At 42.6% G+C, this 72,089-nt stretch overlaps 1 protein-coding gene across 1 annotated transcript; it reads right to left on the bottom strand.

Annotated features, from left to right (window-relative positions):
- Positions 1-14,987: 14,987 nt before the first annotated feature.
- On the bottom strand, positions 14,988-64,269 carry LOC147683704 (carboxypeptidase B-like). The gene is made up of 11 exons (XM_086944078.1): positions 64,146-64,269; positions 62,690-62,765; positions 56,336-56,460; positions 45,811-45,907; positions 45,610-45,711; positions 41,737-41,838; positions 38,056-38,166; positions 37,877-37,967; positions 25,606-25,808; positions 17,202-17,286; positions 14,988-15,216 (listed from the first exon to the last, which is right to left on the bottom strand). The coding sequence occupies exons 1-11, from the start codon at positions 64,208-64,210 to the stop codon at positions 15,032-15,034; spliced, it is 1,242 nt and encodes a 413-aa protein (XP_086800204.1). The 5' UTR covers positions 64,211-64,269; the 3' UTR covers positions 14,988-15,031.
- Between the last annotated feature and the right edge of the window lie 7,820 nt (positions 64,270-72,089).

The raw sequence follows: 72,089 nt of genomic DNA, 5'->3' as shown, positions 1-72,089 counted from the left end.
TCAGGAAGGGTTTAGGAGCCTACAGGTCCCACTTATGTAAAGTTTGACTTGTAAAAGATACCCAGACCTTTGCACAGACTTCCGGGTTACATTTTCAGTGTGTGTTGTGTAAAGCTTGCATGGTAGTAAGATTCCATGTGAATGTGGGTGAGGTCACTGACAGTAATGGGATCCATTTTCAATTGCCCTGGTTTTACATGGCACAAGATTGAAGTTAGGTAAAGTCTTCCCAGACGTCTGTGAAAAGCTATTCCCTTCATCCTGAGACATTGAAGTTTGGGAGGATGGGGGCAGGGCTGCATTTAGAAATTCTATGGTGATCATTTAGCAGGGGACTGGCAATTAGTCCTTCCTGAACACTGCTATTTGGTTTAATGTTGGAACAAATGAGGTGGCGCCAGCAGAAACTATTGCTAGAGTGAGGGAAGGTTTTAGGAAGTGCTTGTCCTTTTTGTCTCTCCCTGAATGCTACTTCAGGATGCCTAATGATGCAGGTGAAAAGGTTGAATACGTTATTGTGCTCATGTTGTGGGTAGCCCTCCAAGGAGCCAGTATCATAACTATGTGTTGTGAGAGCCAGCACCTTTTTACAAAAACTGGGACATTGAAGCAGAGAGAACATTAGATATAAATAGGAACGACCTTGACCAGTTCCTGCACAAGGCAGTGGGGTCAACATCTCCTATGTGGGAAGTGGGAATAAAGGTGGGACCAAGCTAACCCACTTGGTTCCAGTTGAAAGTTCTTCAAGACCAAGGAAGGGTGTGCTCCGCAGAGTACTTAAGGAACTGCTGAGAACCAAGGCTGGAATATATGGAACAGCCAGTTTCTCAGCAATGAGGGGACATCGCATGAAGTCTGCGCATATTGTTGGGAGGGCTCTAGGTCTGCTATGACCTGTGAGCTGTCCTAACCTGCTGAATGCAGGAAGAAGCGGCACAACAAAGCTGACTGACTGAGGAAGGAGAAGTTCAGCTGCCAAGCCTGGAAGAGGGGCAGCCTACAAGGGAGGATTCCTTGGGGAGAGTAACCAGAGCTGACCTGTGTCTGCTTGATGGTCTATCACCCATCTCAAGTATTCTATGTTCAAGCAATATGAGCCAAATCAGGTCACTACCCCCCACTGACTGCCATCTGAGGAGGAAAGCAAACTTGTGCTTACTGTGCCTTCTGTGCATCTCAACCAGGAGCAACACTATGGATCAGAAGACAATATCCAGCAGTTCCAGAACCTGCTCTACCGGGACAGACATCCTTAAAGCTACTGTCCCTCTACTAGGTACTGTTCAGAGAGAAGGAGACAGACCTGCCTGGCTGAGGTGAGGCTCCCACTAGTGCATCTACTTGTCTGTTCCCTGCTCACTCACGCTTAATCCTAAAAAGCTCATGAAACTTCAGGTGCAACCTTCACCGGAAGGGAACTTTGACTGTGAGCCTACTAGAGATGTATGTGGGCCCCATGCTTAGCAATAACCCCTCTTGAAGAACATTGTCTGGTGAAGGGAATACAACTGATCAATTGGTTACAAAAACCAGGGCAGCTGCTCATCTTCAGTCAGAGTGAGACTGCACCTGCGTTTGAATAAAGTCTGCTGATTTCTGCAAACATAGCCCTAAATGCCATTGCAGTATACAGGCTTATGGTGATTAACGGTTCTTAGGCCAAGTGTCTTATTTTGGTGTGATTACAGAACTTCATTTTTGATCAAAGAAAAACACTGAATTGGTGAATTCATTTTTCAGTTTGTTATTTCATTGTTTGCGTTCTGAGTCTCCACTCAAGACCTTCCTGAGAAGCCCTTGATGGCATCAGCCGTGCTACTGTTGGAGGCAAATGCGGAAATTGTGTATTTTGCCCAGTTAGCATGCCATCTTAGAAGAGACCAGAGGACACCAGAAGCAAATGACCACAATCCACATATTTGAGTCCCAGTTGCCCATACGTGCCCTGTGGCTCACAGGAATGGAGTTTGACACCTAGCCTGAGGCATCACTGCAGAGGCAGCAGGATATTTGTTTCAGGTGTTGCTGTAGCATGACAAACTCATTATTTTAGTGCAGGTAGATACAGTGGCAAGAACACAAATCTGGTGAGGATTTTGGCAGCATATGTCTTTATGTTTGCATTTGGAATAACCAATTCTTGAACGTAGTGGTTTAGTATGTAATTTATAAAAGATTGTTTCTCTGTTCCATTACTGATAAACTTTACTTGGGGTGGGCCAACTGCACTTTCTACTTACTTAATTTTAGAATGAGTTTTACTTTTGTGATGGTGAATTGTTGGGATTGAATAAAGGGACCTTATACAAACTAAACAATGCCTATTTATTATTTCACTTTCAGTATTTACCCTCCAATAAATATCACAGATATACAGATGGTCTGATGGTGCCTGTAAGCAAATGCGTCTGCCTCCAGGTTTTTTCTATTCCTAGTTCTGTTGAGCTGAGTTTGTTTTTTTGAGTATTTTCATCTTTGTTGTCTGAGTAAACCAATAATTATGTTTGTCAGTCGGACCGAAGGTTTGGCAGAAAGGGTACACCGATGGAGTATTGTATTGTATTGTATTGTATTGTAATTGCATTTATATAGCACTTACTACCCCTTATGAGGCGTCGAAGTGCTTTTTCGGCGAGTAGCGTGCTACTCTCGGACCCATAGAGGATTAGTATTGAATTAGTATAGTGAAACATGCAAGTACATTTTAAGTGGTGGATAGGTTAGTCAGTTATTTGGATTTGGAATGATAGCAGAAGGATAGAGGATGACAAAGGTTTGAATTTATATAGCGCTTGTTGACGCACGCTATTCAGGAAACCTTCAAAGGATTAGTGATGAATTAATATGGTGAAATATGAAGTAATTTCAGTGGTGGATTTTAGTCATTTACTTGGAGTGAGATGGATAGCGGAGGGATAAAAGGGGAAGAAAGATTTGCATTCATTTAGCACTTGTTTCCCCTGATGTGTGTTGAAGCGCTTTAGTCATTTAGTTTTTATATTAGTATAGTTTAATATGGAATCTGAGAAGTGAACATGTTAGTCTGTTAATTTTGTTTGTAAAGGACAGTGGAGGGATAAAAGGGTGAAGGATTCTTTAAAAAAAAAGCAGTAGGAAGAGGCTTTTGGATGAGTAAAAAGGAGTTTTGGTTGGGAGGACTCAGAGGGAAGAGTTTGGAAAGGCTTGTTTTAGGGGATCGGTATAGTAAAAGAGGAGCCAGATGATGCAAGGAGGTGTAGAGTAGGAGAGAGTCTAGAAAGGATTATTTTGACAATCATAGTAGTGGTATGGGGTTTGGGATAAATGAGAGAGTGGATTTCGAGGATATATATATAGATGTATAGGAAGAGAGATAGGGTAGGTCATTGGAAGGAGTAGTAGAAGAAGTTTGAGATGAGTCAGAAGGTTGGGCTAGAAGATATATTGAGCAAAGTATAGGATGAGAAATAGGGTAGTGCATTGGAAATGCTAAATTAGAAGAGAGTGATAAAAATATAGATCCATAATTACATTGAAAGTATATAGATACATAAAGAAGGTCAGTATATGTAGATTAAAGATATTGATAGAGGCACCGGATGAAAAATAGGGTAGTGCATTGGATATGCTTTTTCAGGACAAAAGTAACAGACACACAGATCCAAGTACATGGAAGGTACATAGATGCACAATGGATGTATGGACATGTAGACCAAAATTGATTTTTATTTATTTAAGATTATTATTATTATTTTTTCTCTCAACAACATAATTATTTTACTTGTTCATACAAAGTAATACACAAAGATAGGTGCATATCTATAGTGAAAACAAATGCTTGTATACAGAGGGATATGATGTAAATTTCTGTTTGCGTATGGTGCTTATGTGGGGAAGAGCCAAATCTTGAGTAGTTTTCTGAAGATAAGGTGGTTTCCGGTGGACCTTACGTTGGGGGATAAAGAGATCCATAGTTTGGCTGCATGAACAGAGAAGGATGTGCCACCTATGTTTTTTTCTTGTATGGTGGGATTTTGAGGCGAGATGCTCCTTTGTTGAATGTGTTTGGTGATTTTATTCCTGATGAAGAGTGGTCCAATTCCATGTATTGCTTTGTGGGTGATACAACGCAGCTTGAATGTGGATCTTCTGGCAACCAGTAACCGATGCAGGGCTTTTAAGGCAGGGGAGATATGGTCTCTCGGTTTGATATGCAAGAGTTGTCTGGGAGCCGAGTTCTGAATCCGTTGTAATCTTTTCATGGTCATGAAAGGTGATCCGTGGTAGAGGATAATGGCGTAATCGAGTCTGGACAGAACAAGTGACATGGTAGCTTGGACCTTGTGTGGAAATCCCAAATGAGGGAAAATTCGTCGCAGCATTTTTATAGTAACAAAGCTTGATCTTGCTAGTTTTTCCACTTGGGCATTCATCCACAGCTTGGAGTCCATGGTCATTCCGAGGTTTCTTACTTCCTTCGATACTTTAGGCAGTGATCCCAGTTCATCAGGCCATGCGGCAAGCGGGTTGTAATGTTTCAATCGCCACACGTGAGTATTTCAGTTTTTGAAGCATTACATTTGAGATGGCTCCAGGTCATCCACTGATACACGGCTCTGAGACAGCTGAAAATTTGTGATTTTCCAATGTCTTTGGGGCATTCCAGTTGAAGGAATATTTGCATGTCATCTGCATAGTTATAGCACGTGAGGAGAAATGTATTGATCAGTACTGGTAATGACTTCATGTAGATGTTGAAAAGCATGGGCGAAATGATAGAACCTTGAGGGACCCCTGCTTTTGTGGAGTACGGTTTGGATGAAAAAGGTGGGGTATGGATGACATTAGTTCTGTTTCGAAGGTAGGACATGATCCAGTCTAGAGCAGTTCCCTCTACGCCGGCTTCATAGAGTCTTTGTTTCAGACTGTCATGGTCAACCGTGTCAAAGGCAGCTGAGAGGTCCAAGAGGAGTAGCGCAGCAATCCCATTGCGGTCAACTGTATTCTTTAGGTCATCCCAGATGGCAAGGAGGGTAGATTCAGTGCCTCTTCCCGGATGGAATCCTTTTTGGAAGTCTGAAAGTGTGTCATTCTCTTCAATGAATTGTGACATTTGGGTGAACGCTGCTCTTTCTATCAGTTTGCCCAGGAACGGCCCATTTGTGCTGGGTCTGTAGTTGTCAGGGTTCAGCGGGTCCAAGTTTGTTTTCTTCAGTAAAGGGCGTATGTACGACTTTTTGAGTTCTTCTGGAAATATTCCGGTAGTTAAGGAATCGTTGATGATTCTTCTAACTGGAGTGGCAGCAGAGGTTGTTAAAAGAATTGTCTTGAAAGTTTGTGGCAGACAGGGGTCAGAAAGGCTGCCGGCAGGCCTGCTTGCTTTGACCAGGTCCATAAATTCATCGAGTGAGATGTGTTGGAAGGAACGGAGAGGCTTGATTAGAGCATTCTTGGATTGTTGTTTTGTACAAGGGTTAATGCTGGTGCTTTGTTTCTATTTTAAGAACGATTCCAACGTGTCTGCTTTGTCCGTGTAATGATTTGCCAGTTTGTCTGTGAAATCTTGAGTAACAGGATGAGTTCCTTCTAGGGAATTTGGTTTGCGAAATTCATTGAGTATTTTATAGAATTCTTTATTTGCACATTTAGCGTTTTGAATTCTGTCTGAATAGTATCTTTTCTTAGCTTTTTTGATAGCCGACTTGTATAATCTGTTAATTTTCTGTAGGTGAAGTTTGTCTTTTTTGGTGTTTGTTTTGAGCCAGGTACGTTGCAGCTTTCTAATTTGTTGTTTTATGTCATCAGGACTGCTCGGAAAAATCACATTGCAGCACAGCTTATAGAGGCAGGGAAAGATTCTAGAGTTCTGTATAACATCTTACAAACCTTTACTAGACCAGCAGCCTGCGAGACTGTGGAGGTAGCCACTCAAGAGTTGTGTAATGAGATCTCTACCTTCTTTATGAAGAAGATAGAGGCTATCTATGAGAAGATAGTGGCCTCAAAGACGGCTGAGGGAATGAATAAGAACAACAGATCCCAGTCGAGTGTACAATCAGGACCTCTTACTCAATGCCTCTCCAGCTTTCCACCTATTTCCTTGGAGGAGGTAAACTCATTGGTTGCACAAATCAAGAGTGGCAGTCCCTATGATAGCATTCCTGCCCGTATCTTGCCTAAGCTGGTAGAAGTTCTTGGACCAGAAATCCAGAACTTGGTTAATCTTTCCCTCTGTACAGGGCAGGTCCCCATGGACTGGAAGAGGGCGTTAGTAAGGCCACTGAGGAAAAATACTGCCATTCCCTGGACGGAGTTGGCGAATCTAAGGCCTATTTCTCTTCTTCCCTTTCTGGGGAAAATTATAGAGAAACACGAAATTCGGCATTTATCCAGCTATACTGAGCTAGTAGGCGGTCTGGATCCATCCCAGTCGGGCTTTAGACCAAGACACAGCACTGAGACCGCCTTGCTGTCAGTCGCAGACGATCTACGCATGTTCCAGGATAAAGGTCATTCTGTTATCCTGGTTCTGCTGGATTTGTCTGCGGCGTTTGACACCGTGTCATATGACATCATGACCACCAGGCTAGTTAACATCGGCCTGGAAGGCAAGGCGCTGTCATGGCTGAGGAGTTTCCTGATAGGTCACACCCAAAGGGTTACTCTGGGGGCTTACCGGTCAGAGGAGTTGGAGATCTCTAAGGGGGTGCCACAGGGCTCCTGTCTGAGCCCTACTCTTTTTAACATCTATGTGGCCCCCCTAGCTAACATCATGAGATCGTATGGATTTATTCCTGTGTCATATGCAGATGACACCCAACTCCTCTTTCCTTTTGAAACCCTTACGGTGGAGGTCAGGAACTCCGTTGCTCAGGGGATGAAGGCGGTGGCACACTGGATGGCATCTAACTTCCTGCAGTGCAATGTTGCAAAGACGGAAGTGATGCTGTTCGGTGAGGCCAAACTTCTGTGGACTCCAGACTGGTGGCATCAAGATCTTGGCCCGGCTCCAGAGCCTAAGCAGGTAGTGAAAAACCTTGGCGTCCGACTCGACCAGGAGCTTTCCTTAAAACATCATGGCAATCAAGTGGTGGGCTCCTGTTTTCATATCATCGGGATGTTACGAAAGGTATTTCCCCTACTACCAGACTCTACTGGGAGAACGTTGGTACAGGCCCTAGTATTGAGTTGCTTGGACTACTGCAATGGATTGCTGCTGTCAACAAATGAAGCAGTAATCTCTAGGCTCCAGGTGGTCCAGAATACTGCTGCTCGTTTGGTTTTGAACCAGCCCTCTCGCACCCCCTCTAAACCCCTTCTGAAAAAGTTGCATTGGCTATCCATCAAACAGAGGGTGAAGTTTAAGATCTGCTGTACAATGCATAAGTGTCTACAGGGGAAGGGCCAGCATATTTGACTAATAAATTCTCCTGGTATACACCGACACGCTCCTTGAGATCGAGTGAGCAGGCCTTGTTACAGGTCCCAAGATTTAGGAAAGTAAGGCAAGGGGGAAGAGCTCTCGCTGTTGCTGGTACCACTTTGTGGAACAGCCTCCCACTGTCCCTGAGACTGTGCAAGGACCGCTTTCCTTTTAGGAAACAATTAAAAACCTTCCTTTTTCAATATTGATCCATATTCATGGTCAAGCCCCGCTAGTTGTTTTCAGATGCCAAAGGCGCGGAGATACTCCTTCGGGAGGCGATCCTAGCGCGGTATAAACATGCAATAATAATAATAATTTTATTTCTATGTTTCTCCAAGGTGCTTTTTCTCTTTTGTTCTGTTGTGCGGTTTTGAGTGGTATCAGTATGTCAAAAGCTTCCTGTAGCCACTTATATAGATTTTTGACAGAATTTATGGTTTCTAGATTTGTACTGGATGTTAGTTGTGTTTCCAAGTGTTCCAAAATGAGTTTTTTCCACGGCCGATAGGTGGATGGATGTAAGGTAGTTTTAGGTGAGTCACTTAGCGTTGTTTTATGTTGGGAGGCAAGCAAGTGGTGGTCTGACCATGTGACTAGAGATATGGTATGAAAGGTAACTAGTTCAGTATTAGCAAAAATGACATCTAGGATATGTCCAGTTGTGTGTGTTGGATTGTGGACAATCTGATGCAGGTTCAAAGCCTCTAGCTCTTTGATTATTGTTTTTGGATGGGTCATATTGGGCTTAACAAACCAAATGTTAAGGTCACCCAGAACGCATAGGTTGGAGTGTATTGTTATCAGGTTTGAAACTGTGTCTAGAAGTGTGTATGGAAATGTTGCCTTGCTAGGTGGAGGTCTGTAAAGGAGCAGGACGTTCCAGGAGGAAGACGGTGTAGGATTGCATCTTGTTAGAAGAGCCTCACAATTCTTTATGGAGATGTCGTCAATTTTAGTGATATGTATTGTTTGCCTGAATACAACAGCTAGACCACCTCCTTTTTTGGCTATACGATTTTGGGTGATTATTTGATAGCCTAGAGGAATGGCTTCATGCAGGACTGGGGCCAAATCTTCTCCCGACCATGATTCAGTTATGAATAGTATGTCTGGTTTTGCATCTGTGAGAAGGTCGTAGATGCGATGCGTGTTTTTAGAGAGGGATCGAGCATTTATTAGTAGACAGTGTAGAGAGTGGCCTTTGGTGATAGTGGGACTTTGTTTGGTAGAAGAGTGTCCAGTATTGTGTGGGTTTGTAGCAGGTGTGTTTTTAAAGCTGATATTATCTGCATTATGACAGTAATCGTGTAGCTGTTCTGTATCGTGTTCCTCATCCAGCATGCTAAGAAGGCATTTTGATGAGTCTGCGTGTGTATGTATTGGAGATGGTGTTTGAGAGTGCTTTTGTGGTGTAACATTGTTGTGAAGTAGACATGGGGAAGCAAAGTTGTGAGGTTTGGCATGTTGCTTATATTTTTTGTGTGTGTTTAAGGCGGAAGGTGTATGAGTCAGGGGAGGTGGTGCAGCATGTTTGTCATGTAGTAATGTTCTAAATTGTCCAATGGATGAGAGGCGGTTAGAAGAGAGGTGCTGTATATCTGTATCTGTGTTAGGTGTGGTGGAAGAGTGAAAGCTTGAGTTTGTTGCTTTGTGTGGTTTGAAAGGAGGGCATATGTTTGTATTTTGAGATGGTAAGTATTGTGAGGTGTTACGCTTTGAAGATCTTGTTGTGCTGGTGTGTGCGATATGTTTTGCTTTTGTGGAGTAGTGAAAAAGGGTGCTGATGTATATTTTCATTCAATGGATTTGGTTGTGTAGTATTGTTCGTGAGAGGAGGTTGTGACGTAGAGGGAGTGGTGATGTATTTATGAGTAGAGTGTATGTTGTGTGTAAGAGGGAATGAAGTAGAGGTGAGAGTGTTTATCTTAGACTGGTTTGTTGCAAGAATTACAAAGCGTGGTGGTGTGTACTGTGTTTGTTGTGCATTAGTGTTATTATGGTAGAAGGGAGAGGAGGGTGTTTGTTGGACAACTGATGGAAGGATGATTATATGTTTGTTAGTGATAAAAGGTGGTCTGTTAGGTGTATTTACAGCCGGGAGAGTGTGTACGAATGGGATGTAGTTATGTATTGTGTTGATTGGCGTTGTGTTAGTGTTGAGTGTATTGGTTAGTGGTATATGATAGAGTTGTGTACTGTTTGCGGGTGATGGTGGATATGTCTGGTAGTTGGGATAGTAGGGTGTATAGATGTGGTTTGGTTGGGTTTGTAGTGCATGCTGGAACATTAATCTGTGCATAGTGTTTTGCATGGTATACATTTGGTGAGAGTGTGTTCCAACTGTTTGTGGATGGTGTGTACAATTTCATTCTAGATTTTTAAACCCATTATGAGGTACAGGAAAGTCAGCTTTATAGAATTAAAAATTATCTAACCAGAAGGGACAAAACAGAAACTATACTAATTAGAATGTTAAAAACAGAACATATTTGCTTACCACCAGTGTCTGTACTTCAATTGAGCTAAAGTTTGTTTTTTTGAATGTTTTCATCTTCCTAGTGAATCAAGTAACTATTGACCTTATTTAGAGTTTGTCAGACAGCACACTCCATCAAAACATGCCGGATATCCCGTCCACTATATTACATTTTCCATAAATTACCATTAATATCCAATATGGTGGACAGGGCATCAATGTTTGTGAAAGATGGCCCAATTTATATGTTGACAGTGTGTATACTCCATCGTAATGGCCAATGAGGTGGCACACCACCAACATAATGGTCTGAACATCCAATTTAATTGTAGGTTTGGCTACAGTGGTAACTACTCTGTCACCGCCATAGCCAAACTTCTTTGACTGCCCAACCGAGTAAGGGCCTCCGGAGAAATGGCTACATGTCTGCCAACCCAATCAGGATGAATGCAAATGCCATTTTGTTACTGTTCATCACCTGATGGTAAGAGGCCGTATAAATCAAATCATGCTTCTCCCACCATGGGAGATGACTTCCACGCAAGGGGAGCATTATTTTTTATTTTCAAAAACGAAATCCCGGTTTGATTTTCTTTTAGAAAATAAAAAACAAATACTGTTTGAGCATGGTTGCGTCATGCTAACACTGCCCTGCACAAAACAGCGGACTGCATTGACAGGATCTGCCATGACAGCAGCTCCCTCAATGCCTTATATATAACCTTCAGCTTCGTGGTCATTTATAAATTTGGTGAGCAGTCCCTGTGTCATGGGGCCATGGGTATTTACTCTGTCTCCGTGGCGGAACAGCAGGCGATCCGCCAAGATTAAATGGTTCCCAGAATATCCCATTTGCTACCTTCACCAAACTCTAAATGAGGGCCTATATGTGTGCCTTGTCTTCAAAGGGCAGCAGTGGCTTACAAATCAAGCTTATATCAAAAAGCTCCAAAACCAAAGTCACTCTCTCAAAATTGAGAATAGGTACATTTTATTATATACGAATAAACTTTGTGTGACAGATTCTATTTGGTTTCAAGAAACCCTAACTATCCATGCAGGGCACTCGTCATCCGGCCAATAGTCATAAAAATGTCTCAAAAAGACAAGGATTATGATTGCCACCAGTGGCTGTGTAGAATGAGGGAAATACCAAAATAAACAAATAAACTAAAAGACACTGTACAGAATAGTACATTTATTTCTGCATTTAATTAGTTGATGAGGTTATATATAGGAAAAACCTAAACAGGAAGAAGGGTTCACCTTAAGCCACTACTTCTTTGGACTTTGGTCTTTGTGCACAAGAATGAAATGTTGAAGTAGTATTTAACATTCCTATCTGGGTGAGAAAAGTAGAGCAGCCTACCGATCCCTAAAAAACATTATGAATGACAGTATATGGAAAATTAATGTGCTGGAAATATGAGTTAGGGATTGTAAAGGTAACCATTGATGGTAGTTTTTGATTTTCTGGAAATGCAATCCAGGAAGTCAGACAGTTAAAGAAATAGTTGATTGATCCCTTTCCTAGGGTACCTTACTATGAATTTAAATGTATTATTCTACATCTCACATTTAATGTACTGCCAACTTACCAAAGGCTCAAAGCTCTGAGAACAAATAGAGCTGGTCCACATCAGTCTTTGACCTCAGAAAGATTACATGTTCCTTCACTAATCAGAATTTGTGACCTGCATCACGAACATGGTTCTGAGGAACTGACACATTTGCCTACTGAGTTAACAAATATTTATACTATAATGATCCTGCATTCAAGAGTTATAGGCTATTTCTTATATTTTAAGCCTTTTTTTCTGGTATATTGGGATCATAGTATGTAACACAGGACAAACATTCGTTATTTTATAATCTAGATCCAGGACACAATATGAGAAATAGAACAGCGGTTTAACAGGTCCTAGTGTTATCAGGTATGTGAGGATCTGTATCAGACAAACATTTATCCCACAAATCTCACAAATTCCCATGTGACTCACAGTGATTCTTTTGCAGTGCTCTCAAACTGCTAAATCGTTGTGTGTCACAATGCGGGTGCCGTGATCCAGTACACGTTCACCTGACATCTGTTTGCCCATTTAAATGGAAATTAGTTTACCCTTGGTATTGCTATCCATGTGTCCCATAATTCTGGCAACCTGGACATGAGCATTGAATGACTAAATGACAGAGGTTTGTGTGCCAGATTGCGCTTTTGTCCTGATGAGATCCATTTAACCAGTGGCTTGGGTCGAAAAGTTGACTCTTTCTCAGGGGTTGCCCTTGAAAGAAAAATTATTGAATATAAGGAACCATATTTAGATCGGACCTTAAATCATGTGGAAACAGGGGCCACCCCTGGTTGTATCATATTGTTTTATATTACTTTCACTTTTGGGCACTGCACCTGCTGCACTACTCTATACTGTTAGGCACTCTTGAAAGGTCTTTGTTGTGGAACTCAAGTGCCTGTGGATTTGCATTTCACATAAGGCAATTCCAGCAGATCGTACCCTACATTTCAGCTTTCCGAGTTTGATACATTTATTAGCATTACAGTCAGGTACACTAACACATTGTTGGAATCGTCAGAATTGTGGTATGAGTCACCTTAGGAAACAAAACAACGAGTGAAAGTTATTCCCAAAAATGTGTTTTGCATATTGTGGGAGAAATTCCATTTTTGCCAGAATATTCTACTCAAAACTGAGTCAAACCCATGTCTCATTGTCGAAGTATACGTGGTCACCATACCATTGAAAAATACTCATGTGTGGCGATTGGAAAAATGATGACCCACTCGCCACCAGGTCAGATGATCTGGGAACACCGTCTAAAGTATTGAAGGAAGTAGGAAACCTTGGAATGACTATACAAACCAATGTTTTAAATAGCATAGCTTTGACTGGCGTGCCCCCCTCATGGTCCTCGGGGGTCATTGTACCTATTTATAAAAAAGGGGATAGGGCTGTCCCCAAAAATTACAGACCAATATCCCTGCTGGATACAACATCAAAGCTTATGGGACGGCTTCTCCTCTCCAGATTAGGCATTTGGGCTTCTGCAAATAAGATCTTGATCCTGTCACAGTATGGCTTCCAGCAGGGGAGGGGTACTGTGGACCAATGCTTGAACTTGGCACTGACTATTGAAAAATATACCAGTATGAAAGATGATAAACTATACATGGCCTTCATGGATCTGAGTGCGGCCTTCGAATGCCTGGTCCATGATAAATTATGGGATATAATGGAGAGGATGGGGGTTGAACCAGCTATCTTAAATTACATTAGGCAATCGTATGTACATGACATGGCTTCAGTGCACTAATCTAAATGGGGAAATTTCACACATCTCTTTAAAATTTCCAAAGGAGCCAGACAGGGCTGCATACTGGCCCCTTTTCTCTTCTCCCTATATACAAATGGAGTAGAGAAGGTGCTAACAGTGGCTACTAGGGACGTTCCTCTTTATGAAAATCAAATGCTACCGATATTGTCCTATGCAGACGATGCGGTTTTAATTGCAAGAACGGGGATAGGACTACAAAGGCTTATAACAGCGTATGTCTCTTTTATGGAATCACTACAGCTAAAAGTTAATCGATTTAAGTCCTTTATAATCATAGCTGGGGGCACTAAAACAGATAAAGTCCCGTATTGTAGCGCAGATGCTGGAAAAATTGAGGTTGTAGACCCTTTCCCTTACGTAGGTATTCTTTTTGATAAAGACCTGTCATGGGCGAAATTGATGGAAGGCAGGTGATGGAGAGTGGCATTGCTGCCGTAAAATCGTTTGCAAAGAAATTGGGCGCCAAACCCCTACTTTCAATAAAAAACATATATCAGGCTAGAGTAAAAGCGGCCGTGACTCATGGAGCTGGGGTCTGGGGTCTGGGGTACGGTTGCAGCTACACCTCTACAAATCATTGAAAATAATTTTTTTAAATCTGTAGTGGGCCTCCCTCTCTCCTTTATGAATGTGATCTTACACACAGAACTAACCCTCCCTTAGATATCAGATTACATAAAACTAGCCCCACTCCTCCTATGGCATTCCATTTGGAGGAGAGACAAATTACCTCTGACTCACGTGATAATTAGGAGTTGCATAGAGATGGAGAAATGGAAAAGATCTAAGTGGCTAAGTTATGTGGAGACAGTTTTAAAAGAGATAGGTCTTCACAAACTTTTTAAAGATCCTTTGGTCTGTAAGAGGGTGTCCAAGCAGAAAGTCATTGCTATGTTTATGTTGATGGCTGAATATAAGCGTAGGGAATACCAAAAAGAGAAACATGTAGCAGAGGTCTATTATCTTAACACACCATCAATGGAGGGAGATTTCTCTTACCTGGTCTACATAAACAGTTCACAACATAGATTCTTACAATTAAGATTCCGTACCAACTTGATTCCCTTAATGCTTGGCTACCCTGAAAAAACATATAACCACTCCAATCTAAGTTTGTGCCAGTGTGATAACATATCCCTTCAGACTGAACTGTATTTGGTTTTATTTTGCAAACTCTACAAGAGTGAGCGGAAGGCCTACTTGAAGCCAATTTCAAAGAAAATGGGCTTTAAGCAGTGTAGGTTAGCACTATCCTTTTTAAAAACACTCCAAGGTCCTTTGGTTTGCTTCTCTGTAATAACTTTCCTATGGGCTTGCATGATAAAAAAGGAAGGGGATGACATGCAGTAAATTGAGTTTGATTAGCAATCTCAATGTAACTAGATCCATTATATGAAATGTTTTTCTTCTATATTTCTTATCTCTTTTTTGTCTTTTATACACTCTCATCTCATCTTAGGATTGTGAAGAAATATTCGGAATTTTAAATGATAATATTATGTAATAAAAACATTTATAGATCGATTAGTATGTGCTTTTATGGTTATTTTTTTTAATATGACCGAATAAAGATGATGATGATGATGACTTTAGGAATCTTTGTCACTAATTTGTATGGAAAACTTCTTTTGCCCCTCTATTAACGATCCTCAAACATTTTTAAGTTATAAAGAAGTCTTTGTTTTGCTCATCAAAATCCTTTATTCCATTTGATACTGAATTTCCCCTTAAAGAAAAGTTAAGACACAGATATTGATTTTCAATCAATTTTATTACACTGAATTGTGCTCTGTTGCCTATACTTTCTTCTGGATATAGTCAGCAATATATTTGACTGCCAACATGGTCTCTTCACATGTAGGCTTGATCTGAGATTCGGGCAGGACGAATCCGTACCTTCCTGTGTCCCGGAGCTCAAAGGTGAAGGAATACCTGATGCCCTCATCATAGGCCCAGTCATCAGAGCCACCAGCAGCTGGATCTGCAATTGGGTAATAAAATAAATCATCGACAAATATTGAACTGGATGACAGAAGATACATATTTCATAAAAACCTTTTAAACCTGTCAATGTTAAAATAGAACTTATAATTTCAAAATATAACGCAAGTCAATCAAAATAAGAAATTGTGGGTGTATACATAACTTAGAAAGAAGATCAAACATTACAATTTCATCTAAACAAAAGTTTCAATAATGTGTTCTCTTGACTGCTCCATGAATATCACATTTGGACTAGGCACCAATATTGATCACCCTCTTGTGATTGAGATCAATTGTGCTTTGCGTTTGCGTATGGCTGGACCATCAAATAATGACTTGAACTACCCCCTTGTACTCAGAGACTACATTTATTTTGTCCTATTTGATTTATTAAACAAAAATGTTGTATGGAATATTGAAATACAAACAAGAGTATGCTAGTACCATGAAATCTCAAACATTACCTCCATCTTCAATTTAATTCTTCACGTTGAAATTGAAAAATTCATAAATAACAAGAGGTTTGCTACACTAACTTTAAAACAACCTAAAACCAGGAACATGTTGCCAGTACCACACTTTTCTAGAAGTTAATACACATGAAACACTCACATCCATGTATAATAATTTTTCTTAAACGTTAAATAAAATTGTGTACGTGCTCCTTCTGATGCACATATTTATTTTATGAGTTGTAATTAGTTTAGCCACACAGCTGCGTGCCTTAAAAGAAGCTTGTTTCAAGAGCTGCCTTATCAGGGATATTTTGAAAGTGGATAGACATCTTTTTGATCTAATAAAAAATGAACGATTTTGCTCTGGGCATTATGAATTAAGAGCTTTCATCACAGCCTAAGGCTGAATATTATTGCTGTCTGAAACACAGACAAGCAGATAAGAGGAATTAAAAGAGTCATTGCGTCGTGGTAAGATGTCTTTGAAGGGGCCAGATTAATATTGACCCTAGTCTGAGGTGTCTACTGAAGAACAGTTCCAAGGCCGGACTGGCCATCCTGGCAAGCGGGCAATTCCCCGGGAGGCTGGAGCCCCAGGAGGCCGGTATTGACACTTGAAGGCCGGTTTCAGTCTCTAGGAATTATTGTGCTCATTACCGATTATCCATCACCACCCCCTTTTGTACCATTACCGATCGCGGCCGCAACTTGTAAGGTTCTAGCGCACATCAGCACGTCTGCCCATGCGGGCAGAAATGATATTTTTTTCCAGGGCTGTTTTTAAGTTTCCAGTCCGGCCCTGAACAGTTCACAGTTTTGAGGGATTCCCATCTAGCTTGTAGGCATTTTTTCTGATGAAAGTACTCCTAGCGCTATAGCAGAAGCACTTACTCCAATCTCGAATGCAGTGGGCCACCAGCATTTGTTGTATTTCAGAAGCAATCCCCCAAAGTGGGGATCTCTTTCCAAATATATATATATTTTTAAACAATGTCCTTAATGTTCAGGAACTTTTCTCCCTGTTCCTGGGGACCCAGTGGGTTTTCCCTGCACCGATCTGCCATGCCTCGCGTGGTGGGCTTCATTGGGAAACATCTTCACCTAAAGGACCCTCTAAATAGGGTAAACCTCCCAAAGCACTAGAGTTGGTGGACATATGACATACAGTCTGCCACCAAAGATTATGAGTCAGCAAAGCCAGCAGAGGGCCTAATAGCACGCAATCTGTGTGTCACCCACCTCTAGATGGGGTGGGTGAGCTCCATGTTAGGCAAGTAGCAACCCTGCTGGTTTACAACAAGATTTCCACTTACCTAAACTCTAATTGAACCCCTAAATCTCTTGTAGTACCTCCTCATAGTGACACCACATGTAAAACAAGTTTGGAAGAAAGCTGTGTAGTGTGTTTCTTTTTTAATCTATAAAATGCGTTTTATACTAGTGTAATTTAGGTGTGGCAAGTTACAAGAGAAATATACACATAAAAATGCTGTTTTGTATGTTCTGTGTAATGGGATATTAAACTTACAGATTGTTGCGGCGCCTGGACCGTAATTGTATCTTGTGTTGTACATGCTGGACAGTTGTGCGACAGCAGCTTTGGAAATGGCGCTCTGAAATGAAAAAAAACCATATATTTAGTTACAATTTACACTACAGCCGAATTAGCAGTTTGTTTTCTATTTATATCCCAGACAATAATCTCGACAACTGTTTATCTTATACTTCAGACACCCAGTAAGAAATATTCTAATGGATGGTGATATTCCGTAAAATAATCTAGGGCCACAAAAGGTCTATTATACATTATTCATTATGCATGGTGATATTATATACAATATATTAAGGCCCAAAAAGTTTCAGAGCTTTTGAAAGGGATACATAAAATGTATTCCCAACCTTGTTCAATAACATTATTGATAATTATGTTAGCGGTCTCTGTAAAAACAACTATAGGGGCATATTACCAAGGAACTGCATTAGAAATATCGCCTCTTTAGCGGAAGGAAACTGCTGCTAAAACAGTGATAATGGGCTTGATAATATGGCGTAGAGACTTGCAATAGAAGCCCATGTTAACACCAGAACATGGGCTTCTTTTGGAATTCTCAAGGGCATATTATCAAGCCATTATTGCCGCTTTAGCAGCAGTTTCCTGCCACTAAAGCGGCGATAATTTTAACGCCGTTCCTTGATAATATGCCCTGTAGTCTCCTAATGTGTAAGCCTTTCAGTCACCTAAGATAAAGGGGCAGATTTATATATTTTTTTGAATAACGCAGCAGGGGGAAAAAGTAGCACAGAACAATATTTACAAAAAATGGCCTTCTATTATTCTCATCAACTACGCTGGTGCAAAGAGAGTCTGCTTAGAGACATGGACAGCATTTGCTTTTGGAAAAGGGGGTGGTGATGGCCAGAGTTTCTGAATGATGCAGAATACTCTTACCCAGTCAAGAGATCAGGGCTTGATCCATCACCGTTTTTTAGCTCACTGCACCATCCCAGCTCAGAACCTGGCTACATGGAAATTCGTCTGTTCCTGTCCTAGTGGATGATGGGGACAGGGTAAACCAAACTACCAAGCCAATTCCTATACTGGGAAGTAAACAAGCTTACAGGGACCGGTTTCTGGCATTTCAGCCGTCGTCGGCCCGGCTTGCTTGAATCCTGATGGTGCAATGAGCAAGGGACTTACGTCTGAGTATACCCTCCCACACTTAGTGTGGACAAAATTGATTTTGGAAAAGGGGGTGGTGATGGACAGAGTTTCTGAATGATGCAGAATACTCTTACCCAGTCAAGAGATCAGGGCGTGATCCATCACCGTTTTTTAGCTCACTGCACCATCCCAGCTCAGAACCTGGCTACATGCAAATTAGTCTGTTCCTGTCCCAGTGCATGATGGGAACAGGGCAAACCAAACTACCAAGCCAATTCCTATACTGGGAAGGAAACAAGCTTCCGGGGACCGGTTTCTGGCATTTCAGCCGTCGTCGGCCCGGCTTGCTTGAATCCTGATGGTGCAATGAGCAAGGGACTCACGTCTGAGTATACCCTCCCACACTTAGTGTGGACAAAATCGATTTTGGAAAAGGGGGTGGTGATGGACAGAGTTTCTGAATGATGCAGAATACTCTTACCGAGTCAAGAGATCAGGGCTTGATCCATCACCGTTTTTTAGCTCACTGCACCATCCCAGCTCAGAACCTGGCTACATGCAAATTAGTCTTCCTGTCCCAGTGCATGATGGGAACAGGGCAAACCAAACTACCAAGCCAATTCCTATACTGGGAAGGAAACAAGCTTCCGGGGACCAGTTTCTGGCATTTCAGCCGTCGTCGGCCCGGCTTGCTTGAATCCTGATGGTGCAATGAGCAAGGTACTCACGTCTGAGTATACCCTCCCACACTTAGTGTGGACAAAATCGATTTTGGAAAAGGGGGTGGTGATGGACAGAGTTTCTGAATGATGCAGAATACTCTTACCCAGTCAAGAGATCAGGGCTTGATCCATCACCGTTTTTTAGCTCACTGCACCATCCCAGCTCAGAACCTGGCTACATGCAAATTAGTCTGTTCCTGTCCCAGTGCATGATGGGAACAGGGCAAACCAAACTACCAAGCCAATTCCTATACTGGGAAGGAAACAAGCTTCCGGGGACCGGTTTCTGGCATTTCAGCCGTCGTCGGCCCGGCTTGCTTGAATCCCGATGGTGCAATGAGCAAGGGACTCACATCTGAGTATACCCTCCCACACTTAGTGTGGACAAAATCGATTTTGGAAAAGGGGGTGGTGATGGACAGAGTTTCTGAATGATGTAGAATACTCTTACCCAGTCAAGAGATCAGGGCTTGATCCATCACCGTTTTTTAGCTCACTGCACCATCCCAGCTCAGAACCTGGCTACATGCAAATTAGTCTGTTCCTGTCCCAGTGCATGATGGGAACAGGGCAAACCAAACTACCAAGCTAATTCCTATTCTGGGAAGGAAACAAGCTTCCGGGAACCGGTTTCTGGCATTTCAGCCGTCGTCGGCCCGGCTTGCTTGAATCCTGATGGTGGACAGCATTTGCACCATGGTTCAAAGGTCTGTGTGCAATGTCTAGCATATGTTCTGTACTGGAAATATACCCACCCAGTACACAATCCTAGGTCTAGACAAATTCTGTATTCTTTCACACATTGGATGTGTGTGGCACAGTGCAACGAAACGCAATGTGTGTATTCTTTCTAGAATTTAAAACATTTAGTCAGCGTTGCACTTGCTTCAATGAGGTGTTATTTGTATACTCTGTCTACCTTAATCAGACTTTGCGTCCAAAACTATGAGCGATTGCGCTGATCTAATCAAGCATCACCCATGTAACACCCCTGTAACACAAAGTGACACAAAGCAATGCAAAGCACAATTTGTGTCAAGAAAAGGGCACCTTTCCAGTGTGAAGTGCTCCCAAATGGGCAAGATAGCAGTCGGTGTGCTGCAATCACAGATGGAGATTTGACAACGTTTTTTTGCTTACAATTTAAAGCTGGGGTGTGCATAATATGAGGCTCAAAGGCACACATATTGATTTTTCCAGATTAAGAACCTAATTTAGAGTTTGGTGAATGGGGTACTCCATCACAAACGTAACAGATATCCTTCCCTCCTTTTTACTAGTGCTTTTTATCCTAAGGTGGTGCCCGTCGGACAAACCTATCAGGCCCTACGTTCATAACTTCTGCACTACTTGAGACGTTTTAATCAGAGCTGGTTTCTGTGTATCAGTTGCTGCTCTAGTTTCACAATTTTCTAACACATCCCTAAATGTTGCTTAATTTATTAACCTCTGAAGGATTTAAAGCTGAGCTGACCCTGCCCAAGTTCATAAGACCTTATGGCCCAAAAGATCACACACAAATGTAATCTATGATGATCCAGTGGCATTTCTATTAATAATATCCATCCACACTTGTGTTTTTTTTACATATGAAGCTTCTTATAAATGTATAGTCTGTGCAATTGCATAATGACACTTCTTTTAAAGGATTCCATGGAATAGCTACAGGCTGATAACATCTCAGTTGCCATGAAGACACTCCAAACATCACCTGCAAATGTGCAAATGTGCATCAAGTTGCTTTTGTGAATCATGGTTTGTCAGCTTCTGTCTCTGTGTAAGATCAAACATTTGTACTTTTAGGGTAGGGTATCAACTGCTGGGTTACATGCATTCCATCTTTTCTCCATAATTTGCTTTGCCTAACCAGTGCAATATGTTGCTTTCAGTTGGTGCAAATGTACGGTCAAATTTACTATTATTTCGTTCAATACCATGTAGCAACCAAAGTTGCTAAGCTCCGGTGCTTTGCAGAAAGGAAAGAGAACAGGTCATTCATTGCCATAGCGCAATTTGGTTCCCATGTACCATACAAACACCGTTCAACCATAGTGCAACAGTGTATGTACATAATACCCAGCCTAGATTTTTGCACGGGAAAGATAGCCTCCCAGTGAACAACACTATGCTTAGACTAACTTTAAAACATTTCCCACTTTATTTGTGTGCGGTACAGTGCAGCACACATACAAATTGAGAAAAGTTTGGAAAAAATAAAGGCCCACATGCATCAAGCACTTTTTCATTCGCAAACGGTGCGATTCCTTAAAATCGGCCGTTTGTGAATGCAAAAGTGCTTTTTGGGATGCATGAAGCAATTTTAGAATTCACAACATTGTTGCGAGTTCTAAAATTGCGGGTGCTTTTAAGAAGTCGCAGATGTGCGACTTCTTAAAAGCAATGCATCATTACTTTGACAAGTGGAAATTCGCAATTAGGGTTCCAAATTTACCGAGTGGTTGAACCACTCGGTAAATTTGGAAAAAGTGTTTAAAATGCTTTAAATGTTTTTTTTTCAACATTCATGTTTCACACACACATGTCCTTAGGACATGTGTGTGTGAAACATGATGCGAAAAATACATTTCAGGGGTGCATGGGGGGGTCCTTTGGACCCCCCACTGCACTCATGAAATTTTCTAAGTGCCACTCGCAATTTGCATTGACTCCTATGGGCCTTTTGGCCCATAGGAATCAATGGGAATTGCGAAAATTAACTTAAGAATTCGGTATTTCTTTGGGATTCGGTAAAAATTGCGATTTTTACTGAATCACAAAGAAATACCGAAAAAAATGATGCATAGCATTTTCCACTTCTTAATTTGCGATTCCTTATTTTTCGCAAATTAAGAAATGCAAAATGACACAATGATGCATGTGGGCCAAAATGTTTCCCCTACTTTTCCGTGGCCCCGAAGAGGCATTTTTTGTGTGTAAAGAGCTGTCTACAAATGTCTGTAGATAGATTCATGGGCAAAAACTATGGTTGGTGGAATGGGAACCATATGTACCACTCATGTGGCACCCTCTTGACGCACTGCACTAACACAAAGTACTTTGCGCCTCTTTTATGCAAAAATGTTTGCGTTGGAAAGTAAATTCCATATCAACACTTTGCACCGGTTTGCTTCACTTTTGGTGACTGTGCACTGGTGCAAAGTGATCCTAGATCTGGCCAATTGTTCCTGCACTGGTCAGCTAGTGAAAATATCATTTTAAACTAATCAGTTAGTGCAAAGCTGCTGCAAATTGGCTGAATAGCAGTGCAAAAGTCATCAGTCCTCTATGCAGCACATGCAATCCGGCCCTAGCGTTTTTAAAGAGTAAAGAGCACTACTTTCATCTGTACATTTGTCCTGATGACGAGTTGCATGTACTGCCATTGGCTTGGCTATGCTGTTGACCTCACCCTATGAAATGTTCATTTTATTGGAATATTTTCTGGGCCTTGTTTCCTCCAAATCAATATGTTATTTCATTAACTGCATATTTTTAACTGCCTATAGAATACGTTTTGGTTATTGCATGCCTGGATATATATGTTCTATGGTAGACCCTGTGCATATTTGTAATTTTGATCTACTACCTACTCTATGCTTCTTGATGTGCCCCCTGTGCTTATTATTTTGTAGCAATGCAGAACCATTTGCCCCTGATTACAAGGAACCAGGGGCCTCATTTATGAGAAATGACGCATCACTGCGTGAAAGCAGCGATGTGTCACTTCTCAGTGCGCACTCCTTGCGACATTCATGATGCGTCATATTTAATGTATGACGCATCATGTTGCAAGGAGTTACAGATACGTCAGTATTTCTGACGTATCTGTAAGCGCAAAAGTGACGCATTGCTGGAGTGTGTCACAAAAGTGACGCAACTCCAGCAATGCGTCCTTTCACATGGGGCAAGCCCCATGTGAAAGGGCCTGCGTCAGTCTTACGCCTTCTGTGAGGCAGGCGCAAGATTTTGAGGCATCGGTGTCCTAAAAGTGACGTAGTGAAATCTCATAGATTTCACTGCGTCACTTCTACGACCCTTCCTTGCGTCAATATGCCCCCCTTGCATACATTATACCTGGCGCAGGTATAATGTGGCGCAGGGGTTTACAAAGTGACGCATCTACCTAGATGCGTCACTTTGTAAATATGGCGCAACAAGGCGCATTTTTTACGCCACTGGTGCGTCACAAAAAGTGACGCACCTGCGGCGTAAAAGTGATGCACAGCCTCATAAATGAGGCCCCAGGTGCTAATCCCAAATCGCGTGGCATTAACCCATGTGTTAGTGGCCCATCTGCAAAGTGGGCACCCTATGGTATTTGTCCATAAATGAGGCCTGGTGTTTTCTCTCACTTAGTACCCCCTACCAACCCGCATTTCTCTCCCTTTCCACTGCCACTTTAGCCCCTGTTGTGCATCCTGCTTGTCGCGTAATGCATTTTAATATTATATGCGAGCGTGATTGTTAGGAAATTTGGATTGTGAATTTTAACAACATTTTGCATGTTTGCTCCCTGTAACTCCCTCTTTTCCACTTCAGCTCCTAGGTAAAAAAAAGAAATTCCACTATTTAGATCTATTTTACCCATTTGTAAGTGCACTTTGTGCAATAAAAACATCTTCACTCATTTAGCTATTGGAATTTTAGAACACAATTAAAAAAAAGTTCACATGAATGCGAAAAAAAGAACTGTTAGTTGGGTCCAGTATGGCAGTTCAACAAGTAAATGTTGCACCACTGCGAAAAAGTGTGCAATGAGTCCTTCTTGATGGTTGCTCTCTGTTTGTTAAAGACAGAATGGGAAACAAATTGTTCTGACAAATCTGGCGAATTATTTCATGCCCTTGGCCTTTTAAAGAAAACTTTCAATTAAAATTACGTGCTGCTATGCGGAAACTAAGAGATGATTCGATAATTTATTGTAGGTTTCTTCTGAAAACGAGTAATTTCTTCGAAACCAAGACTGCATACATGCTCAGAATATATACTCGAGAAATGTTTTTATTAGATTTCCAGGAATCCGTTAGTTTATTGTCACATCTGGTTCCTGGATGGATTCTGGTCCCCTTGCCAGGAAATGTTGTCATGCTACGTACATATTAAAGTTGAAGACAGGCCTGTGTTAGTGCACGTGCTCCCTTTAACAAGCATAGGATGATTCACAAGCAGAATGTAGTAAAACGCATTACACCTTCTAAAGATGCGAGTATGCGAGTTCTTGGAAGGCCAAATCATTCATGAAGCTTTCTCTATGACAAATGTCACCCTTATATCTTCTTAAAGGATAACAAAAACTCCCACATACGATTTTATTTTAATAATCTCTTTGCATGCCACTGGTCCTATTTGTATGGGCATAAATCAGTTAATTATATAAATATGCATTCATTATGATAGAAGTGCGAAATTATTGTCTTCTAACATATTTTGGCGGGCTTTTAGATCTTGCTGCTGGTGGTGAAACTCATGAAAATGACATTTGCACCCATTTGCATGCACCTATTTTGGGGTTGACCAGAAATAGCACTCACTCCTGTGTTTAGAGAGGGAAGCCTTAAGGTCATACCTGATGGTAATTGCCTATATAAATCAGTTAGCCTGTGGTTATCATGTATGCAAGCCAATTGCAAGTACTGTTTGAACAAGTTAATCCCAATTTTCTGATTTAGGCAATATTTGGGTTGATAATATACTCGACATATAGCCAACCCCTGTTGAGCATGGCTGTTAGAGATGGGATATCCTATATAATAAAAAATAAAAAAAACAGGAACATCTTTAAGGGTAAATTATGGGTTATTCTGCTCGTAACACATTAATTTATGCTTGAGATTATTTAGCAATTCCCTCGAAACTACAGATTACCCTAAATATGATTATGAATATAAGTAGCAAACTATTAAATTGGCCTGTCATGGTAACCTACACAGACCACAGCTTGTGCTCCCAACATACAAACCATAACTAGGCCATCAAATACACTGACTGTGACCTGGCAATAATCATACTGATACATAGCACACAATGGCAACCTAACATTATGAAATAACAACACATTTCCAAAGATAACCTACTGCATCCATAGTGATGCCATCCATAATGTCAATGATAATGTGATATGTAATATCTTCAGTAATAATACTAATAATCCAGTATTTGTAAAGTGCGACCAAATCACCCCTAAGGGTCCCAAGGCGCTGGGGGCCGTCTGGGAGATTAAGTGAGCTATTGCCCAGAGCCACATGATGCTGAGCTGAGCTACCTCTAGTGTCGGGGTACAAACCGCAAGCCCCAATCACTGGAGTCAGCCGCTCTGGACATTGAGCCACACCTCTTCCTCCATGTAATTTGTCATGTCGTGTCACGCCATGTATTAGTGCAAACACAGTGCATTTAAGGGGCCATTTATGGTTTTATAGCTTGGGTGTGAGTAATGTTTCTGTCAGTCACAACAGAAGTCCCCATTGCTACTGGATAGTTTTAAGAATGAAGGGTGATTTTATCAAATCTAAAAATAACAAGTCTAAAAAAATGCCTTCTGTACTCACCAGTTCAGCATTGTTGCTTACAAGACTGTAAGTGTAGGAGTAAGGGTACAGCAGCAGCTGGCTGTAGGAATGAACAGTAATGTAGCCCCGGATGGTTGAGAGATGGCTACGAATGAAGTTAGCTAAAGCCTTTGTTTCCTTTTCTGATTCAGGTGCTGGGCCACAGTATGTCTCATCACATGGATTTTTAGAAGCACCAGCAGCTGTAAAGAAAAATATACTTAACTCAACTAACAGTTTTTACAACAAGGTGTGTGCTTGAAAAAAAACATATGGATAAGTGCGGTGACCCTATCCTTCCACTCAGTTCCAATCTGTGGAGGCTCTATCCAGAAGGAACCTAACATCTGTAAGGATGCCTGAGTTGTTACAAGGATGCCTGAAGCATGGTAGCCAGTGAGAGCAGAAGTGGACTATATCTCAGTAAAAAAGGCACATTGCTGTTCTCTCCCTTCCACGCAATGGAGAGTAGTGAGTCGCCTTGCTGCGTTGCATGAACAGTTAGTACTATCAGGCTCAAGTGTTTGACTGGTGCAGGAAAATCAGAAGGTTTTTTGGCGTATCTAAATTGTCTTACTAGGTTGGAGACCACAGATACATCACTGTACAAGAGGTACTTCTCTGAGTGGCTAAGGCAGGGACAGGTAAATGATGTATAGTGAGTCATATCCAGGAATTGGGCACTTGTTGGCAGGAGGAAGCCCCACCATAATAGGGGTCATATGTAGGCACACTCCGGGTTATTCGAGGAAACCCCAGGAAAGTCACTCGGGAGATGCCTTCAGAAACTAGTAAGTAAATATAAGCCTTTTGTGGTTGAACTTTTGAAGAAAAAAAACTACACCTAGTGGGAAAGTGAAAATAGAGAGGTCTCTTTTTCAGGCTCTAATCTGCAAGAAAAGAAATTAAGGCAAAGTTCACATCATGGGATGGGGCTCAGCATGTCAAAATAGACATATATAATAATTCTGACACTTAGAAACCTAAATCTGAGAATGTTGTGAGAAGGCATCCAACAATGTAGATGAGCTTGCATGCTCATCACATCCAAGATCTACTTCAAGGTCAATAGTGTGACCTTTCCCATAAACTTCATTCAATAAGAGCTGTAATAGAGATAATTGCAAATATGAGAAATTAGAGTAGTAGTTTTTTTCTTTCAGCTAAATCCACATTTACAAGACTTTTACCAAAAAAGGCTCAAAGTCACCTTACAACAAACATACAACTCCTTATTTCCATTTATTCCATGTGCTCCCTTGATACAGACAAACACTGGTCTTGTGCAACTTTTGCTCAGAATTGCTGCTTATAACTGTGTCTCACTGGTATTCCTCATTGAGGGGTAGATATACAAGCCCCCTGTGCCACCAGTACGTCACTTTTCGTGACATACTGGTGGCGTAGGTGCCTCCTCCATATTTACAGGGAGAGGAAAAGCCACCCTGTGCAGGAAGGTGCCCCTTCCTGCACAAAAACAATCTCTCCACGACGCAGGCATTCGCAAGGGGGCCTGCGCCAGCGCACAGCTGCAGTTTTGCGCCAGCGCAGGGAGAAGCACAGAGATGCAACATAGTTTTGCAAATATGTTGCATCCCTGCGCTTCGGAAGTGCCGCAGTGTGGAGCAGCCAAAGGGCTTGCGGTGCCGTGCTGTGACACTTCCTCGTAGATCTGCCACCTAGGGCCTCATTTATGAGGCCTTGCGTCAGTTTTGCGCTGCGAATGCGTCACTTTTTGTGACGCATCTGCGGCGTAAAACATGCGCCTTGTTGCGCCATATTTAAAAAGTGACGCATCTAGGTAGATGCGTCACTTTTTAAACCCCTGCGCCACATTATACCTGCGTCAGGTATAATGTATGCAGAGGGGGCGTTCCCCCGCAAAAAGCCTCGTAATAGTGACGCAGTGAAATCTATGAGATTTCACTGCGTCACTTTTAGGATGCGGTTGCGCATTATACCTGACGCAGGTATAATGTGGCGCAGGGGTTTAAAAAGTGACGCATCTACCTAGATGCGTCACTTTTTAAATATGGCGCAACAAGGCGCATGTTTTACGCCGCAGATGCGTCACAAAAAGTGACGCATTCGCAGCGCAAAACTGACGCAAGGCCTCATAAATGAGGCCCTAGTATTTTGATTGTACCAAACTTAGCATATGCTTTCTCTGTCTTAAAATATTTCCCTTGTACCACAAACCTTTTTAACTAGAGCAGCCAATTTAATTCCGTGTCCATTGTTCATCTTTCTTTATCTTGATTACTTACACTGCACAACATTTGCATTAGTAGACATTGTCGATATTCTCTATGACGTGAAATGGATGAGCGCATGAGGTGCTTTGAACTGGAAAATAGGAAGTTGTACGCTTTTGATCTGCTGGAGCAGGGCATTTCTACTCATGCTTTTGTCGGAATTGCTTGAATATATCTGTCCTAACCATTTACTCTTTAATGGCTATGTTTGGACATCAACAAAACAGGATGTTTCAAAAGTCACAAGAATCAGACATTTGTTTGGGGCATGGAGGAACGCGAATAGGTTGAGGGAGGACTCTCATTTACGTAGCGCTCTGAATTATGGTATAATAAGAAACACCGGCTGTCAGAATTACTTTTTCTGTTTATAATTAAAAAATATTGATATAAATGTAAATCATCCAAAGTACTTAAAGTATAATATTTTGTATGGTTTTATTATTATTATCTTATTTTTAGACTTACTTTTAATAGCCAAGCAGCATATGCCACCGTGACACTTTGGACCAGTACTGTTTTTTGGAGAAGTAGACATGGTATTTTTCAATTTGTGGTTTCACTGCTAGCATAGACATATATGGCAAATTCACAAATGTATTTTTGGCCAGTTACACCTGGAATTTACAGACCAGTGCGGAGGCATCCACAGTAGTAAATCCCATGCAAGAGATAGGAAATGAGTATTGCAAGGCATTGCTTTTATTGTACCTTTGTGAACCACTGTTAGATCTGGCATCTTTGGCGTGTTTCCCCTGCCCTTTTGCTTTCTGAACTCCTGGGTTTGACTCAGTTTTTGCTGGTTTAGTGTCCCTGCGCACTTTCTCACTACGGTCCAGTGTTAAAGTGCAAGTGCTCTTATTGTAAATTGTATTAAGGATTGGAGTTTCCTTGATTGGCATATTTGATTAACTGGGAACTCCATAGTAAAGTGCACTGAGAGTGGCAGTGCCTGTAAATCAAATGCTGCTGGTGGGCTTGCAGCACCGATTGTGCCACCATGGTTCTCAGACCTGCCAAAGCAGTGTCTGCACACAGTTTTTACTGCTATGTCAACCTGGCAAGTGTACCCACTTGCCAAGCTCTAACCTTCCCTGTTATTACATGAAAGTTACCCCTAAGGGAGGCCCAAGGTACCCCTATGGGCATGGTATAGCGTATGTGAAAGGTAGGACACGTAATGGTATGAGTGACATGTCCTGATAGTGAAATACAGTGCATTTAGTTTTTCCCTATTGAAAAGCTATCTGTCCCTTAGGATAGAATGGGAGTTTGCTTATAATATCTTATGAGTATATATTCCCATTGGGACAAGGTAGAGAAATGGAGTTTAGCATGCCTGAACTCAGAATATAGAAATGCGTCATTTAGTAAAGATGATTTTTATGTTCTGTGTTTGAAAATACCACTTTTAGAAAGTAGGCATTTTCTTGCTTATCCATCCTGTGTGCCTCTGCTGGGTTGTGGATAGACTGTCTGGCTTTAGAGTGACAGGGGCTGGGGATGTGCATTCTCTTCAGACAGCTACTGGGGGGGTTGAGGTGTGTCCTGCCTCTGCTGAATGAGTCAGGGCTGGGCTGAATAGACCTGGGGTGCATTTAGAGTATTTGGAGGAGATTTCCTTTCACCTGAATGGTCTTGGTCTGTCTTGGACAATGCTGTCTCCAACCCTGCCAGGAAGCAGGACCAGAGAAGACTGAACTGGTTTAGGCTGAGCACAGACACTCTCTGCTCAAAAGAAAAAGAGAAACTGAGTATAAATATTTGGGCCCAGACCCCATAACTTTAGAACTCACTTGGATTAAGGAAACTGCCAAGAAGAAGAGCTGGAAGAACTTCCAGGAGGAGTACTACCCATTTGATGTGTTGTTGATTTGCTGGGTTGGCCTGCAGTCACTGCTTCTGCCTTGGGCAGTGAAAGGATTGGACTGAACTTTTTTCACTTGTTGCTAAGCATCTCCAAGGGCTTGAATTTAACTTGCCTCCTGTTCATGAAGTTTCAGGGACAGCAAAGATTTCCCCTACCCCTGGGTACTGACATTGGAACCATGGGTTTCAGTTGCCACAGAGGGGTAAAGCAGCCAACACCATCACCGACTCCACTGCTGGCTCTGTGTCCTGAATGCACCACTACATTTTGCACCGCAACCCTCGTCTCAACGATGATGATGACTGCCACCAAGCCTTTGCTTGCACTGCTACCTGTGGGCATCACACTCTACATTGCCTCACTTCACTCCACCACCCTGGTCTGACAGAAATCGCTGCTCGCTGACCACTACACCTGTGACTGCACCGTGGTTTGGGGCACCACTCGTAAGCCACACAACACACCACCCAGTCCCACACCACAGCCTTGACCAACAGATGCTTCTACCATTAACCTGCAATGCAGCTTACACTGAGACCTGTCAGCACCCCATCGTGCACTGCCCTGCTTCGCACTGCAGCTCTGGTCTCACCAATGCTGCTGGATAACCATCACTGAGTCACAGCCTGCACTGCGACTTGAGGGAACGACACACCGCACCACTATGCTTCAAATCATAACCACAACGGTTGCCGCAACCGGCCCAGATCAACGCAGTTGCCGGGAACCAAAGGTACTGTTTACGAGTCTGCTGACACTGACGCCCGTCTGCACCGATGCGGTTGGTCGGAACTGTTGAATTCTGTTGATTTCAGCACCATGTTAGCCCCAGACTGAGCTACTAGCTTTAAGGAACTGCATTTAAAGTCCTTCTTGTTAAGTATGTATTTTACATTACTGTATGATGGTCTTTTATCGTTTTGGTCTTGTTTGCACAGATAAATATTGTATATTTTTCCAAAACTGGTGTGGTGCACTTTTGTAGTGTTTTCACTCCATTACTGTGGGTTATGTGCAAATGCTTCACACACTGCCTTTGAGGTAAGCCTGACTGGTCATGCCAAGCTACCAAGGGGATGGGCCGGGGTTATCTCAGTAGTGTATCCCCCTTATCCTGTCTAGGATGAAGGGTCCATAGTTGTACAAGACAAGAATCTGCCAACTGGAGACTCCCATTTCTAAAACCCAAAACAATGTGCGTTTAAGGTCTAGCCATAAACTATAATCCGATTCTTTCCCACCATAGAAATGATAGGAAAGTTACTCCAGCCAATCCAAACAACTGCAAGAAAAGTAGCCTACATCAAGGTATGGAAAATAATTAAGTCACTCTTGTATACCCAACTATGCCAGAATCTCTGGCATAAAGTAAAAGCAAATAAAATCTAACTGGCTGTTCGTGTTGTTGTGGGACAGCACTTTGCCCCCAGAGTAATTTTAAAAAGCGCTTAATGCCATCCTGAAAAAACATACAACTTTGCTAAAAGATAAAGAGGCCCTTGGAACTAGATCCCATGCATGGACTATCCTAGGAGAATATAAATCCCTTCAAATTCAGTCCTCCCCAGAAGATGTGTGGCCATTGCTGTAAAATGAGCTTTTTATCAGACACCGCTTTGTTTCCCTCCCAGGGGAAATGGCCTTTACAACTCAAGCTGAGCCATGGGTGCCATTTCCCTGCAAGTGTAACAATGCTTGTCTGAACCATGCCTTTGCCTGAACCACGCACTTGCGTGGTTAAGGCAGATAATGGTCTGGTGTCCGGATGGGTAGGGAGAGCAAGAGCAGGCATCAGAACAGGAAGCTGTAGCGGCAGTTAAACTAAAATCAAGAGAACTGCAGCCTCTTTTTATTGTTTTATTATAAAGCTGTTTTTAAATGAACCTTTAAAAAAAGTGGCTAGCAATGATTGTTAAACATGCATGTTTGCAGCTAACGTCTTTTTGGGCAGTACTATGGGTTTCTAAATAAAAACTTTGTTGGCAATAAATTTACTTAACCACCACTTTGGAATAACAAACTTAGAATTACACCCCAGGTTGCACCTATGGGGCCTTCCTAGGCTGAAAGTCACTTGCACTTTATCTGGTACATAAGGAGAAACTCAGATTGTCTTTTTCTATTGATTTTTGTATTTAAAATCGTATGTGCAGAATTCCATCAGCAGCTCTTGTGTTAAGCGTTTTACATCATGTGTTTTATGTTTTTTATCATGATCAAATTGTATTAACTTTTCAACGAAACAAGTTTAAAGACTATGTTGATATGCATTTTAATGGACCTAAATGTCTTAATAAAGTACAATTATAGTGGCCCCACAGTTCTTCTCCCTGTCCCACTATCACCTTCAGTCTCTCCTGCACCCCCTCCTCCTCTGACCATTACTAATTTTTGGCGGCACCCCTTGATGATATATTTCTACAATTGTTAAATCTATCGGCTGAGTTACATGACGTGAAGACACTCTCGAAAGATCTTCTCACCATGTTCAGTAATAATATTTGGCCCAGAGTATCAGGACTTAGCGATCACAAAGGGCAGTTTTTAGCCCCCACCATCTCGAAAACCTATTCCCGCTCCAAACTCGCCACCCTGCCCCAGATACCTTAAGCCCGGCCTTGCAGCTCCTGATCCTCAAGACCATCTCTCTTCCTGCTCCCCTTGGTCCACCGCTATTGTGACCCCTCCGAGGCAAATGCACCCCATCCTTCCCAACCCAAACAGAGGCCCTTCATGCAATCTGAGATGCAGCATTCCTGATCAACCTCACTAGGGTGAACATCACAATATCTTCCTCCTCGAATCCACCTCGTATCAAGAATGTATTACTAAATTGCAGATCAGCCAGTAAACACGCAGCTGATATCTTTGACCTCATCCAACATAACAATTTAGATATTATCCTCCTCACCGAAACTTGGCTAAATCCTGCTTCCACTCCTATTTTAGACCTTCTAGTGCCTCCCACTCACGATATAATCAGGCTTGACAGAAATCTGAAATTGGGTGGTGATCTTACTTGTATTTATAGGAATACTCTCTCGATCTCTCTGGTGCAGTCCTCTCCCCCCTCCTCCAGCAAATATCTTTGTCTCAGCATCTCTAATAGGAACCTACCAATCTGTAAACTTCTCACATTTTATCACCCACCGGGAGATAATCTCCCTTTCATTGAGTGGAGAAGTGTGGTTCACTGGTTAGAGGCGGCAGACCCTGACGCAGAGATCAGGCCCGGGACCTGGGTTCAATTCCCGACGCGGCAGGGTCTAGGATCAATGTCTGTGGACTCGATAATTCTCGCTTCGGCGGCTTCTCTAATCATGGGCCCCACGATGCAACTCTGGGCAATAGCTTGCTTAATCTCCACAACGGCCCCACCAGCGCTGGGATGCCTGGCTCCGCTCCTCACAGGGAGAACCAGGAAGGGTTCCACAGCCTAAGCACTGAGATACCCTCATGGGTGATTCAGCGCTATATAAATCTATAACTATAACTATTGAGCACTTAATGGATATCATCTCTAGCAATGTTGACTCTGCAATATCACAAATCTTCCTAGGGGACTTTAACCTGCACTGGTCCAAACACAATGACCCAGCGGTTTCCTGCCTTAAATCTTTTCTGAATGATCATGATCTGTCACAGCACTGTGATCAACCTACCCACACGAAAGGGGAAATCCTTGATCTCATCATCTCCAAGGAACAGACCATCTCCTTAGAATCCATATTTCTTTGCGATTGGTCTGACCATCACAGCATCTTATTCTATATTAACAGTGAGGTGATATTGAAGAAGGCTCAACCGCTTAAATCACAGATTTTGAAAAGAGATCTTAGATTAATAAATCATGACAAACTAGCTGCTCAATGTAAATCAGTCCTTGCTTCCCAAGCTGACTTGTTTGAGGTTCAATCTCTCTCGGACCACTATAATTCGAGCATCGCCAAGATCATGGACAACATTGCTCCACTCAAGTTTAAAAATACCTCATCAAAAATTTGCAAACCGTGGTACAACAAAAACTTACATTCCGAACGTCACAATCTTAGAGCAGCTGAAAGATCCTGACGTTCCAATCCTTCTTCGGATCAACTAAAACTTCTGAGAGATGTCAGAGGCCTCTACAACAAACAGATCAAGAAAGCTAAGGTTTGACCAGAAACTCTTCGAACTGGTCAAACAGCATTCTGTTTCCGCGCCAATCCTCTCTGATTCGAATGGCAATCCTCCCTCCTGCGAGGAATTTGACACTTTCTCACGGGGAAATCTCGACTCATCTCCACCGACCTCGCCTCTAAAACGGCTCTTTTGCCCCCTTCCTTAGCTGCCTCGCTCCCTGACCTGCCTGAAAAGCGTTTCGCGACCGTCGCTGATGCTAAGAACAATGCTTCATGGGGCTCCTTCTCCTCTTTTAGTGAAAAAGACATTGAAAATATTCTTGAGACTATCAACCCATCTAACCACTTCGGTGACCCGCTGCCTCCGGCCATCTTCAAAGAGATCAAGAACGCATTCATTCCCACTTGGACCAAGATTGTAAATGCCTCCTTATCTCAAGGCTTGAGTCCCGATTTCCTAAAAGCAGCTCAGGTTTCACCTGTTCTAAAAAAACTAAATGCCGACAAATCAAATTTCAATAACTTTCGTTCCATCTCCAACATCTCCACCCTAACAAAACTTCTCGAAAAATGTGTCCAATCCCAGCTCTGTGCTTCCATTGAGAATTATCAACTCTTAGACCATCATCAATCTGGTTTCAGGAGGGGTCACAGCACCGAATCGGCCCTCATACACATTTTTGATGACATCCTAAAAATGCTCAACAAAAATGAATCCTGCCTCTTGATCCTACTTGACCTCTCCTCTGCTTTCGATACGGTCTCTCATGACATTCTCCTATCTATCCTACAAAACAGAATGGGTTTCTCGGATCTGGTGCTCCGCTGGTTCTCATCCTGCCTTCTCCAAAGATCTCAAAGATTCAAGTCAAATCACTCTCTCTCTCAGCCCTCCTCAGTACTCATGGGGGTCCCCCAAGGATCCGCCCTTTCTCCTATCCTCTTCAATCTTTTCTTGAAACCTCTTACTAACCTACTTAACTCTATGAATATTCTCTTCCACATGTATGCAGATGACACAAAACTCTATCTGAAAATTTCATCCCCGGACAACATCATCTCACTAAATTCTATCCTCACGTCGACCCAAAATTGGTTAACAGAGAATCATCTCCTGCTCAACGCTTCCAAAACTGAATTCTTGCTCATCTCCCCGCCGAACCACACCTCCAAGATCGATCTCTGGTTACCTCACCTCACTACTCTCAACTGAACTTCGATCATCATAGATTCAGCCAAATTGCTTGGAGTCACAGTGGACAAGAACTTGAGTATGAAGGCTCATACCAGCAACGTTTGTAAGGGAGCAAACCACCTGATGAAAACACTCAGAATGATCAAACCCTTCTTGCCACAAAGGATTTCAAGCAGGTGGTACAAGCACTTGTCTTATCAAGGTTAGACTATGGAATTGCAACTCTCTGTGGCCTTCCTAAATACGCCTTTGCTCCACTTAGGGCCTCGCTGAACTCTGCAGCAAGACTGATTACAGGCTTCAAACGAAACTAGCACATCTCCCCAGTCCTGAAATCTCTCAACTGGCTATCCTTTGAAGCATGAATCCAGCTAAAGATTGCAATCCTGACGCACAAAGCCCTGCACTTCTATACTCCCACTTATCTAGCGCAAAAACTTGAATTATCCTGCGGGGAGAGAGCTTCCAGAAGTGCCTCAACTCTCCTCCTGAAACCTATCATCCTTAGCAAAAAGAGAACCTGTCACTGAGCCTTCTCTGGTGCTGCCCCTAAAATATGGAACTCTCTTCCCCCAGACGTACGCAGACTCACCTCGACGACGGCTTTCAAACTGGAAGCCAAGAGATTCTTAATGAGCAAATTCCTACCATAAGGGGCTACTCATAAGGTGGCTATCTCTTGGTTCCTAGCTCCATAGCACAACTAACAGTTATGGTCCATATTGTCTGCTCACTGTTGTACCTTTTATGTGTACTATTGCTGCGAATATTTCATTTAGTCTTCTCCACCAACTTATTGTAAAGCACTCTGATATCCTTCGGGATCTTGTTCGTGCTATATAAAACTTTATAAATAAATAAATACTTTACTACTACTCCAGCCAAGGGCTTGAGTGACTCCCACACCAGAATGTGAAAGAGAATGAATCTCCCCAAGAGTTGTTGGGTGAAATAGACGATGGCTTTCTCCACAGGTAAATACAAGTGTTTTCATGCTGAAAAAACAATTGCTGTGTGCTTTTACTCAGGGGCCAATTACGATTTTGGGTGGAAGCCTCCTCCTGACAGTCGGAATCCCCTCGACTGTGTTGGAACCCTTCCAACCAACTCGGGCGGTTTATATTCCCCTCGCCCGATTATGATGTTCGCAGTCAGAAGGTACACCACAGTCATTCCAAATCGGTTCTGACCGGCTCTTGAATTGTTCATGTTGGTCGGAACCACCTCATACACCCATATGGACAGCGTTTCTGTCCTCCGGATTATGATGTCGATTTTCAACAGCCTTTCTGCGTCAGCCTGTCTGACACGGAAAGGCTGTCAGAAAGTGACTTAGGGAGCTTCTAGCAGGGCTCACTTATTCCTGCAGCCTCTGTTTGTGGGCCGAGGGGGTACCTAAGGGACCCCCTGTAAAACCTTTACTGTGTGGCAGGCACCGTGGGGTGCCAGCAACAGGGTGCAGGGTTTTACACACACACCATTTACCCATAGGAGCATGGTTGTCAGGCAAAACAAGAGCTCCCATAGGAAATAATGGGAATCCGACCGAACAGTGTTCAGTCGCATCGTAATTTGGTGGGCGGAACCGCCAACCGCAAGTCGGTTGGTCCCAATTCAGAGCCAGTGTCGGTCAGAAGGCTTTCCACCAGACATTGTAGTCGCACATGTACAATTATTCCATAGGTGATTATACACAGGAGTGGCCTGTGCAGGTAAAAGTGGTGGGGGTGAACTCAACAGATGATGACGAGGGGAAATTAAATTAATAATTACCCTCGTCGTCATCTGTCAAGTCCCCCCATCTCCCTGCCCTACCACTCTTACCTGCACAGGCACCTCCTGATTATACAGTCTTAAAAAAGTCATAATAGGTCCAAGTCTATACCAGCAAGCCTGCATCTGAAGTTGGTTTTCAGTAGTACTCATTTGTGAATTGCAGAACAGTACTTTAACAATTTGTTTTCAGGAATTGAGCCTTTAGGATCCAAGAATGCCAAGTATTGCAGTCTTGTCCTGGCTGGGCGAGGGAAAAAGTGACGAAAAAAAGAGTACAGCAAACAAAAAAACGTGTGAATTGCACAGGTTTTTTGCAAATACAAAAGAATTATGTAGGGATAATGGGTACAGTGCAAAAAAGCCTTGAATGCTCAACTCTACGTGAATCAGGGAAGCATTGAGCTAATGGTTTAATTCGTACAAGATATTTTATGACTTATTCTTTAATTACAGAACAATCTGCTATAACTTCTTTAATTCCACAGCCATAGGCAAAATTGTATCATGTTTCAGCACACAAAGAATAACACACGTTGACAAAGTCAATAGGTCTAGCATTGACCACCAGCCTTTGGGCTTTTTTCTGTATTTGTTTATTTTTATCATGATTTTTGCAAAACAACAGTTAAAAGTAATAATGTTTTTGTGGTCTCAAAAAGCATTGGGACGTAAGGGAATTCCCATGGCACGTAAGGGAATTCCTTTGTGCATGGAAGTCCTCTTTAGGAATTTCTTTGTGCATGAAAGGGCAGATTGCAGGCCATCACGGTAAAGGTAGCCAATATGCTGAAGTGAGCTTACCTACTGCCCCATGCTACAGGCTGTAGTGGGCAGATGAATAATATGAATACAAAAATATTAAAACCTGTTAAAAAAGTCTTTACTTTCGCAGAGGTCTTTGTCTTCTAAGAATTAAAAATTCCCACCAGGCCAAAACATTTGATTTTTAAATTAGAAACTGATTTATGTTGCTCGAACTATTAAAGATGAAAAAAGTAAAACATATTATCTAATTTTGCATTGAAGAAAAGTTTCATTAAAAAAATATACTCACTGCACCATCCTGCATTGAAATTCCTGTTGGGGTCAGTTCCGATGCAGTTGCTGTTAGCATTCCTGGATCGAGTCTTCCTCCACATGCGGTTCTGCGGTCAAATGTTAGATGTAGGAACATTAAGTGAGGATGTTGCCCTAAAACAGGTCAGGTGTTTTCTGAAGGACGTCTATACTTACGTTAGTCCATGTGTAGGAGTAACCATCAGCATTCACAACAGGCAAGACGTAGAAGTCCAGTTTGTTAAGGAGGTTGGTCATCTGAGTATCAGATCCATACGTGCGAACAGCCTTTTTATCAAGAAAACATATTTTTTATTTTTTATTTTATATAATAGGTTTTTAGTTCAGATGAAGACAGAGTTGTATTGCTAAATACATAATAATATTGTTCCATGTAATACGAATTTAGGCCACAAATTGGGTTCACCTGCATCTGACTTACCTCTGAGTTCACTAATGGCATTGTCTCGGGTGGGTAGTGCCAGGAATATTTCTAACTATATGTTTAAGAAGTTGAAATAATTACAGCTTAATGTAGTGATATAATCTGATGTGGCATGGTGAAATGCTTCAGTAAGCCGTGGCCCGTGCAGGTACGAGCGGTGGAGCTGAGGGTCTGGGTGGAGGGGGAAACGGCCATTACAACGAAGCCTTTACAACGAAATCGTTAACCACGCATGCAGTACAACGCATGCGTGGTTAACACGAAAGCCTTTACCACGCATACCTGTACTACGAGGTTTGTAGTAAAGGTATATGTGGTAAAGGTAAAAAAAAAAAGGTGGGGCTTGGGGGGGGTCTCCCCCCCCAAAAAAGAAACTCACCTGGAGTCACGTTGGGTATCAGCGTCGTTTAAGAGAAAACGGAAAATAAACTTCCGCTTTCTCTTAACGACTATGACGTCACCACGCTAGTAATTGTGGAAAATGTTATGCGTGGTGAACGAATTCCGTTGTAACGCATGCGTGGTAAAGGCATTCGTTGCAACGGAATTCGTTGTAACGTCATATATTCGGTGGAGGGGGATTTCAACAGACAACTAGGGAAAATTAATTAATTATTTAATTTTACCTCATGGTCCTCTGTTGAATCACCCCCAACCCGACCCCACCGCTCTTACCTGCATGGGCTACGGCCGGCCTCAGTGTGTTAAAGAAATGCGTGTTTCTGAATTTTGAAGAGACTCCTACATTTTTACGATGTTTGTTGCATATTTCGCACAGCAAATATTTTTATGGCTCGATTTGTGTAAGGACCGTTAGCCCCAAGCCACGCCCATGGCTCTTATCTGGCTCAGCTCTCCCTATTAATTTGTTGGCCCATTCACCTCTATTGTGAATACCACAAGATTACAATATGCAGCAGGTCACTACACGAATACTGCACTTCTCTGACCACCACCAGGCACTTTGTTGGGAATGCCCAAAACTCAACTCACCTCTTTGCGTGGTATCTATCCATGTCTTATCTGTTTATGTGGCAGCTGCAGCCATGTTAGGGCCAGATGCACAGTCAACTAAAAGAGAGAACTACTTGGCCCGAAAATGGCCACCGTTTAAACACGAGCTGTCATGTGTTACCACCAAATGACACCACCCCTATTGCACGTGTGGCACTTACTGTGAGGGCCACTGGAATTATGTGACAGAGGAGGACAAAATTATGTGGCAGGATTTACTAAATTATACAGAAGAAAAAAGTATCAGACTGGGCTCATCATCCTGTGATTCTAGGCAAGTCGCTTCAGGCCCAAGATCACTGCCCGTGAGTACGACACCCTGAAGGCCAGGATGTACGCAGGAACCCCATCAATGGCGGGAAGATCATGCTGTGTAAATATGTTTTATATATATATAAGTGTATATATATATATGTATATATATATATATATATATATATATATATATATATATATATATATATATATATATATATATATATATATATATATATATATATATATATATATATATATATATATATATATATATATATATATATATATATATATATATATGAACTAACCACTTCCCTCCGAAAGAAAAGCGCGGAGGCCAGAGGGGAATCCTGTGGAAGCCCTTTATTTCACGGTTGCATCAATTGGCAGCAGCAAATGCCTTTCGGCTCGTCAGAGAGCCTTCCTCAGTGCTCATGCCCCAACATAAAGTCACGCATTACTCCATCAAGGCTGCTTTGCGAGTACTGCAGTCGACACTGGACTCCTCCCTTAAGAGCGTTGGCTCACCTGTTGGAAATCACGTGAGTATGAAGAGACTCCAACTCTCAGCATGCAACATGGTCTTGCTGTTGGGTTGGTGGTGTGGGGGGGGGGGAAGTAGTCTGTAAATGTCCGCTCCTATGTCCTTTGCAGTCTTGTATGGTGTGACTTTATTGTGAAGCAACCGCGTCCTCCAGAGCCCCCTCAAGTCCCCTCGGGCTGGTGGACCAAGTTGCTCGGATTCTGGCTGTGCGGGGACAGCCGTGTAGGCCCACAACGTCCTGTCGGGGTAATTACCACCTGCCGCACTCCTTCTCCTGTCACTTTGGCGGACAACGAACCTCTCGATTCCTCGAGCACAGGATACACTGCAAGCAGCGCGATGCCAGTCTGGTTCGTGTCTCTTGTCAGCAGGGCCATCCGTCTCGCGCACCTGGCTTGGCGCGAAAATATGAACTAACCACTTCGCTCAGAAAGAAAAGCGCGGAGGCCAGAAGGGAATCCTGTGGAAGCCCTTTATTTCACGGTTGCATCAGTTGGCAGCAGCAAATGCATTTCGGCTCGTCAGAGAGCCTTCCTCAGTGCTCATGCCCCAACATAAAGTCACGCATTACTCCATCAAGGCTGCTTTGCGAGTACTGCAGTCGACACTGGACTCCTCCCTTAAGAGCGTTGGCTCACCTGTTGGAAATCAAGTGAGTATGAAGAGACTCCAACTCCCAGCATGCAACATGGTCTTGCTGTTGGGTTGGTGGTGTGGGGGGGGGGGCAGTAGTCTGTAAATGTCCGCTCCAATGTCCTTTGCAGTCTTGTATGGTGTGACTTTATTGTGAAGCTACCGCGCCCTACAGAGCCCCCTCAAGCCCCCTATATATATGTATGCCCAACCTGAATAGCTTTTACCTTTCTTACTGTGTAATCTTGAGTGAATTTGTTACTTGTATACATGCAAACGTACGTACTTACTACCATTCTTATGTGAGTTTAAAGTTTGTATATTTTATGTAATTCATGTACTCTGAAGTCCTTGTGTGATGTAACTGGTTCTATTGTAAAGCTCTCTGACATCTTCAGGTAAAGTTTGCGCTATATAAAAACACATAAATAAATAAATCTATTAAATCAATTTTTTGAATCTGGGCAAGCTTCAGGGGTAGTGATATTTCTGTAGGCAGAAGATACCCATCCACATATCTTGATGCATCCCTGTGGGTTTTACAGGCAAAGGTTCAGTGCTGTTGCCACAACAGGTAGATGTGACTTGTGCTTGTTGTCTCCTTGCTTATACCAGAATCGTAAAACTAAGACAGGTAAACTCCTAGCTCATTGCTGGCTTTCTAGCATATGGCAGGCACACAGCAACAGTAAGTTAAAGCAAGTTGTATGTGAATCTTTCTACCATTGAATGACTCGTATGGAAAACATGTGGCTTGGTCATTTGTGAGGTAATAAATTCAGAGCCATAGATGTTCATAAAGACGAGTTCATGTAAATTGCACTTCCATTAAAGAAATATTGCAAAATATAATTGGAACAGGATATAGTGAATTTATACAGCGCTAGCATTTTCATGGCATTCTCATATTTTAATGTTTAAGGTTTTCATGCTGACGGTACCGAGAAGATTATAATATATTTACCTCTTTCACAAACCACTGACAGAAAGCAGGGGAAATCCACTCCCTGGCATGGAAGCCACAGTCAATAAAAATGGCTTTTTTATTGGGAGCACTTTTTCCAACCTGTTGGGTAATAAAGAAAAACATTAGAGAAGTTGTTCCAGGTATGGTCGTGACAATTCATCGTGTAAGGCACATGTCTGGGAGGTATTTACCACAGGCCTAACACAGGACTGTTAATTCTTCCTCAAAAAGTGTAATAGGTGAAACATCCACATGCAAGTCTCATATTTCTGCTGTACAGTTATGAGTCACATTTCCCAGAATAGCTACTTGCTGTAATTTTTTTTTGTAAAGAAATTGTATCCAGTTACATGTACTTGCTGTAATATTAAGGTAATAACCAGCAGCATTTACTCTAACCGGTGGTCGTAATGGAAAAACAAATAATATTGCTATTTATGCTAACATAGTAATATGATTATTTACTGTCATTTGTTCTTGGCAGCTATTCTGCAAAAGATAGTTAAAATGCTGAGGCCAAACTTTTTCATGATGTCCTTTGTTTTGTCACTGATTGAAGTCACACTCATTGATAGTCAATTGATAGTCAAACAAGTATGTCTGTAAGATAATAATGAATGTGCTCCTTTACCTTTGTATTAAACAATGGAACGAAATGTTAGTGCGAAAGCATGTTAGCAAACTGTCTGGTTTTGAAAAGCATCATGTAGAAAAAAATTACAGATGCAACTTTCCATTTCGACTAATTTTCCATTTCGACTAACTTATAGGGTACCATGGGACATTGGGCCAGATGCACGACCATTGAGTCGCAAATTGTGACGTTTTGCGACTCATAATTTTTGGCTTGCACAATGGAGTGTACAACAGTGTCTCAGACACTGAATGCGATTTCTAATGGGGTTGCTAAAGACCTTTTTAGTAATGCACAAGCAGAAGGGGAGCCTTCCCCTTTGAGAGTGGACAGCATCCCAACTCAGATTTTGGTTGCTAAGCATGGATTGGTGTCAGTACAACGCGGTTTTTTACAACGCATTCCGTTACATCGGAATTTTTACAACGCAGGATCCATTACATCGGATGCCATTACAACGCATGGCATTACATAGCAGATGCTATTACAACGCATGGCATTACATCGTAAGTATAGGTAAGTATACCTTTTAAAAAAAAATGTAATTAACTTAATTTAATTAATTTAATTTAATTAATTTAATTAAAATACATTTTAAAATAGTAATTAATTTAATTTAATAAAATAAAATCTATTTAAATTAAATTAAATTAATTAAAATAATGTATTTATTTTAATTAGTTTAATTAAAAAATGTAATTAATGTAATATAATTAATTTAATTTAATAAATATATGTTAATTAATTTATAAATGGTAAATATAATTTAATTAGCCCTAAACACAAACCTACCCCTGAACCTAAAAATACCCCTGTACCCCGAAACCCAAACCCTGCCCTAAAACCTAAAAACACCCCTGTACCCCAAAACCCAAACCCTGCCCTAAAACCTAAAAACACCCCTGTACCCCAAAACCCAAACCCTGCCCTAAAACCTAAAAACACCCCTGTACCCCAAAACCCAAACCCTGCCCTAAAACCTAAAAACACCCCTGTACCCCAAAACCCAAACCCTGCCCTAAAACCTACAAACACCCATGTACCCCAAAACCCAAACCCTGCCCTAAAACCTAAAAATACCCCTGTACCCCAAAACCCAAACCCTGCCCTAAAACCTAAAAACACCCCTGTACCCCAAAACCCAAACCCTGCCCTAAAACCTAAAAACACCCCTGTACCCCAAAACCCAAACCCTGCCCTAAAACCTAAAAACACCCCTGTACCCCAAAACCCAAACCCTGCCCTAAAACCTAAAACACCCCTGTACCCCAAAACCCAAACCCTGCCCTAAAACCTAAAAACACCCCTGTACCCCAAAACCCAAACCCTGCCCTAAAACCTAAAAACACCCCTGTACCCCAAAACCCAAACCCTGCCCTGAAATCTAAAAATACCCAAACACCCCAAAACATATACCTCAGTACCCCAAAACATATACTCCTATACTCATACTTATTTAAAAAATTACTTAAGTTAATATATTTAATTTATAATATTAAAAAACATAAATAAATATATTTATTTATAATTAATAATAATTAAATTAATTATATAATATTAAATAAAATAAAATAAATGATATACTTACCAATACTTACGATGTAATGGTATGCGTTGTAATAGCATCTGCTATGTAATATCCTGCGTTGTAATGGCATCCGATGTAATCGAACCAGCGTTGTAACAGCATTGCAATGTAAAAATTGCGATGTAACATACCCTAAGCATTGTTACATCTCTTAAAGAATCAGTATTTGGAAAAAACACCAACAATACGCCCCTTCCAAATAGTGATTTCTTATCTCAATTGGGCAGACCCAGCTATGATTTCAGCGCTAAATTCAGTCTTAGAAGGAGTAATGGTGTACCCCATTCAGATCTTCATTTCAAAACTCAAATTTTTAATGTGTCCAAAAAGTGAAAAAAATTGAGGGAACACAATTGGCAAATTGGCTTTTCCTGAAGGAATGCTACAAAATGGTGGTCCACTGAAGAGAAAGTACGAAAAAATATAGATTTTACATAAATAAGCAGAAAAATAATTGCACACACAATACTCTTGTCTTTATACATTATAGACATTGGGGTAAAACTTAAGACTATTGGGAAGAGTAGCAAATTGGCGCTTCTCTTCTTTTTGTCTTTCTATTTTTCAAAAGAATATTTTGATGTACATATTTCTCAAATGTTGAAATTGGGACATTATATGTTTTGTTTGGGATACAACGAATAAGATAACACCGTGGACATATTCTTTTTAACTACACAGCATTGCATATTAAGATGGCGACATGAAATTATAGCATAGAGCATCTATTTTGCCGTCTTCTATGTAAACTATTTTCTTTTCAATTGCACTTGCACTTTTTTAGTTTAAAATGGTGGTACTTTTTGAAGCTATTGACATTGACAAAGCAAGAGCAGCGAAACGCGTCTGTCAACGCTGAGGGGGGTATAGAAATTAAATAAACATATATTTTTTTACGGACCCGCTTGTGAGTCTGCTCCTGCTTGTTGTCGGCTGACAACAGATTTATTGCTGACTGTGCTTTGGTTCTACAACGCGGGCTCACCACTGCGTCCAAGAAGCACCCAAGGTGTGTGGTGCGACGGCGGTGGAAAACTTTGCTTATATATATATATATATATATATATATATATATATATATATATTCACACGATCTTCAAACCTCCACACGCAGGCGGCGAAAGACGAGGCAGACCCCACGTTATCCGGGCAAGATGTTATTTATTTAATGCCTTTCAAAAATGCAACGTTTCGAGTACTGGCGTACTCTTGTTCACAATATAAATATATATATATACTGGTATAGCTTCATGATGGAAATGGCTACTTTGAATTTGTTCTTTCCTCATTAGAAAATGTAAATCCTTAGAACTTTATTAGTACTCAGAGCTAGATGCCCGGGTATTCTCAGGGATCCTAGTGGCTTGTTTTCATTATTAAATTCCCATTTCACCGCCAATATCCTTCTCGGGTGTTAGGTCTTTATTTAGCCCAGTATCACTTTCAATGAAACATGCACATACACCAATGATCTGATATGTATGTTACTTAAATCTGAATGTAAAATACAAACTGTGAAAGAGGGAGTTCTTGAAAGAGCTATTGGATAGAGTTCCAGAGAGAGACCATTAAATAGAAGGTGCATTTGCCTTGGTTGGTCACTACAGTTTTTTAAAAAGAAAAAATAACAAAAATTCTGAAAAAATACCTTGAGAATGTAGATCGGGCGATTCTCATATGTTGTTCCAATTTGTGAACGACTCACGAGAGATGGATTCTGAGACGCAATACTCGCAGTCCAGGAAACAATCTGTGCAAAGATATTCAGATAGGTTATGGGATATCAAGGGGGTCGTGCAACCATACGAATCATCAATACAATAAAATATATCTGAATTACTAATTTTACCGTATTATAGTCATTATATTTTTCATAACTGTGAACAGCACGATTCTTGCTATCACGCTCATTATCCAAGGCAGCTTGCAGGTCATCAATCAGTATTCTACAATAAAATTGGACATATGAGACATTAGACTTTCTGAAGACTGAGAAAAAATAATGAGTGGGTTAACTATGTGAGCGAAATACGATCTTATAATGTTGTTATGGGAAAAAATAGAATGAGCAATTAAATAATAAAAAAAGAAAACAGCAAGAAATCAAAGAACTCACACAAAAGCAAGAGATACATAAACGCATTGCATAACAATCATGAAAGATAGTATAGTTATAATTTGCTTTCATGTGCTAAAACATTGTGGTATAATAAGCAAGACATTACTTTCAATAATGATAATTATTCCAATTACAGGGCTCCTTGCTCATTCCCACCCACTTAGTCCCTTCGATACACCCAACACATTAGCTCTTTAACATGTCTTACAGTGCTATATGGTACTACACATACTATGCTTTCAACAAAAACCTAACACATGCCTTTCGGGCTGCATTTGTTGGACGTCTATGTGTGTTTGTAGATCAGTGGGAAGAAGTGCACATTTGCATGCATGGTTCAATATGTGCATGGATGTGTGCATGTGTGTAGGCACGACAAAACACTCATTCTTATTCCCATTGCCACTATTTGTTTTCTAAGAACTTAGCAATATGGTTGTCATAAAATTCTATCAATGTGAATTAAAGCTTTTCTATTCCATTCAATAATATGAAATTTTAAGAGTGTATTGTCATGTTTTCTTGCGCCGAATGGCACCAGAAGCATTTTTAATATTCTGAATAATTTGACTAGTCCTGATTGTGCTAAGAATCAGACGCCCCCTACTCAGGATCTTTGTGATAGCCTGGCAAGGTTTTTCAATGACAAAATTAAAATCATCATTGATGGCCTTGAAGGGGCTATGATACAGGAGGAGGTTGAGGGCATAGAATATTGGGGGCATGTCGAGGGAAATCCAAATGATGTTAATGAGGTAGGAGGTGAAGAGACAGAGATGCTGCCCACCTTAACTGATTTTGAGATACCATCGGAGGAGGAGTTTGGTAAAATGGCTCTGGGTATTTCTTCGTGGTTGCCTTTGGACCCCTTACCACATAAGGTGTGGAAGGAGCTGGGAGTAGAACTATTCCCTACTCTCCGCCTTATTTGTAACCAATCTCTTCTTCGTGGAACAGTACCGACAGGATGGAAACAGGCTTTGGCAACCCCACTATTAAAAAAGACAACTTTGGATCCAGACTGCCCTAAAAATTACAGGCCGATCTCCCTTTTACCTTATCCCGCTAAGATCGTAGAACGTCTGGTCAGTAGTGCTCTCTCTAAGTACCTGGAAATCAATGGAATCCTAGAGGATGTAAATTTCGGTTCTGTCCAGCCCATGGTACGGAGACGGCATTAGTGACGGTGATGGACGAGCTTCGTATGCGTGCAGACAGAGGTCAAGCTGTGGTTTTAATCCTGCTTGACCTGTCTGCCGCATTCAACACGGTTAATCATGCCACTCTTTTGGAGAGACCTAAAGAGGTGGGAATAGCAGGCACGGCTTTGAGCTGGTTCCATCTCTAATAGGAAACAGGCAGTGGCACTTTCCCCTATCAGTCGGATTTTACTGACATCTTGCGTGGCGTTTTGCAGGGCTCTGCGCTCAGCCCTATCCTTTTTAATATTTATACGAAACCTATAATTACTGTTATAAGGTCACACAATATTAACATTGTAAATTATGTTGACTATACCCAACTGATTCTCTCCTTAGAGACAGAACAGTCCATGAGTGTCTTCGAGATACTGCGCAATGGCTGAAGAGGAATTTGCTTCAGTTTAATTCAGAGAAAACCGAGATTCTCTACTGTCCAGTGGGGAAGAACCCCACGGGGCTTCCTCCGAACGTCTGGCCATTAGCATCAGCCAGTCCAGTGGTGCCTGTCGAGAAGGTCCATAACCTGGGTGTTATGTTCAACAGTAAGTTGACTCTCGAATCGCAGGTTAAAAAAACCGTGGGGAGTTGCTTTGCCATTATTAGAGCCCTGCGCAAAATTCTTCCGCTTCTGCCAATGCATGCACGAGCATTGATAGAGCAATGTACCATTGTAAGTATATTGGACTACTGCCGTGCCTTGTTGCTTGAATCCTCGAGATATTTACTGGATAGGCTCCAGACGATTCAAACAATAACAGCTAAACTTGCCCTGGGAAAATCAAGACGTTCTTCTACCTCCTTGGCTTTGGCTGAGCTGCATTGGCTCCCGATATTTCAGAGAGTCCAGTTCGAATCTCTTTGTATAGTTTTTAAAGCCCTGCATGGACTTGGGCCGACACTGCTGAGGAGGAAATTTGCTTGGTATGTTCTGGAGAGAAGCCTTTGCTCTTCTACAGCGAGTTGGTAAAGGTGCCTATGTTTAAAAAAATAAATAATTAGGAGGTAGGACTTTTGGCACCTTCCTAGCTCTTTCCTAGTTCGTAATTGGTCACTCTTGCGTCTCCCAGAACACTAGTCTAATTGTACACTGATGGTTCAGCGCCAAGATGCCTGTTAGGTGATGGAACGCTCTATAAGTGTTATAAATAAAATAAATATACTAAACCTACCCAAAATAAATGAAATGTATAATATCACTCCCACTACAGTCACTATTGTCACAGAACTGCTATCAGATAAAGAAGATAGCAGTTCCCTCAGAGAAAGAAGTATCAACGTTAGGTAAATACGTTTGAAAGGAAATTCAGATAACAGTGCTCGGTGGCAGCAGGTAATCGACTAATTAAGAGGGTGTTATGAATGTAGAATAATCATTTAGTGGAATCTGTCTAAAGCTGTAGGAACATTGGGTTTTCACAGAGAAAAAAACATGAATTGCATTTTGGCATGTTGTCTACAAAACATCTTATTTTTCTCTTCTCCGAAGACTTTATAATGTCTTAAATTCAGTTAACTCCTTTAATTGCATTTTAATTTCATATTAAAATGAGTGTCCAATTGTGAGATGTGTGTCAAAACTATGTAATCCCATGTGATCAGGATGTCTTAGGTGGGCTTGGGAATAATTTGTATAATTTGCAGTAGCGAAATTATGCGGAATTACAGCAAAATGACTTGAGGTTATATGGAATTACACGAAGAGCGTAACCAGAGATTTAATGCTTTTTTCAGCGCAAAATGCATAATTGTGTCAAAAATGGACAAAAAAATGCATTTTACAGTAAGAAAATAGCATAAATTCAACAGAGCACAAACAGTAGCAGCTGCTTGCGTTTACTAAATTCATTGTTCCTGTGCTTCTACAGGAGGATCTTTGCCCCCAAATGACTCCTATTTATGTGAGCCAGTGTAATTGCCCAGGCCTAGTATTTAACCCTTAAAATACGTGGTTATACTCTAGCAATCTTGTACATTTCACCATTTTGCCATTCATGCCTTTATTTGTTACCTTTCTTCACCAGTATTAATGGCATAAACCACTCAGAGCTTTGTTGTTCTTAAGCAAGCTAGTTACTTGACAACAGCAAACCACACAGGGGTATATTCACAAGAACGTGTGATAACTAACGCAAGAGTAGCGTAACACAACTTAGAACATCGCAGCCTATCGTTGGAAAATAACGTGGAATTCACACTAAGGCTGTAGCATGCGATAGTCTGCCGTAACAGCGGACTATGTATGCGATACAACCACTTCGATGGAGACAAAAATGCAAACCACAACACGAAAAAACCTGCGATGGGCCAAAGCGCGATGAGGAAATCAGCAATAAGCAGTGCCAGGCCTGCAACACACACCAGGCAGGTGGGAAAAATCACCTTAAAAGTAGAAAAAACACCCATAAACACAAATTGACCAACACCCAAGCACCATGGAGGCAGCCGGAGCAGGCGCAGTGGACGAGCGCAACCCCACAAACTCTCCGGAAGCCCAGCCCAGGACATCGGGGACAGGAAAGGGCAAGGACAAGAAGAAGAGGAAGATGAAGTTCAGTCCGCAGGCAAACAGGTTCATAGTCACGGAGGCGATTGAACACCATCAACAACTGTTTGTCACCGCCAACGTGTCATTGGGCACCAAAAATGGAATATGGCGGGACATTGTGGACAAGGTGAATGCCGTCGGAGAGCACAAGAGGACAATGGACGAGGTCAAGAGGTGATGGAATGACATGAAGAGGAGGGCCAAGGAGAAACTTTCCGCCAACCAGAAGACAGCAACGCAGACTGGAGATGGGGGCCCAGCGTCACAACTCGAGCTGGATGACATGGAGGAGCTGGTGTCAACAGTCATCATTGTGGAGACTGTGGCCGGAGTCGGGGGATCGGACACTGCTCGACAGGACACAACACAAAGCGCAACAAGGTCAGTGACCACCAGTTATTGGGGGGACGGGTGTAGATGGGCGCAATGGCACACATGCACAATCAAGCAGAGCACAGTGTACACCCACAATGACTCTGGGTCCTCGCCCAGATCTACAGACTGACACAATGTACAATGCCATGCTGTCTAAATGTCAACATGTACCATGCGGCTACATGCATGTGGACACATTGTAATACACCATCTCCCCTTCACATTGCAGGGGCACCATCAATACCTCCTGCAGAGCAGTCTCAGCCACTCTTCACTGATGACGAGGAGGACAACACCAACATCGACACCCAAACCATCCAAGACATCATTGACCTCATTCGCCACTCACCTCCAGGATCAGAGCAACCCAGCTACATTGAGGAGACCTCACCCACTACCCAAAGTACCCAGCAGGAGGCACCCACAGCCCCGGAACGCCCCCAAGACCCCCGGAACAACACATGGCCTTCCAACTCTGTGTGCTGGAGTGCCAGAGGGAGACCGCAGAGCAGGTACGGTTGGGCTTCGGCATCATGGCAACCAAACATGACGCCATCCTTGGGTGTTTAGGCCCACTCCATGGTCTCCAATCAGCCCTGACTGACATCGCTGGAGTCATGTCTGCTCAGAGTGGCTCCAGCATACCAGCTGTGAGCTGGCACACATGCAGCGGCTCATGGAGGACATTGTGCGGATGGAGGTGGAAAGGATGGCAGCCACCACTGCACATCAGTGAAATATAGCTGGGATCTACCATGCGCTGCAGATCCTCATCATGGCATTGCTGCCACAAGGCGTGGTGATGATGAATGCTGCTGGCACCACACCAACCACAACTCCGCCCCTTGGTGTGTCTCTGCCTCCCAGTGTGGCAGACCCAACCTTTACAGCACCTGATGTGTCAGTGCGAACACAGTGCAGCAGACAATCTACATCCGCCCCCTGATGTGTCTGTGGCACACAGTGCCGCAGCCGGTACAGCAACACCCACAGGTGGGGCAATGCACTAATCTGAGGACGTGGATGTGCCTGTGATCAGAACGACTCAGTAGCATTAATTTCCTCCACCTAGCCTGTTTCTGCTTGGTCCCACACATGGCCTCATGACCTTCCACTGACCCCTGATTCACTCAGATGCACTCACCTTGGACAACAATATGGATTGCCACATCATGTTTGATGACCAATGACACGGCGATCAGCCTGCGGACTGTACCCTTCCTCTTACGCAGTACTTGTCATTCCCGGATGGACTCTGGCTGGCCCTCCATGGGCCCATATTGTGTAGTGTGCCCTGTACCACTCCAGCTGCAGAACTGCACTGGATGTGCAATAAACATCCAGTGACGCACTGCTGTGTCATGTCTTTCATCATTCATGTATGTCTGTGTGGATGAATGTAGGGACAGTGATTTCCCTTGTGTCAATGATGCTCATCCTGTGGGATGCCAGTCAGAGGGTGCTACATAGCAATTTGTGTAACGGGTCCCGTGGACACCACAACAGGGACACACGCATCAGCCACTTCCTTGTCCGGACATGGACTGAACCACGCCCAATACCCACGAGTAATTTTGCAAGCCTTCCGCTGTTCCGGCGTATGGCAGGCCAGACCACTCCGCTAACGCTCCGAAGGGGGGGCCTCATTGCTACCCATCGCAGGTGTACTTGCTGGTGGTGTGCAGGTCACTGGTCTAGTTGACAGCATGTCACAGCCACTCCCTGAGGGCAGGTTTGCACGCACATCACACCCATCCGGCACTGGCATCACGTGCCATGTGACCCCTCAAATATATGGGGCTGATGATGTCACATACCACTCTGCCGGTGGTGACTGGATGACGGACCGAGGCCTTGAGGCCAGCACGGTCATACCACCATGTGGCGCTGACTGGGATTGAACAGAGTTTGTGGCACACGCTGCAATGCGGCTGACACAGGCACCCTGCCATGGGACGCTGACTGGGGTTGAACAGGGTTTGTGGCACACACCGCTTTGCAGCCGGCACAGGCACCCCGCCACAGGACGGTGACTTTGGGTGCACTGAGTCATTGGTACCTTAAGCTGCTGAGAGGGTGTGCAGCCTGCGATGCTGCCCCATCCCGGCGGTCCAGACTGCTCAGGATTTGTGTGCCTTGCTGGATCGCTGTGTAGGCCGAGCCAGTGGGCTGCGCGGGCCTACCCCCACGTGGCCTCACTTCCAGGATCACAGAGTTACTGGCATCCATTGGGCTGAGCGGGTTTTCAGCCTGTGATGGTGCCGGGTGCCCCGGTATGTCCTATGCCATGGAGAAATCAAGTCCCAGCACCAGACGTGAGACCTGGTGGCCTGCACAAAGTGGCTGCTTGGTGTGGAGTGTGCCATTTCCAGGGGCCCTGGGCTTGTGGCTTGCAGCAGCTCGTGGTGGGACATCCTGTCTACACGCTGGTGGCAGAGGGTGAGCAGTGAGCCCCAGGTATACATGGGTGGGCATGCTCCAATGTGCAGCGGGAGGGGCTGGGGTACCTCTTCCTGGCTGTGCATGGTCGGGCAGGCGATGTTGCCATGTGCAAGTGTGTGTACTGTGCCAGTCATGTATCTGGACTCTTTTTCAGATGACGGCTCTGACTCTGATGTGTGACCTGGTGCACTGCTATACATACCGGCAAGTGGTTGGAGACACCCCAGTGGCAGCAGGTGAGCAGTGTGGACTGGGTACGCAGGGGCGGCATTATCTCTCTCTCTCTCTCTCTCTGCCCCTCTCTTCTTCTCTCTCTCTGTCCCTCTCTTCTTCTCTCTCTCTCTCTCCCTCTCTTCTTCTCTCTCTCTCTCTACCCCTCTCATCTTCTCTCTCTCCCTCTCTCTTCTTCTCTCTCTCTCACTCCGCCTCTCTTCTTCTCTCTCTCTCTCTCTCTCTCCCTCTCTCTCTACCCCTCTCTCTCCCCCTCTCTTCTTCTTGTCTCTCTTTCTCCCCCTGTCTTCTTCTCTCTTTCTCTCACCCTCTCTTCTTCTCTCTCTCTCCCCTCTCTACTTCTCTCTCTCTCCCCTCTCTTCTCTCTCTCCCCCTCTCTTCTTCTCTCTCCCCTCTCATCTTCTCTCTCTCTCTCTCTCCCCCTCTCTTCTTCTCTCTCTCTGCCCCTCTCTTCTTCTCTCTCTTTCTCTCCCCCTCTCTTCTTCTCTCTCTCTCCTTCACTCTCTCTCTGCCCTGTGATGTGCATGGGACACACCTTCTCATCATTATTTTTGTCTTGCCGGCTGTGACCTACAGATTGTGTCCAGGGGAGCTGCCATGTGCATTCATTTCAATAAAGTTTCATTGGTTGCTTCGAAAGTGTATGTGTGATGCTCATTTCTGTGACGACACATGCATGTCACCAGTTGTTCCAGGTGGAATATTTCGTGCATGTTTAGATGTAGCTGATGTGGCATGTGTTTGGTCGGGGGGTGCCAGGGAGGGGTGGTCCTGGGTGTGGTGTCGGTGGGTGTTGTGGCCCTCTTGGGTGTCCGTGCTGCATGTTCAGTTGCTCCATGGCATCTGTTTGTCTTCAGGTTTAGCTCTGGGCTGTGCTCCCTTTTGTGGTGCAGACTGTGGTCCGACTTTACACCAGGTAAGAGCAGGTTTTAATTTTCTGCTGCTGACGCGCCTTGGCGCGTGTTTTGTATTCTTATCGCCGATCTGGCTTGTCATTGTGAATGTTGATGTGGCGTGTCGTCGCGGCCTTTGGCACGGGAACGCCTACTCTGCATCTCGTTAGCAATAGTTGCGGGGGTCCTCTGTGGCAATGGTTTTTTGCGGCTGCTATCACGGGTAGACTGGTGCTGTGGGCTGTTAGCACCAGCTTGTGAATGGGTGGTAAATTTATCACGACTCTGGCTGCGATAAAGTGGAGTTAATTCGGCAATTGCTCCTTGTGAATATGCCCCTGGGTGTACTAAAGAAGTGTGATTGTTTACTATCTTCAGGAAATGTTTGTCTTTGGCTGATGAAGTCTGAAGTTATTTTTGGAAGCTGCATGGGGAACAGGGTTTAAACAGGGGGAACTTATGGTGGATAAAAGACTCTGGGGCATGCTTAATTTCTTACTGCACCTCAAGTTAGCTCTTTTTGTAATGTTTTACTTAGCAATAATATAACTGGATGCATGTGCATCAACAGGGATAGTCATCAGTAGCAGATTGCAACATCTGGAACAGAAAGTTAACATTACGGTAAGAGCCCTGTTGACTTCCTCTCTTTCCCCTTAGCCTTGTCTCTTAGCAGTAAAAGAAAACCTGATCAGTAACAGCAGGTGAGGCAAAGATGAAACCTTGTAATGTTGTATGATATGTTTACACATCAAAAAAGCTTTGAGGATCACAATATTTCCCCTGCACTGAGAATATTTTGTTCTTGGAAATGCTTGACTATGTCACCCTCAAGTCTGGAGTAGGACACAAATTGTCATATCAGATTACCACCAATATCCTTCTACAGGAGGACCAATCCTTATTCCGATCGCAGAGCAGCACAGACACTGTGACCTTTAAAATAGTTGATGATGAGCTCCTGATAGTTGGCAAAGAGGAACCCAAACCTATTGATCCTACTTGACCACTATGCAGCTTCCAATACAGTTAAAACCAAGCACTAATTCAGATGCTGCAAACATGCATGGGCTTTTATGTCATGGTCATACTATGGTTCATTTCCTGCCTCACCTACTACCACCAGTTCTCTCAAATGTGAATGTCTCAATCCCAGAAGTGTCCAAGGCTGCATCCAGTTCTCAGCATCTTCCATTGCTTGTAACCCTCTGTTCAACACCCGCATCAATCCATCAATATGCTAACAGCAAATAACGCTACCTTAAAAATTCCACTCCTCGCAAAATCCATTGGGTCAAAATATGCCATAATCTAATTTCCAATATGACCTCAATGCTTACCTAATATTGGACATGATTCAGACAGAATTCCTTTAATTGGTCAGTACTAAAACTTAATGCAAATGTTTGGCCTCCGACATTAGATGGTTTCATCTCCCAAGTGACAACAATTGCAAAATAACTTGGCTTCACCCTTGACACCGAAATCTGATACAAGAATTAGAGTGACAAGAAAAGCAAGACAGCGTGGTGCCATCTCTCCCTCATTAATGAGGTAAAATCCCACCTCTAAACCCCACTTCATAAAATCCTCAGACTTAGGGCCTGCTTTAGAGTTTGGTGGACAGAATTCACATAGTGAGGATGGTTGTGGAAAATACTTTTGCCATCCTAAGGGACCGCCACCCGCCACATTTAGGGTTGCCCATAGGTCGTATAGAAAACTCTCTACATGAAGAGTATTCACCATCAAGGGAGCTTTTGTCAGCCTAGACAAAGTCTGACAGATGGTATGATCATCCATGATGGCTGGTCATCAAACTTTTCAAAATTTTTGCTTTTCAAAAACAAACTCCTAAATAAGAATTTGTTTTTCAGTTTTCTCCCAGGAATAGGGGGTCATTATTGCTCTTTTCCTGTTGTTTCTTGCTATCATTTTACCTCATAGTGATGGACAGTAAAAAAAGATTTTACACATTCCATTCTTAATAGGGCGGGCAGTGTAAAGTCCTTCCTCTAAGAGGCTGTACTCCATCAGGTCAATGGAGGCAGTAGTCCATCCATGTTTATCACAGAATTAGTGCGGACAGAGATTGCCTGAACCTGACTAGCCTGAAACCTGAACCTCAGCTTTTTATCATTGTTTTGAATCTAAGTTATATATTCAAAGAAATGCTTTGTAAATATTCTTGAGGGCTTCTGAAGGGTGAATGTTCATTTATACCATATTATGGCTACTATGGATATCAATAAAACGCAAATGTCCTGCTAAGGGCAATTCTCTATAATTACAGTTCTTTGATTCCTAAGATCACCATTGTACAGCAAATCTTAAGGAGGCCTGAAATATATAGATTATGAACTACTACCACTGATTTACGCTATTGTTAAGAGATCACCTGAGTTGCTGTTGTCATTGAAAACTATACAATGTGATAAAATAGCCGCTGACTTTGGAGCAGATTTCTAACTCCAGTAAATTGTGTGAACAGTTATAGAAAATTAGCTATTATTTATTTTAAAGAAGAAAATCATGCAAATAAGAATGTCATGTAAAGGAGAGCGTACTTGTATTGTATTCCACTTTCTGCAAGAATTCTCTCCACCCTGTAGGTTTTATGGGCTTCGACACGGAAATCCACATTAATTCCAGCTGTTATCAGTTCAACAGATTCTGGGTGCCAGAAGTCAACCTAAGTAGAGGGCCAAAAAAAAAAAAAAAAAGAATGAAAATATTTGTGATCAAATTACATGAATATTTTATATTCTGTGTGTAACTTAATGATCTATCACCTAAGTATCTATCATTAACTGCATATGAATGTTTCCATTGAATAATAGTCAGCACTGAACACATCAAAGGAAGGAATAAAAATAATGGGAACCATTATTGACCAATGATTATGCCATGGTCATTTATGGTGGATTCGAATAGTCCAGAAAGTTAAAGAAGACATACAATTTCGAGACCTAAACGTGTTGGAATAATTACACACATATAACAAAGAACCATGGTCCACCATACGGGCATTTTCAATATCAAGGATATGTGTTGCTTCACACACTATGTGTCAACATAGGATGTGGTAGTGAAATGTCAACACCAAAAGGCCTTTTAGGACTCACCTACAAACAGCTTTATCGTTGGCTGTCATTAAAGGACCTATGTTATCCAATACACTTTAACATATACTGAAAGGAAGATGGGGGTTACCACGCTTTAGTCATTGTCTTGTATTTATTTTGTTTCAGCCAGTAGCTTCAGCTATTGTCAATCACAATTTAGATAGTTTTAGATTGAACCTTTCACCTCATGTTTTCCAGGTCCTATCCAGTTTCATTGCAATGCAGTTTACTAGATTGTTTTTTCTCCCTTTCCATCTGTCCCTCTCTCTGGGGGCCCTATTATGAGATGTACAGAGAGGTGTCGGTACTGCTATGTCTCTTTAGCTGCATATGTGTCCAGGAGTATCTTGTTTGAAAACTGCAGACCCAATAATCCCTGACCTGGAGTCATCAGGCCTGAACTTAAGGAGCTGCAGGTAAGTTTAGCCGGGTCCCCTCTGCCAGCATCTTCAGCTTGAGGAGCAGAAGAAACTCCTCCTAACTGAAGTTATACAGAAAGCCCTGTGGGAGGGTGGGGAAGGGTCTAACAGCTGACCTGAGCACTGTGTGGGGTCAATACTATGAACAGGGTCAGGGGGCTGCTGCAATGTGCTTTCAGTAGACCCACGACCCTTTGCAGCAGCAGCAGCAACTGCTTCACATACAGCCAGATTCATCATTGTAAAATCGGCTCGCAAAGGGCCAGATTCTGAGAATCTGGCCCTTTGTGAGCGCATTTTTTGCATTTGGGATTCATCATCCCAAATGCAAAAATCGCAAATTGCGAAATCGCCAAATTGCGAGGAATTGCATTAAAGGAATCTCTATTTGAGATTCCTTAAATGCAATTCATGAACCATTTTTGAATTGCGAATTCGCTATTTTTGTCCGCTATTTACCGCGAAGTCTGACTTCGTGGTAAAAAGCGAAAATGTCCTTTGGACATGTGTGTGCGCAACATCAGTCAACATTTACATTTCAGGGGGGCTACAGGGTGTCCTTTGGACACCCCTGGCACCCTTGAAATCGCATCCTTGTTTGCGATTAGCAAATTGCTAATCGCAAATACGGAATAACTCCCCATTCATTCCTATGGGCCTGAATGGGGAGTTATTCCGTATTTGCGATTAGCAATTTGCTAATCGCAAATAAGGAAGCTGTAGGAATCGCAAATATTATTGCGATTTCTACATGAATACCGGTTTGCGAGTCATAAATAGCGATTCCTTAATAATCGCTATTCAGGACTCGCAAATCGGGACATTGATGAATCTGGCTGATAGTGTCTACAGGAGCATCCCCTTTATTTAAACTTCCCTAGCTCTGTACAACGCAAACATGCAGACATTTAAAGAAACATTGAAACTTGCGGACTAGGCGACTTCTTAGCAGCCCTGACCCCTATTTTTTTTTTTCACATATTTTGCTGCCATTTGTTAAGAACAAAAGTTCAGTGGCGAACGACACTAATTGTGAACACGTTGAAGCTGTTGTGCACATTTAATTTTGTACTGACCCTTCCACAGACAGTTGGAACAAGCGGCTGCTGCAAAATATTGCAACACTAGTCAACAGAGCAATCTATGTTAAATGAGACATATTTGGGAACATTATTGAAAATTGCACCAGTGGATATGGTATAAAGCTCCAGTTGACCTAAATGAATTTAAAACTCCTTACCTCGTTTATTAGAGATCTTTTTTTCAACGGTGGCTCCCTTTTTTCATGCCCCATTTTTATCAAACAATATGCAGGTATCTGGAAGCGCTGATATGGTAATTTTTGCAATCCAGAAGGCCTGATTAGAAGTAGGTTGGTGTTTTCCTACTAGTGCGTTTAGGCAGTATCGGAATTATGAGTAGGAAGATATTTGACATGTATGATAATTTACTGATTTGTTAAATAACTTAACCTCTGTTTAATTTTGGCAGGTCAAACCTCCCGAAATTTAAAGGGGAAAGTTTACTGTACTTACTGCATCAAGTGAATTTTGTTTGGTTAAAAAACAAAATGTGCATGTCATTCCACAGAAACTTGCAATAGTTTATATTTATATCACCCGATAAATAAGGTACCGGGTGGCATCATTATTTATAAGGTGTGATAAATAGCGCCTATACTCACAAATAGGGCCTTAGTGTGAGAAAATCAACTTCCTCTATCACAGTTGAACTGTCGTGTGCGCATCTGTCTTCAGTTATAGCCTCGAATTTCTCCTTTGCTTCCTTAAATTAGGTGTCTTGTTTACTTTTTGCTACAACGCGCCTAAAACTGTGTGGTGATTTTGTTGGCGCTGCCTGCATTCTGAGGCAGAGAGCGTGGCCCTGCTGGAACCAGAACAGCAGTTTTTATTACCACGAGGGGTGTGGAGGACAGATGCAAGGGAGGGGAACGCGCCTCGTTAATTGCAGTTGTTTACATTTCACGTTGAAGTCAGCGACTCCCACCTCCTCCTCATCCAAGGATAATTAAAAACGCCAGTCTGAATCAGTCAGCCCACGAGCACTGTAATCAGTATTTTGCTTTGCATAGCCATTTTACACCGCGAGGAAAACAATGCAAGAACATTCCCTAGTTTTACAGATCTCTTTTTTTTAATGTGACATGCCAAACATTATGTTTCCAAGGTAAGAGCATCAAAATGGGAGATTGATGAGAAAAAAAAAGAAAAAAAATCATAAAGAAAAAAACTGGGCAGTACATGACAATGTGCAAGCATATTTAACTTCATTTCTGAGGCAAATAATTCGCTATTTGCTTCTATATCTATCATTAACTTATGTAATGCCGTTAAAAACCTCACAAGTGAAAACAAATAGGCGAGTGGTGTGGTTCACTGGTTAGAGGCGGCAGACCCGGAAGCCGGAAGCAGAGGACGGCCCGGGACCAGGGTTCAATGCCCAACGCAGCAGGGTTGTGAACCAGGGTCAGCGGACTCGATAATTCTCGCCTCAGTGCCTACTTTAACCAGGGATTACACTCGGCAACTCTAGGCATTAGCTTGCCTCATCTCCACAATGGCCCCCACAAATGCCGGGGATGCCTGGTTTCACCTTGGAGATACCCAGGAGGGAACATCTCACAGGGAAAGCCAGGACGGGTTCCCCAGCGGTCTATAGCGCCAGGACGCCTCCGGGTAGCAGTGCGCTTTACAAGACACATTTACATTTACATATCACACCCTTGTCTGTAGCAGGCTAGCCAGTGGCATAACATTAACCCCCGCAGCCCCTATGGTGCGGCTGTGCCCCCACCAGCACTGTGCATGGGCGACGGGCCCTTGGCCTGAGAGCTCCTGACTTCATGTACTTTGCAGGGGGGCCCCATGAAGTTTCACTGCACCATTGAGGCTAGGGAGCAGCTTTCATAGTGGGGTGGGCTACCATGACCCAACCATGAAAGCCCCCATGACTCTTTTCTAGTCGAGGCCTCCTGCAGTGTCATTAAGTTTCAAACAATTTTGTCAGGCCTGGCTTTTGTTTTCAGCTCCACCCTGTCGGAAGGTCACACATAACATACATATATTTTTCACTCATATGGACCCCCCTTCCCACCGCAAACCTGCCAGGATTCCAAGACATCCCTTTGTTGCAAGGATTCTGCTCAGGAACAGTACTATGCTTGCGACCATTGAACATCAGTAAATAGGGACTGAGTCACCATACCACCTCTACATCCATGAGCCAGAGTCCGACTAGCTGTGGTTTCTCACTTGCCCTCCTAACCATATCCAGAAAGACAAGTGAACTGACACACCAGAACACAACACTTCCGACACTCTCAGTGATCACGGTAACAGGACACCCCCTTTTGCTCTCACACTCGCATTCGTCCACAATAAGATATAACAAAGACACAAAGGACGTTTGAACTGTATTTAACCCCTTCACTGCGGTGGCTATTCCGCCGCAGTGCTAAGGGGGCGGGGAGGAAGAGCAGCGGGCGCAGGCTGGTGGTGGAACCGCTCCGTCACCAGCCGCAGTTGCGCTGTGCTTATGACGGAGCGGTTCCGTCTTGGCCCCGCCCGCTCAATAGAATGTTCAGCGCAGGCGCGGAATCCGCGCGGCGCCGGCGTTCCGAGCGGGCCGTGATGGAACCGCTCCGTCATCAGCACAGCGCGACCGCGGCTGATGACGGAGTAGTTCCGTCACCAGCAGGGGAGGGGTTAAACTATTGTGCTCTAGAATGCAGTATTCATGCCGCAATTAGAAAACTAATGCCTAACAAAAATACAGTCGGCATAGCTAGTAAATCATACATTATGAAAAGCGCTGTCATATTATAAGACAGACTAGCCTAATCCCCTCCCCATCTACAGAAGCAGAATGATTGTACAGCAAAGATCTCTAGGATTAGTAGGGAAACTGTACCTTGGCTTACACAGGTGGATGTTCTACATCTCAGGTTGAGCATTAATCCCCTCTTAGAAAATTACTTTGCGAATCAGACCCAAAATTACAGGTTCACTTGATTATTCTCATTGAAACATCAGGGTTCTACTCAGAGTTAATGGGACACCCGTTAATGTTAGATCCAGAGGTGTGGATTTACTGGGTTTGTGTCCATGCTACTCACAACGAGGTCCTTAGTGGAGGGCAGATCATTCTCCCTCTTTGGGCCACCCTTCCCACTTGTAGATTCCATTTTGAAGTCCCCTTGTAAACAAATGAGTCACATCTGCAGACTTTAGAATGAATATAAAGAAGTCAGTTGAGTAACTGAGTGGTTAGGTTATAGTTGAGGTCTGACCAGTTCAGTTTCTCATGGTCAAGCTTTCAAGTTAATGATTGATAGTTCATAAAAAATCTGTTTAATTTAATATGTATTTAACAACAATGATGTGAAATCCAATGCTTGTTTGCACTTCAAATTTTTGCATTTACCTCTGGGATCGTGATTATTAAAAATAATAGTATACTGTTCACTTTAACTGACAGTTTAGAGGACAGCATGCAGATTAATATATATTTTGTTTCTATGATGTATGAAGTCGTTTGTGAGCTGCAGTTGAAATGAGCTCACGTGAAAACACATAAGGCCTAATTTAGATCTTATCAGACTGGTTAATTCATCACAACAGTGTTGGTAATATAAATCCCATAGGATATATTATAGCCTTATAGCCTGCCGTAGAGGGCTATACCAGCTATTAAAGGCCCTCTCCAGCGTTAAAGGCCCCGAGCCGAAGGCGAGGGCCTTTAACAACGGAGAGGGACTTTAATAGTGGTATAGCCCATCTACGAAGGGCTATAAGGCTATTAGAACATTCTGCCAGTAGAGGACAGAATGTTCTAACAAAAAAAACAAAGCCTTTTGGGAGCGGGAGGGGATTGGAATCCCCTCAGGTTCCCTGAAGCCTTTGTTGACAGCCAGAGTTGTGAACAAAGAACAATTGGAATGTTGGAGCTCCAGGCTTATACCAGCCATTATAAGCCCGGAGCACTCCATTGTTTTCAATGGAGCTCCCAACATTCCAATGTCCTAATGGGATTTATATTTTGGCAGCCGGAATATCCGTTACCATTGTGACTGAGTAACCCACCCGCCGAGATCTAAAGCAGCCCCATAGTCCACAGACAGCACAGCTCAGAGAGAGTAAGCAACGGTTGCCTCTCTGTTTCTGTGCCATGTGTTCAAGCACTACTTCAGAGTTAAATGTGTGAGCCTGATTCCAATCCATAAAACCAGTTGTGTCCTGCATGAGCTCAGATATTCATGGTATGTATATTAAAAACATGTGAAAACAGCAAAAAGTAAGGAGAACATCGATTTTAGGTGTGCAAGTTGTTTTGAAATAACTATGCAAGAACACTGTACCTGCATTGAACGGGTCAGCTCTGACACAAATGCTACCTCTTCTTCATTTTGCGGGGTTACACGAAAAACCTTATCCCTAAGGATTAAACACAAAAAAAATCAAATATTTTGTGATACATATATCACACCATTTATTGTAGATACACTTGTGAATGTTTATTTTGCCTTAAAATGTTTGTTTACCTTTTTACCTTTCACTAATTATTTTTACGTCTGGCTCAGAGAAAGCTCTAGATGTCTCGCTGACTCATGAGTTCCCAAAAAACACTATGAAAGATCTCTCTCTCTCTCTCTCTCAATATATATATATATATATATATATATATATATATATATATATATATATATATATATATATATATATATATATATATGTCTTTCATTGTGTATAATATATATATGTTTAAATATATATATATGTATATATATATACATATACATATATATATGCAGAAAAAACGTTTCCAATGGGAACAAAGAAAATGCGCACTCCAGACTAGAATTCAAAATCCAAGCGATTTATTGTTCCAACACCACACTGGTGTTGTAATAATAAATAACTTGGTTTCCAGTCCTTAGTGCGCGTTTTCTTCGTTCCCATTGGAAATGTTTTTTCTGCATATTTGATGATCAAGTCCACTCCTGATACAACGCCGCATACAAGTTGGGAGTAGCACCCTTATAGCGGAGTTAGTTACTTTGAGATATATCTCTCTCTCTCTCTATATATATATATATATATATGTGTGTGTGTGTATATATACATAAATAAAGTGACTTTTCTATAGCGCTCTTCATCAATTGGTCTGTTCAAGAAGCAGTCAAATTTTGCTTTTCCCCACCAATGTATAGCAGGGCGCAAAGGGTCTCCTCCAGTTCCTCCATTGCCTGTCTTGCACTGTGAATGACTGTATTTTCCCTGACCACCTGTGCACAGCTGCCTGAAAAGAGTGTACTTCGGTACCAGGGCTGGTTTGCATGGGCTGCTGCACCAATCCTATATTTGTATATTGTTGTTGATCAAGTTTGCATATTGAAAATGTTTACAAAATAGATAAAACAAGTGTTGCACGCTCGCCAAGGCCTATCTGCTTTGTCAATGTTTGTTTACTATTTGCCTAACCTCTAAGGCTGCACATACTGCTTCATCGCCTAACAACCACAGACGACCAAAACTGTCTTTAAAAACAGCAAATAGGAGTATTATTGTAGTAACTCTTGAACAGGACGTTCTCCTCCAAAACGGATCTACTGAGCTATCACCTCTAAGGCCACTCACAAGGCCTAGCTATTTTTGAGACACAATATCACGTGACTGAGACCAATACAGCTTTAGCTCATTACGTAACTTCTGTCTGGCAAAGAAGTAACATGCAATGCGATCTGTTTTTTGAAGTTTAAAAAATACAGGAGTACAGAGGAGTGTGTAGTATACGGACAAGCACCCAGTCCTTACCTGTGGAAGTTGTCAGGTTTCGCAGACACAGCTGCAACACTCACGAGGATGAATATGGCCCACATGTTGACCACTCAGGCTCTCCCTGCGCACCTTGCTTCTTAAATACCCCGGCGTGATGTTTGGTTTTCCTATCTAGAACACTTGCCATTTCATAATCAGCCTGACCCTGAATTTTTCCAAGCGAGACTGTGCACAGCTGCGAAAGTGGGTGGAAGTTCCCATGTTTTATTTCACCATAATATATCCTGCAGAAGGCCTTGCACGTTTAAGTCCCTATTCACAAATGATTTTGAAAATTATTACAGTCGAACCCCTGTGAGGAAAGAGCATCGTTTTTCGAAAGTAGTATAGTAAAGGAAAGGGCAGTCCAGCATTGTTTAAATCTTTAAAGTAGGGGTGAGCGTAAACCGTATAATTTGCTGTCGCATAATTACACCAATTTACCAACTACTTGCCTAATCTCGATGTGTAGCAGTCACTAGCTTCCCCAGTTTTAGTAAAACACTATTCAAGAAGTATGTTCCCAAAGGAACTAATTCATATATACCTATGCAACGTTTGTTAGCTGATCAAATAGAGCATGTCTCCAAATGCAAAGCTGGTACCTACAACAGCTCTGTCTCCAATTAAATTACTTCAGGGAGTATTGAATATCTTTGAACATCATCCCTACTGGGTGAACACTCTGGCTGATAATGTTAGGGGTGTAGATTCAGAAGTGGCATAATGAGCACTGTGTGCCAACTTTCCCAACAGTTTGTGCTGGCGTAAAGGCACCACAAGTTCTGCAGCGCTTCACATAGGACCTCATTATGATACCGGTCGGGCCGACTTCCACGTCCAGTCAGAGGCGGTCGGACCTCCACAATATTGTCAGAAGCAGTCTGTCCAACCGCCAGATTGCAATGCATGCGTATGCACAGAAACTGACTACTGTGGTTCATCCCACTCTCTCAGGAAATTTCTACCATGGTGGTGTCAGAAAGAACTAATGGAGCTAGTCAGAGAGCGGACTGCTTCACACACCGTCCTCCCAGTTACGATGTGCCTTTCCAATGAGCCGACTGTGGGGGTTCAACCACTTCATCAGAGCTGGTATATAGGGATGGAAAGAAGGGTAAAACACACCTGTACATAGCTCCTCACTTCCTGAGGAGCAATGGAGCTGATCCACATGTCCTACCACTGCTGTATCTGCTCAATTCCGGTCAAATTAGACAGCGTCATGGCGAAACCGCCGGTAAGTGTCACACATACCCATCTAAATGGAGTCCTCGGTTCACTGATACAACATCGATGACACAAATATTGTTAAAAATATTGATTAAAAAATATAGACTACAACAATATCGACTCCCATACCTAACAGGTAAGTACAAAAATATTGAATCAAAAATATTGATGTAAAAATATTGATATAAAAAATATTGCTTTAAATATATATATATAAAATAGAATAATATATTAAATATTAATATTAATGTTAACAAAATACGTTACATGTAATATACATTTGAACAAAATAAAACAAATAAGATAAACACGCACACATAAAAATGTATAAATATATATATATATGCACTTTAAAATAATTAATAAACTATTATTAATATTTTATTTTAAAAGTTTAAATTCATATACAAATACACACACACACATATATATATATATATATATATGTATATATATATATATATATATATATATATATATATATATATATATATATATATATCAATAATTTAAAATATAAAACAAACATTCCATAATAAAGTAAAACATGAAACTATTAAAAATATTTAAACTTACATTTCCCAATACAGTCAGTGCAACTGGAGGAAAAGTGTTGGATAGTGGAGGAATTACATTTACTATTCCAACTCCTGTGAGTGCAATAGTAGGGAAAGTGTTGGATAGCAGAGGGCTGACAATTACTATTCCCACTCCAGTGAGAGCAACAGTTGGGAAAGTGTTGGATAGCGAAGAGGAAAAAATTACTATGTCCACTCTAAAGAATGCAACAGTAGGGAAAGTGTTGGATACCGGAGGGGTAAAAATCACTATTCCCACTCCAAAGAGCGCAACAGTAGGGAAAGTGTTGGATAGCGAAGGGGCAAAAATTATTATTCCCACTCCAAAGAGAGAAACAGTAGGGAGAGTGTTGGATAGCGGAGGGGTAGAACTTAATATTCCCACCCCACTGAACGCAACAGTAGGATAAGTGTTGGATAGCAGATGGGTATAAATGTATATTCACACTCCAGTGAATGTAACAGTAGGGAAAGACTCCCAGCAGATTTAGGTTACCCAAACCAGAGGAACTCTTGGAAGGCAACGGGCAAAGGCCACAGTCGAAATTGCACCTTCTTCAATGTCTCCATGTGATCTCGGGCATGAGGTATATCAGGGACAACCAATATAGTCACAAAGTGCGATGCACATGTTGCTAATGTGTAAGTGCAAGTCCTGATAAAAAAATACAGCAGCAATAGCAGTTGTCAGACATAAATTACAAGTATGTGGAAATAAATCACATGAAAAAAGGCACATGTGCACCCAAAGTGCCAATTAGGTATGATAATACTATACCCCACATGGGTGGAGAAACAAATGCAAATGTTGACCACAATAAACACATAGTCACCCCTCATCTCGGGTAGTACAGCAAGCCGAACTACGTGGACATTGGCCAAGTCATGCTGCAATACATAGCATATCAGATCCCACCTAAATCAATGTCAGCCCTAATATGAATTCATACCACATATACATCCATTGAACATTGACCCTCGTCGCTGGAAAACCATAACTTGTCCCAAGGTCTGACCATACTTACCACTGCAAAAGAATCAGCTATTATAAATAAATCGTAAATCATACGCTCTTATATAGCGCCTTTCACCGTAAGGTCTCAAGGCGCTTGCGTTGGGAACCCGTCCTGGCCTTTCCCTGCGAGATTACCCCTACTGGGCATCCCCAAGGTGAAGACCAGGCATCCCATCGCGGTGGGGCCGTAGTGGAGATTAAGCAAGCTATTGCCCAGAGTTGCAGAGTGTGAACCCACAATTCGAGTAGGCATCGAGTTGAGAATTATCGAGTCCGTGGACATTTTGAGCTCAAGGCCCTGCCGCGTCAGGGATTGAACCCTGGTCCCGGGTCTGACCTCTGCATCAGGGACTGCCTCCTCTAACTGGTGAGCCACACTTATGGCCAAACAAACACAACTTTAATCACAAATCCCAAATTAGTCAATAACAACAAGTAGCAAAAGTAGCCAGTTGCAGACAAAGGGTTCACATCAAACCAAGTTGTTTATTATGTAGTACCAATTAGGATCTAAAGACAAAGGCCAATGGTCAGTCTAAAATCCGATATGTGGTTCAGCACACAGCTGTGCCACCTAAATTGCCAACTAGAACACTGCCAGGGAAACCTCCCCGGGATGGGGCATCTAGAGGGCAGTCTAGGCATCTCTTTGATGTAATTTGGGTGGGCTGGAGTTGGGATTGGGAGGGCTGGGTTGGTCCTTGTGAGGGCTGGATTGGTCTTTGGAAGGGCTGGGCTCAGATTGGGATGGTTGGGTTGGTTTGTGGGAGTGCTGGACTCTGGTTTTGGAGGGCTAGGTCTGATCATACGGGGCATTTTTTAAGGGTAGCGATGGATGTAGGGAGGGGGTAATAGCTTTAGTAGTTTTTTTTGTTTAAAGGATCCGTGGTGGGTGGAGAAGAGGTCTTTTGGCTTTTGGGTGTGGTGTGTCAGTTTTTTGATGGGTTGGTTTCCTTTTTCAACTGCCCTATATGGTAGGGAGGGATTTAGTGGGGGGCAGGTGTTTTTGGGTGGACTTGGAGTGGAAGGGTAGGGTAGCGGTGGTAAAGAAGACCTTTTGGGTTTGGGGGACAGGTTTGACAGGGAAGAGGTCAAGGGCTAACATGGTAAATTCTATGGAAGACTGGAGAGGAGGTAAGGCAATGCGTTGGTTGTTGGAGGTAGAGGGATGTGAGGTCTGAGGTGCAGATGTGCATGCTGTTTTTACATGTCTCTGTGTGTGTTTGGCTGATGAATATTCGTCTCCCTTGCCAATGTGGCTGATAGTGTGGATGTTGTGTCTGGGTGTGTGATGTCGGTAGTGGCTGTGGCTAGTGGTGTGGGTGTGGTGTCTGGATGTGTGATAACAGTAGTGGCTGTGGCTGGTGGTGTGGGTGTGGTGCCTGGGTGTGTGATGTCAGTAGTGGCTGTGGCTTGTGGTGAGCATGATGTGTCTAACCTCTCTGTGTGTGATGTCAGATCCTTCCATCTGAAAGTGTGTGACTCAATATTGCACTTCTGTCTGTCTGCAATCTTGGAGACTCAGCATATCCCAACAACCCCTGGTTGTTGGCACCCCTGAGGAATCCGACAATGCCAGGGGAGTCTGCTTCAATAAGGCCCATGGAAGAACACAACGGCCAGTGGAGTGGGCTTTTGGAGTCCAGAAAGCCAGATTCATATGTCTGGACAGGACTGGGTAGCCCTCCTCTACTCACCTGCAAAGGTGTGTCAGATCATCATAGCCTCCAGCATGCTCCACAACCTTGCACTGAAAAATGGAACAACCCTCTCTTTGCAGAGGATGGAGACCAACAGGAGCTAGTGGGTGATGATCCTGAAATGCCAAATTATACTGATAGTATCAAAGAGGAAGGAGTTGACATGCGTCAAGAGCTCATCAACAACTTCTTCTCATGAGTGTAGGTATTTTATGAGATGTCATGACTTTGAATGTTACAGTGACTGTTGTGATGCTATGAGGAGGATGTTCATGGATACATGTTAGGTATGTTCAGCTGTGGCAAACTCTGTGCCAGCTGTTTGTGGAGAAAGGCATTGAATCATGCACACATTGTTGATGTTGCCCCCATTTCCTTTCTACCCCAGAACTGGACTGTGATTGATGTCATATCTATGGCCTCCTTGCAAATCCCTTTGTATTGGTCTGTTTTAGGTACCTTCACCATGTCATCCTCATTTGGACATTTCAGAGTTGTGACATCAGCAGGTATATGATGCTGTTTCAAATTAAGAAGGGGGAATGGTTTGTTCATCCTGGAACTGTCTGGCACAGACTTTGGGTGTTCTGCTCCAGTACCAAGCCAGCTTGCACGCTGACAGAATGGAAGTTGCAATGATTGCATTGGGCTTGTTCCCTGTTATGCGGTTTTCCTATTGCAATATGTATACCATCATGTGCTCCAACACAATGTTGTTGTTGGGCCAAATCATGCTAATCTCCCTTCATGGTGGCTAGCTCGTCAATGTGTATGAACAAGATGTCGCTGTTGATGTGTTTCATCATTTAAAGCCACATGCTTGTGCCACACAACTGAAATTTGTCTGTGACATTTCACCAGATGCCGTAACACTGGATTGGAATGAACCTGTATTCAGAAACTGTTGCACTGCCATTTTTTTGTTTCTTATTTTCAATGATGTGGGATTCCTATTGTGAGGTAGTCAATATGGCTCCAGCTGCTGAGCTGTACCAATTGTCATTTGCCTATTCTATTTGGCAATATCATATGTATCCCCTCCGCCCACGTTCCTGAGGTCTTGACATAACATTGTGGCCACTGACACAGATCATTTCAGTGATGCCCTATTTTGCTATGATTTTGACATTATTCCAGCCTAAGGTTGGAACTATGGAATAAAGATGTCATGAAACAATACACTTGTATGTCTTTACTCGGGTGAGATGGTTGTGATACTCAGTTGCACATTGTTGATAATCCACATGTTGATGCTTACACAAGTAGCTTCTACTTACATTTGGTAATTTACACATGGATAACTTGATATCTTGATACATGTGAATGATACTACAGGAGCTGATGATGATATTGTGAGAAGTGAATAATTGCACTGCACAATGTGAAATAACTAAGCCCAGGCAGAGGGGGCGTAGTGCCTCTATGCGGAGTTCCACAGAGTTGGAAAACAAATTTGTGGAACTCTGCTCCACTCCACTCCCCTCCCTCCCCCTCCCAAAGTAATTATAATGATAAAAAAGGCACTTACCTGCTGTGGATGCCTCCTTCTAGCCATGGCCAATCTCCTTTCTCGTCCTCGCCATCCTTCTTCTTTGATAACCCCTATGTTGTACGTCTGGTGATAAAAACAAAAATACAGAGAAATAGTGACAACACAGCAGTGTAGTAGTCAGTGCTGGTGGATGAAACCATTGTTGTAGGAGCCACATTGTCTAAAGTCCAAAATCCATCATACACATCCCATCAGAAACGGGAAAATGTACAGAACTAGTCAACAGAGTGAACGTGTTACACACATAGTAAGACATAAGACATCAGGAGCGACTTTTCTTCCTGGTGGTGGTGGGTGACCTGCCAACCAAACCTCCTGGAATTTTCTTTGGATATCTCGGCCCACTTTGTGGGGGGGGGTTGCTGCAGCAGACTCAGGGATGTCTAAGGAGTCTTCATCTGTCAGGGCCTCCCTTCCTGTGGCTGCCGTATATGTAGAACGTTATTTTCCAAACAATGGTTCTTGAGCTAAGTTAACAAACTAAACAATTGAATAAAGAATAATTAAAGAAAAAAAACTGTGTATAAAGGGGGAACACCACCTTATATTAACATAATTTCACAAATAGCCATGTACATAAGTGATTATATAAATAAATTTAATGAAAAACAAAGGGCGCTCAGACAGTTACACTCGTACTATACACTAAAAAACATTGACAAGTGTGAACTCAAAAAACAGTGGCAGAGGAAAATATACATACAACAATTAACACATTACACAATCAAACAGTGGTGTCGTCTCTGATTTAGGCCATGTTAGAAGCATCAACGGCGTTTCGACACAGAATTGCTTTAAGGGTCATCATCAGGACATTAGTCTTCTTAGAGTGAAAGCGTCCACTTATTTAGGTTCTTAACAGTCTTCCTGCACGCAAAAGTACTCATCCCTTATTCGACCAAAATTCCAAGCTTTTTGAAGGGGAGTCCTGTAGGTTTGAGAAAATCGCATTGAATGGAAATTCTTCAGTGAAAGCCAATCAGACTCCGTTAACACTGTAGAAGCAGGATATAGAATTCTTGTAAAAGTCCAGGAAGGTTTAATAATTTATTTATTGGGAACTCTTGTGTGCAGTATCCTGTTCTCCGATAAACATCCGGCAGAAAGATATAGAAGGGACACATATAGTTGAACCACAGGAAGGGGTAGGTGGTGGGGGAAAGACCTGCAGAGTGTGTTGTTAATGTCCCTCAGCACCCCAATGAGCTGGCCCATTTTGTCTTTGAGGGTGTACAGCCTCTGGTCTATGGACCTCTGCAGCTGCTTCATCTCCTACATTTCATAAAGTACATGGCCCATCACTTCTTGGTAGTCCTCATAGACGCCCAGGACTCAGGCAAGATTGGTGTGGGCATCCGGGGCACCAGTGGCCTCATTTTGTGGGCCCACAGTTAACCTCCAACCATGCCTGTCCCTATATGTCTGTGTCCTTGGGCCCACCTGCCCCCTCCCACTGGTTCCTCCATCTTCAGTGAGAGTGCTGTCAATTGACACAGCCAGAGGTAGGAGTGGGGGCAGGAGATGTTGCTGGCCATGCTAGGACCACCTGCTGTTGGGGCAGAGGTCAGCAGAGATGTTGCAGCTGGTGTGGGAGGTGTGGTTGTGGGTATAGTGAGACTCAATGTTGCCGTCTGCCCAGGCTCACCAGATATGCCAGGTTAGTACTCTGCATCCATATGTCCAAGAGATTCAGCGTCCCTGAAGGCTTGATCAAGGGGTGGAGATGGAGTCTGGGCGGTGTCCTGACTCTGGCCAGATGTTGTGCCAGATCAACGTGTTCCGCCAAAGAGTAGATTATTGTTGTTGAAAGTGTGGTATGTACGTCCACATCATTTGGACTATGGTGAGTTCAGGCCTGGGAAG

Source organism: Lissotriton vulgaris, chromosome 11 (assembly GCF_964263255.1).
Source record: "Lissotriton vulgaris chromosome 11, aLisVul1.2, whole genome shotgun sequence".
Classification (NCBI taxonomy): domain Eukaryota; kingdom Metazoa; phylum Chordata; class Amphibia; order Caudata; family Salamandridae; genus Lissotriton; species Lissotriton vulgaris.
Note: the sequence above shows the minus strand (reverse complement) of the source record. Positions and strands in the feature narration are given on the sequence as shown.

Coding starts and splice junctions, on each gene's coding strand:
- LOC147683704 (XM_086944078.1), bottom strand. CDS start 64,210: ATGTGGGCCATATTCATCCTCGTGAGTGTTGCAGCTGTGTCTGCGAAA. Junction 37,968..38,055: donor ACTCCTACACATGGACTAAC/GTAAGTATAGAC, acceptor ATTTGACCGCAG/AACCGCATGTGGAGGAAGAC. Junction 15,217..17,201: donor TCCAGGCGCCGCAACAATCT/GTAAGTTTAATA, acceptor ACCCAATTGCAG/ATCCAGCTGCTGGTGGCTCT.